The sequence below is a fragment of the Lactuca serriola genome, chromosome 1, assembly GCF_051521515.1.
Source record: "Lactuca serriola cultivar US96UC23 chromosome 1, Lser_US96UC23_V15, whole genome shotgun sequence".
Classification (NCBI taxonomy): domain Eukaryota; kingdom Viridiplantae; phylum Streptophyta; class Magnoliopsida; order Asterales; family Asteraceae; genus Lactuca; species Lactuca serriola.
Window position 1 is genome coordinate 251934726 of NC_136408.1, and position 72089 is coordinate 252006814.

A 72089-nucleotide genomic window follows, 5' to 3' on the forward strand; every position below is an offset into this window, starting at 1 on the left:
GTCTACCGCTTGGATAAGTCTAATAACTATTACTGCAAGTATGACTTCAGGAACCGATCGGCAATTGTAGCTCTTTTCAAGGTTTCTCAGAACTGAGAAGATGATGGTACGCCATTTCAGATAAGTGATCATATAATCCTCTATTCTAGATATCAGCTGGACGAATGCATGGAACAATGTCTCACTTTTGTCCAGCAGTTTGTTTCCCGATTTCCGATTTGTTTGACATAGAACTTAATTGAACACATCAACTTAGTTCTGACTGGGCCCGGTACATGGGTCAAAACAAAATCATCGAGGGGCCCAGATATCAGCTTCTAATCCAAGAAGGAACAGATAAACTTCGATTCATATGCTTGATCTTCTATTTGTTCAATTACACACAACCGCACGTTTTAGAACATCGAGTTACCATTGCGTTTTTGCACGATGAATGCATAACTAACTCATAGTTAACAAGTCATATCTCTAGGTTTGCAGACTTAAATGATATTACTGTCTCGCGATCTGGGTTGAATCCAATACTCAGAACTTATGAGCACTCATGAGTGTTGAGGCCATGTTCAACATCTTAGACCTCTACAACCAACTCATGATAATCTTAATTCATATCTACTTCCAACATATGACCGACTGTGGATAATTTGAATAATATGTAAAAACACAACATAAATATTTTGGAAGTCGAAACATGCATAAGAAATAATAGTAAACGATTCACAAAAGATAGCAACACTTTACTCATAAATAAACACAACTTTTATTCATCATCAATTGTCAATTACATTTTACAAATTTCAAAATTATCTAACTACTAGAACTAATATCATCCCTCAGCCCTATGCTCCTAGCATGCTAGAGATGTTCAACCCTACCCAATCCCTTCATGAGGGGATCTGCTGGGTTCTCATCCGATGATACCCTCTTTTCCACAAGGAGTCCTTCTTCTATTCGATGTCTGATGAAATGGTATTTTCTATCAATGTGTCTGGATCTCCCGTGATCCCTTGGTTCCTTTGCTAAGGCAACTGCACTTTCACTGTCACAGAAAATCTCTATGGGCTCCGTTATAGCTGGTACAACTCCAAGGTCTCCAATGAAGCTCTTTAGCCATATAGCCTCTTTTGCCGCCTCGCTTGCCGCTATATACTCTGATTCGCAAGTTGAATCAGCCACTGTCTCCTGCTTGGAACTTTTCCAAGAGATTGCTCCTCCATTTAAGGTAAAGACCCAGCCCGACTGAGAGCGGAAATTATCCATATCAGTATGGAAGCTAGCATCAATATATCCTACAACTCTCAAGTCATCACTCCCACCAAGGGTAAGGACCCAGTCCTTAGTCATCTGCAGGTACTTGAGAATATTCTTTACCACTGTCTAGTGAGCCTTACCAGGGTTCCCCTGATACCTGCTAACCATGCTTAGAGAAAAGGCTACATCAGGTCTAGTGCAGATCATAGCATACATGATCGAGCCTACTGCAGAAGCATAAGGTACTCTACTCATTTCAGCTATCTCAACCTCAGTATTCGGGCTCTAAGTCTTACTCAGTCTAGTGTTACTCTGGATGGGTAACTCTCCTTTCTTGGAATCTTGCATGTTGAATCTCTTCAGCACCATCTCCAAGTATGTACTCTGACTAAGTCCAATTAGTCTTTTACTCCGGTCTCTCAAGATCCTTATCCCTAGAATATAGGAAGCTTCTCCTAGGTCCTTCATAGCGAAACACTTTCCAAGCCAGGACTTAACTTCATGCATGGTTGGGATGTCATTTCCTATGAGTAGTATGTCATCCACATACAATACAAAAAAGCTAACTATACTCCTACTAGCCTTGATATATACAAAAGATTCATCTTCACTTCTCGAAAAGCCAAACCCTTTGACTTTCTCATTAAAACAAAGATTCCATTTGCGAGGTGCTACCTTTAATCCATTAATAGATTTTTCAAGGTTACACACTCTATTAGGGTACTCTGTGCTGACAAAACCCTCTGGCTGATTCATGTAAACATCCTCAGCCAACTTCCCATTGAGAAAAGCAGTTTTGACATCCATTTGCCATATTTCATAGTCATGAAATGCACCTATGGCTAACAGTACTCTAATAGACTTAACCTTGGCCACTGGTGAAAAGGTCTCATTATAATGCCCATTGTAACTAGTCGTGCCTTATAAGTGTGTACATTACCATCAATGTCGGTCTTCTTCTTGAAGATCCACTTGCACCCAACTGTCTTACAACCTGGTACATTGTCAACCAAGTCCCAAACCTGATTGTCATACATGGACTGTATCTCGCTATCAATTGCCTCTTTCCATTTAGAAGATTCAGGGCCTGCCCTGGCTTCTGCATAGCTGTTAGGTTCATCCAGACTTAACAGTGTCACATCACTGATAAGTGTCTGTCACACCCCAAAACCAAGAATGGCGGAAATCGTTCTGGGGCGGAGGACGTCATGTATAGTATCACAACACAGTATAACAGTAACTAAGTAAACAACATCATCCATTGCATTAAATATATAAATTTAATACAAGTGTGTTATGTATAGTTATAGAGACCAAAAAGTAAATCAAAATAAAAAGATGAGTCTTGGCTGCGCTCCATCTTCTCAAAAGCTGGCCTCGGTACCTGTCTATTGTCGACCTGAGAATACAAGTTATTTTGAAAGATTTTATCAGCATTAAGCTGGTGAGTTCATAAGTATTTAGTGTCGGTGTTTGTTATCAAAACGTTTGAACATGTCTTAAGTGTAAGTTTGTAAAATGTATGTAAATGTTTGTAAAAGTTTGAATCTCTCAGAAAATCCTATATTTTCTATTAAAGTAGCCTTTTACCAAGGCTTAACTGTTTTGTATGTTCGTTTGTTGTAAAAGTATGTAATTTCCCAAGTGTAACTATCATTAACAAAATATAGTTTGTACATTAATGTTTAAGTGAATTAATCACTAAATATATGTAAGGGGTAAATTATTGTAGTACTGTAGTGTTGTATTATAGGAACTACTCCTGTACTAACTACCTTAAACCAAATTTATATTAAGGTATCATGTGATTAATTGTAGCATACTATCGACTGGATAAACAACGACAAATGTAGGTCGTAAAAAGAAATGACGTTTGGCTCCCGCGGACCTGTAGGTCCGGCTGTAACTAGCAGCAAGGTGTAGGATACTCAATCCAGTATAGATCTATACGCAAACTCACGCTCTCCCTTCAAGAGACTCTGGCTACAACTCAGGCCATGACATTTAAGTCATGCTCCGATTCATATCACAATAATTAACGTATTCATGTATATGTAATGTAATGAACTGTTCTAGTAGAGTTGTATATGTTCTCCTTCTAGTATAGTTGTATATGTTCTCTTTCTAGTATAGTTGTATATGTTCTCTTTCTAGTATAGTTATATATGTTCTCTCTCTAGTATAGTTGTATATGTTCTCTTTCTAGTATAGTTGTATATGTTCTCTTTCTAGTATAGTTGTATATGTTCTCTTACTAATAAGTATTGACTCATGAATGAACTGACTCATTGATCTAGCAACAGTATAAGTATGATCCTGTGCTACCCCGATGGTAGCCTACTAATGATGTAACTAGTACGCATGAATATGGAAGCACTTTTATGTCTATATATGTATACATGATATATAATCAATATTTAAACGACCTTCAGACGAGTACCCGATATCCTATCAGACCACATCCAAATCGAGGAAAAGGAAACAAGGTGGATAACCTTCCTAAGTCTTTTAAACATTACTTATATAACTATACATATACGGGCATGCAATTTAGAATAAGTGTAACAAAGTTTAAGTAAAAGTATTTGATAAATAAAAGAGTTTGTAAAACAGTTTGAAGTAAAAAACAGTTTGATAAACAGTTTGAATAGTAATGAAATCATTGGTTTTGTAGTTATTAATCACTTGTGATTGATGTAATAACCATAAATATACAACTTGTATTCCCCCACTTAAAATCATTTAAAAGTATTTTAAAGGTTAATTAAAGGGGTATGAACTCACCTGTGGTGAGTGGATTGGATTGGAGTGTCGGACACTGTTTTAGGTGGCAAACGGAGACCTGTACACACGCACGAGCCTAATTATCATATAATGAACATGTATATAACTAATTAGCCAAATAATAACTAATAAATTTAGTTGGGACACTCTTGAACATGTAAACACCTTGTATAGGTGTTATAAGTCTTAAGGGTTGCATCTAAGTTGTTGTGGGACAAGGCTAAAGGGGTTTAAAGTTCCCAAGGACCTTGTATATGTGTTTACTCTTCAATAAACACCACATAAGGAGTTTACGGTCGTAAACCCTTGAGTTTACGGCCATAAGTTCTCAAACATGTTGACATAATTTGTTTTGAAGTGTTACTTGATTTCTAGAATAAGTTCTACTTGGTGGTTTAATCCTTTGGGTAGTTTAGGGCATTAATACACTCCTTTTAGAAGTTTTCGGCCCAAAGACCATTTCCCTTTGAGTTTACTGCCGTAAACTCATATGGGAATGGGTATTTTTGTGTTTTCAAGTCCCATACTCACATAGGATATGTTCTAGGCAATTGTTTAAGGCAAATGAAGACCCTAGGCACACTTTGGTGCCCTTTATTGATGTTCACGGCCCAAGACATTTATAGGGCCGTAAACTCACTTGGGAGATGCCTTTGATGTTTGAAAGTCCAGAAATTAGTTAGGATAAAATAGAGGTTAAAGTCCAAGGCTTTAGGAGTGATTTAAACACTCTTTGGCCCTTGATTTTGGAGTTCACGGTCCAAGAACTTCTTGGGCCATGAACACCTAGATCTTGGTGTTTTTGATTGTTTTTTTAGTCTTAAATACACTTATAAATAAGCCTATGTCCGTCACTTATCATGGGGAAAAGACTAGGTAGCATTTAAGCCTCATATTGGAGTTTACTCTCCAAGAACGTTCTTGGGCGGTAAACTCACGAATCTCATAGATTTGATATGTAATCTATGTTATTAAGCTCATAATAAGTATTATAAGAGAACTAGAGAAGTGTACTCACGATTTGGGACGAAAACCCGAAGATCTGTGAGAGAGAAAATGGCTTTTCTCTAGTTGTATTGCGAATAATGAATGACTTTGGTTCAAAATTCTATTTATAGTCCTGAGATATTTTTGGCAGAAAATATTTTTATTCCCGAAATGATTTCTAATATAACAGAGTGTTGGAATAACAGTGTTGAACAAAACCCTAGTGCATCCACTCTCCTGATATTTCCTGAAGTGTAAACCCTGAAGTACTCAAACTTATCCGAAAAAGTCTGAAAATTAACTATGACTGTTATAACTTCTATTGAAGTGATATTGTTTGTACATAATGGAAATTTCGGGTTGTTACAGTGTCTCACCTTCCCCAGTAATATGGAAACCATAGTAATGCTCAAGTGCGTTCCTAACCATTGTGGAACGCCTCAGAGGTACAATTGGAGGTACAACAGGAGTTTCCTCCTCATGTTGGCTGCTAGGGTTTGAGGTTCCTTCACCACTTGACTCTTGAAGTTCTTCAAGGTCAATTAGCCTCCCACTGTATCCTTGGCTTATGAACTCTCTCTCTCTCTCTCTCTCTCTCTCTCTCAAGACAGCCCTCCTTGCTACAAAGACCACATTCTCACTAGGTCTGTAGAAGAGGTAACCAAAGGATTTTTGTGGGTAGCAATGAAAATACACCTCTCACTTCGAGGTTCGAGCTTGTCATGAGTCTCGCATCTCACGAAAGCGGCGCAACCCCAAATCTTGATGTGGGCTAGACTAGGAACTTTTCCAGTCCACAGCTCGTGAGGTGTTTTGGCAACTTTCTTTGTAGGGACCAGATTAAGGATATGGGTGGCAGTCTCTAAGGTATACCCTCAAAATGAGATTCGTAGCATAGCTCGACTCATCATGGAACGAACCAGGTCCAACTAGGTTCGATTACGCCTCTCAGCTACACCATTCAACTGTGGTGTCCTGGGAGGTGTCAATTGTGAGACAACCCCACATTCCCTTAGATAGTCGAGGAACTCAGTACTAAGATAGTCACCACCGCGATCGGATCGAAGCATCTTAATGTTCCTGCCCAATGATTCTCGACTTCCTGTTTAAACTCTTTAAACCTTTCAAAAGTCTCTGACTTATGCTTGATTAAGTAGACATATCCATATCTACTATAATCATCTGTAAAAGTCACATAATAACGATTAGCATCACTTGTGGCATGTTTGAAGGGTCCACACACATCCGTGTGTACAAGATCCAACAAACCTTCAGCCCTAGCATAAGATCTTGTGAAGGGTGACTTAGTCATTTTTCCAAGTAAGCACGATTCACAACTATCATCTAACTTTAGGTCAAATAATTCCAAGACTCCATCTTTTTTGAGTTGGCCTATGCGTTTCTTGCTTATATGTCCAAGACAACAATGCCATAATGATGCTTTATCCAAGTTATTATCATTAGTAGAATCAATACACAACACATTATTTCCTAAATTGTCTACAACAGACACAACTTCATACACACCATCAAAAGGTAATGCTTTAAAATAAAACACATTATTAAAGAAGGCATTCATTCCACCAATTTCATTATCAAAGGAAAAGGTAAAACCTTGTTTATACAAAGCATGAAAGGAAATAACATTTCTTGCCAATTCTGGCGAATAACAACATTTATTCAAATCTAAACTAAATCCACTACTAAGGAACAAAGTATAAACTCCAATCTTGGTGACAGGTAAAACTTTCCTATTCCCCATGATCAAGTTTATCTTTCCACGCTCCATATTCTCACTTCTTCTTAGTCCCTGCAATTCAGAACAAATATGAATACCGCAACCGGTATCAAGGACCCAAGAGTTAGAATAGAGTGAATTATTAGATTAGATAGTGTAAATACCCACATGGTTGTATATGTTCTCTTTCTAGTATAGTTGTATATGTTCTCTTAGTAATAAGTATTGACTCATGAATGAACTGACTCATTGATCTAGCAACAGTATAAGTATGATCCTGTGCTACCCCGATGGTAGCCTACTAATGATGTAACTAGTACGCATGAATATGGAAGCACTTTTATGTCTATATATGTATACATGATATATAATCAATATTTAAACGACCTTCAGACGAGTACCCGATATCCTATCAGACCACATCCAAATCGAGGAAAAGGAAACAAGGTGGATAACCTTCCTAAGTCTTTTAAACATTACTTATATAACTATACATATACGGGCATGCAATTTATAATAAGTGTAACAAAGTTTAAGTAAAAGTATTTGATAAATAAAAGAGTTTGTAAAACAGTTTGAAGTAAAAAACAGTTTGATAAACAGTTTGAATAGTAATGAAATCATTGGTTTTGTAGTTATTAATCACATGTGATTGATGTAATAACCATAAATATACAACTTGTATTCCCCCACTTAAAATCATTTAAAAGTATTTTAAAGGTTAATTATGTTGGGTTTTTGAGCATTCTAACACTCCTAAGTGTACATGCAACCCCAAATACCTTGGATCTATGTTTTCTCTATTATACATACAAATAAGAACATCCAAGGTATTATCCTAATCTAGCATACAAAACAATAACTATAGCAAGATAGAATACATACCTCTTTGATGTAGAAAGTCTTCATGAAGCTTGAGTGCCTAGTGCCCCAAGTGTGACACCTCAAATGGAATCACAATCATCAAAACACTTAGAATAACTTGAGAGAATTCTACAACTCATGAAATCGACTAGCCCTCTCTAGAATAATACTAGTGGCCGATTTTGCCAAGAATAATATCTTTATATAGTGTTACAATTAGGGCAAACCCTAATTGTCATGACTTTCCATTTCCTTGGATCCATGGGTTCAAATACACCATGGAGCATCCATGGACCATCCTATGGGTTTTAGCCCAACTTGATTATCCATGGAGCATTAGCCCACTATACAAGTATGGATGATTTACACAATCAACCCATATATTTAATTAGTCTTCTTTTGATCACTAAATTAATCCTAGATTAATTCTTGATCAATACTAATTAAATAATCTCATTATTCTTATTATTAATATACTAGAACTTATAATATATTAATAACCATAAGTGTCTTATTTCTCTCATTATAGTCTATCCAAGTGCATGATGGTATGCAACCCAAATGGACCATGCCGGGTCGGGTCAAGTCTTACCAATTATAGTTATGGACTTAGACATTAATCCAACAGTCTCCCACTTGGATAAGTCTAAAACTATTATTGCGTATGACTTTAGGAACCAACCGACAATCGTAGCTCTCAAAAGCTTCTGTCGAACTCTGACCTTGTAGATGAACTTGTCCATTAGATAAGGGATCATATATTCCTCCATTCTAGATATCATATGGACTGAGACATGGATTATAATCATTCTCTCTGTCCATTTGTTGTTTCCCGATTTGCGATTTATGACGACTGACTAATTTGAACAAATCAAATCAGTCCTGGCCCGGCCGAGCACTTCCATTTGTCATCATCAAATCATCGAGGGGCCCACATATATCGCTTTTATCCCGAAGGTAAAAGGAATGGATAAACTTCGACTCATATGGCTTGTTCTACTACTTGTTGAATCATACACCAAAGCACGTTTTATAGCACCGAGTTACCAAATGCATTTTTCATGCAATCAATGTACTATCAACTCATAGTAACAACTCATATCTCTAGGTTTGAAGAATATAAGATATTATCGTCTCATGATCACTCGTGATAAAATCCATGAAGTGATTCCAATGAGCGCGGGTTAAATCCAATACTCAGAACTTATGAGCATTCATGAGTGTTGTAGCCCTTTGTCCAACACCTTAGACCTCTACAAGACAACCCATGACAGTCTTAATTCATATCTACTTCCAACATATGACTGACCGTGGATGGTTTGAATAACTTAGTCATTCTGGAGGAATAACCTAGTTTATTCGGGAAGTCAAAACATGCAAAGTGAAACACAATAATAATTGAATCCAATATGGTATCAAACCCTATGAATATAAATAAAACACCTTTTATTTATCACCATATGATTGCACATTATTCATTGTATATTGTTTCAGCTATCAACTTTATTCTTGAATTTAAAACAATAGTTGTCCCATGCTCCAAGCATGTACACTATGTTTTTTCAAAACACTAGTCATGCCACACACCAAGTATGCATACTATGTTTGTCTATGATCTTTACTTTGTGAACTAGATCAATTGAACATAACTTCAATGATTCTCTTTTCACACTCCCAAATCCTTACTACAAATGCAAGAATTCCAAATTCATGCCATTTACTGAAATCTGTTAGATTCTAAACTTATATGCATTGATACTCTTGTAACGATTATGCACAAACTCACAAAGACTTGGCAACAATCATTACAGAGTATTCCAAAGGAGATCAACTCCTTGGAAACATCCTTCTTGCATTAAGTTTCCTAATCTTAAACAGATTGAAAATTCTAGCTTTGAAACATTTCCAGATTCCATTTTGACTATGTCAATATGGTCCTTCCAGAATTATCACTATACTTCCAACTGTCCTTGAGCAACCAATCTTTGGTAAACCTTAGATTGTCCTCGACAATTGTTTAATCCTTTTAGTCATATCCAGTTCTAAACCTTTTCCCTTCTTAATGCCCCAGGCATTTGGAAAATTTTAGAAAAGATGAATATAGCACATGTAATCGATCCTATATCCGAAGCATATGGGACATGATTCATGATGTCTCACATAAAGACTAAACCAGTCTTTTGCTATAATATTTCCATTTCAATTTGCCAAGTTCTCATAATTCAGATTATGAAAAGGGATGTCGTAATCATAATCAAATTTTAGAACGCAAATAATGGACCCATATACAGAATTTCCTTATGTTGAGCCATTCCAACATGAAATTCATATATATTTCCTTGACTAAATGATTAACCCCTCACAATCTAAGCTTATAGATTTGAGATGAAGTATAATTTCCTCTCCCTTAATTATAGCATAACAACTCTTTCCAAATTGAAACTTTTGTTTTCTATAATTAACATTGCTAACTTGCAATACTTATCATAATTATCATGTTCCCACTAACATGATGATTATTAGCATAACACTTATGCTCCCACTAGCTTTGACATGTTCTCAGAAATCACCTGGACTTCTAGAAATCAATACTTCATTGACTTTCTTACCAAAGTTCAGATTTTTGATACTAGATTGTTTTGATAAAACTTTATCAAAAATCATACACCTTCCCTTAGATAGCACACTTGTGAGTCTAAAAAATTATGAAGAGGTATGCCGTAATCATAATGGTTAGACCTTTTTGCCACTTCTCACAAGTCCATATTAGTGTGCCGGTTAACCACACGCGCTCCACTAACGACTTTGAGAATGCAAATATCACAATTGCTATCTAGATACAATCTACTTAGTGAAAGTGTTTCCTCACCATCATTTTCATGAATCGGAGAGAAACCTTATGACACTTAGATTTAATGGTGTATGTGTTCTTATCCATGTGAATTGTCAAAACCATAGACACAAGACAAGGATGATGACAAATCCAAAACCATATGGATTGAACTCAATCTTAACTTCTTGCCACCTGGCACCTCAAGGGCCTGCCATTGCTTCCAAGTTGTTATGCAACCAATTGAGAACTTTAAGAACTCATATGCAAAGCCAACTTTAACTGGAATGGGCATAGAACAAGTCAACACGATAGGTTATAAACCTCAAGTCGTGTGCTAGTGAAGAACCTCAGGTTTTATTCTTGATTAGTTCTTGAGACTTTCAAGACCTTTAAGACTCCCACTGTCCTCTTGACCTATAAGACTCCATTGTCAAATATCCAAGAGATAGTGTGGATTCTAATCAAGACAAACACTTCACACAATTGACCTTAGTTGGTCTTTGTTTTATCCAAAACATCACAACTTACCAATTTCAAATGTACAAGAGTAGAAAAGTTTTACTCTTACATTTGACAAGTGTTTTAAACCTTCTTTAAGACATGTCACTCAAGTTACAATCTGGGAGTATGACTCTAAGACTTGTATTGGAACGAAGTATGACTCATCTTCTTGATTTAACCATTTCAACAATTCAAGTTCCTCTTCTTAGTCATAAGAATGCACTAAGATTTTCCTTAGAGAAATAATTTTGATATGGTTTCTTAATCATTAAGATGATCACAAACCTGATACTAAAGTACTCTCCCATTTTTTCAGATTTGAGAAACTTTTATCCTTCTGCCTAATTTGATTCTTCTTATTCGCTCTGCCATACATTGGAACCTTTTTCCAATGTCTCAGAGTTACACTAAAGCTTGTAAGTATAATCATATTTACTGAGCTTTAGTAAACTATGACGAATAGTCTTATCAATCTTTTGTGGTGGACTTGACCAGTGCACAAGACTATGTACTCGATCCCTTAGCCCATTACTTGACTCACACATCCATGTGACCGACTAATTAGTCTTAATTTTCCAATACTTGAAAGTTCTCATTCATCATGCTATACAACTTGCATGATTCCAAGTTCCGGTCCAATTGAGACTTGGGTGACGAGAATCTTTCCTTTATTTGGTAACTTTAGACATTACCACAAATGAAAGAATCAATTTCATATTTCCACTCTTGCTCTTAATGGAATCATATAAGCAACAATTTTTCCTCAAATGCCATTGTAAGGATATTTTAAAATAAATAAAATCAAAATTTATCTTTTATTTTTAAAACTTTGCGGAAAACTTATCCTTACAATCCATATGAAAACTTGTTGTTATCTATTCCTTAAGCAATATCTCATAACTCCTAAGAAGTAGCTCAAGAATCCGATCTTCAAACTATGCGATAGAAATCCATCTACGCCATCAGATTCAGCATATTCTTTCTTTAAGTTTCTTCACTTTTCTTTGATTCTTAAAACATTACCATGTGACCCAGTCACATCATGTATCAAGAATATCAGAATAGAAACTTCACAGAGTTAGATAGTGGACTTTACCTGAAGTAGAGTCAAACTTATTGACTTTAACATCCTTAGGTAAATTTGGCAGCTTCGCAACCAATGCCCCTTTCTTTGGCAATATAAACATATGGACCCTTTGATAAAGATACACAGGACTATCACAGACTTAGCTTTTCTCTTTACCATTTGGTCAACCGAGTTGACTATGGCTGATCCCTTTCCATTGAGAAGAGAATGCTTTCCGGGATTTCCTGTGTCACTACTGTCAATGTCCATAAAGTTTTAGGAAGTTGATCTTAACAAATAGACAAGATCATTAAGGGTCTTGTCATAGTCTTTTTCATAGGTGTTCCAAAAGAACTCACTATGTGACTTAGAAAGTAGTTGAACCACCAACTTTCTCAAGACTTTGACACCCAACTTTCCCGGCTTGTCAATATGTGAGTACATCTCCAAGATGTGATCACACCTAGACCTTGCCTTGCCAATAGGGCTTGAGTGACCTTAAACTTTTCAAGAACTCGTGGGTTGGGGAGAATAATTGGAGGAGGTTAATGAAGTATGATTTCCAGGGGACATCATCTTCATTTAGGAAAGCTTGTTTCAAGAGATTTGGGAAGATCATATATGTCTAAACCAGACATCTTTTGGGAGATATTCAAGATAGTTGATTTTAAAGTCCTTAATATGACACCCAATATGAAATATTAAGGCTAGGACCCAACAAACTATTTTATAACTTAGAAGAGGTATTCCGTAATCCAAGCTATAAAATATTTGAAGGTAGGTGAGTGACGATTCACCAATTTCCACCAAGATAAACGAAATGTATTATTAGGTTTTAATTGGTTTTGAAACTCCTAGATCTTTGAGATTCATTGAACTTTTCAAAGGCATGTTTCAATCTCGAGTGTGCCCTTCAGGTTTTGTGACTGGGATGCCGAGGATCACAAAACAAGGTGTGAAGTAACCATAGAAATCACTTGGTACCCTTAATAAATTACCCCTCAATCGATGTGCCGGTTAACCACACACGCTCCATCGATACTATGATAAATATTAAGTCACCCTTTACCTACCTTGTTAAGTCCAAGTTAGTGTGCCGGTTAACCACACACGCTCCACTAACGACTTAGACAAAGTGTAAAGTGTAATTTCATGGGTTAGCACCTTATTCACATTTTTCCTAAGTAACTAAGATTGGGTATTATTAAGAGTTTAGTTACTTAGTATTATCATTAATACTTTTAATGAAGGGAGAATTCTAGTCCTATCAAACCCGTTCGGCTAACGACCCTCCACCAGTCAAGCAAGCGGTGGGTGAGAGTGGACACCCATTAAGTTGCCATTTTATAGGCAACAACCTTATACCCACCTTATAGACCGGCTTCGTGAATGAGGCGTACTAGCGGTAAGACTGACTTTACTCTTATACATATATATATTATTAACTTATAATATTATAAAGTATAAGGGTTGAATTTTAACTTTTAAAATTCTAAGGGCTAACTTGGAATTAAAGTATTCATAAGCGAAAACTTTTTCAAATTCCAAAACTTGAGGGCAAGTTTTGAAACTATTCAAAACTAATTAATTCCATAACTTATGTGTTTAAAGTAGTTTTAATCTAAAAACTCTTTAAGTTCCATAACTTGAGGACAAGTTATGGAAGACTTTAAACTAATAAAAGAATTAACTTTTCTTTATTTTATAACTTATGGAATTAATTAAGGTTACACCTTTTTTTTTATTTTATTTTATTTTATTAAATGAAGAGACTCTTGGTCCTCCATAACTTGAGGACAAGTTATGGAGTCATAAAACCATTTAATTAGAACTAGACTCTTCATTTTGTAACCTTTGCCAACTATTATGAGTTTTATGAGCCTTTAATGTGAACCTTCATGTAACTTGAGGACAAGTTACACAAACACATTTTATACTCAACTCTTAGATTAAAATGGATTGAAAACAACTATTTCACTCAACATTTTATTCATTAATCTAAATTTACTCATAAAACAAGGTAACACAAAAAACTTTTGGTGATCCATAAATTATTCTTAAGTTATGGAATCCTTTAAAACATTAACACCAAATTTTGTAACTCCAAAAAAAAAACTTTGAATCAATTTTTTTTTTTAAAACCTTTTCATATCCATAACTTATGGAGGTTTCAAAAAATAAAACTCTTTAGATCAAACTTTTAAAACTAATAAAATAATCATATTATTTTATCTTTTATTAAATTTGACCTAATTCAACTCATAAAGCAAATTATTCAAATTTTACAAATAATTAGTTTTTCACAAGAACAAGTAATTATCTTAAAATTTGACAAACTTCATGTTTTTTTTTTCAACTTTCAAAATAAAATATTTGCATCAATATAACAGAAAACAACCCGTGGCTCTGATACACTGTTAGGTTTTGAGCATTCTAACACTCCTAAGTGTACATGCAACCCTAAATACCTTGGATCTATGTTTTCTCTATTATACATACAAATAAGAACATCCAAGGTATTATCCTAATCTAGCATACAAAACAATAACTATAGCAAGATAGAATACATACCTCTTTGATGTAGAAAGTCTTCATGAAGCTTGAGTGCCTAGTGCCCCAAGTGTGACACCTCAAATGGAATCACAATCATCAAAACACTTAGAATAACTTGAGAGAATTCTACAACTCATGAAATCGACTAGCCCTCTCTAGAATAATACTAGTGGCTGATTTTGCCAAGAATTATATCTTTATATAGTGTTACAATTAGGGCAAACCCTAATTGTCATGACTTTCCATTTCCTTGGATCCATGGGTTCAAATACACCATGGAGCATCCATGGACCATCCTATGGGTTTTAGCCCAACTTGATTATCCATGGAGCATTAGCCCACTATACAAGTATGGATGATTTACACAATCAACCCATATATTTAATTAGTCTTCTTTTGATCACTAAATTAATCCTAGATTAATTCTTGATCAATACTAATTAAATAATCTCATTATTCTTATTATTAATATACTAGAACTTATAATATATTAATAACCATAAGTGTCTTATTTCTCTCACTATAGTCTATCCAAGTGCATGATGGTATGCAACCCAAATGGACCATGCCGGGTCGGGTCAAGTCTTACCAATTATAGTTATGGACTTAGACATTAATCCAACAAATTAAAGGGGTATGAACTCACCTGTGGTGAGTGGATTGGATTGGAGTGTCGGACACTGTTTTAGGTGGCAAACGGAGACCTGTACACACGCACGAGCCTAATTATCATATAATGAACATGTATATAACTAATTAGCCAAATAATAACTAATAAATTTAGTTGGGACACTCTTGAACATGTAAACACCTTGTATAGGTGTTATAAGTCTTAAGGGTTGCATCTAAGTTGTTGTGGGACAAGGCTAAAGGGGTTTAAAGTTCCCAAGGACCTTGTATATGTGTTTACTCTTCAATAAACTCCACATAAGGAGTTTACGGTCGTAAACCCTTGAGTTTACGGCCGTAAGTTCTCAAACATGTTGACATAATTTGTTTTGAAGTGTTACTTGATTTCTAGAATAAGTTCTACTTGGTGGTTTAATCCTTTGGGTAGTTTAGGGCATTAATACACTCCTTTTAGGAGTTTTCGGCCCAAAGACCATTTCCCTTTGAGTTTACTGCCGTAAACTCATATGGGAATGGGTATTTTTGTGTTTTCAAGTCCCATACTCACATAGGATATGTTCTAGGCAATTGTTTAAGGCAAATGAAGACCCTAGGCACACTTTGGTGCCCTTTATTGATGTTCACGGCCCAAGACATTTATAGGGCCGTAAACTCACTTGGGAGATGCCTTTGATGTTTGAAAGTCCAGAAATTAGTTAGGATAAAATAGAGGTTAAAGTCCAAGGCTTTAGGAGTGATTTAAACACTCTTTGGCCCTTGATTTTGGAGTTCACGGTCCAAGAACTTCTTGGGCCATGAACACCTAGATCTTGGTGTTTTTGATTGTTTTTTGTCTTAAATACACTTATAAATAAGCATAAGTCCGTCACTTATCATGGGGAAAAGACTAGGTAGCATTTAAGCCTCATATTGGAGTTTACTCTCCAAGAACGTTCTTGGGCGGTAAACTCCCGAATCTCACAGATTTGATATGTAATCTATGTTATTAAGCACATAATAAGCATTATAAGACAACTAGAGAAGTGTACTCACGATTTGGGATGAAAACCCGAAGATCCGTGAGAGAGAAAATGGCTTTTCTCTAGTTGGAATGCGAATAATGAATGACTTTGGTTCAGAATTCTATTTATAGTCTTGAGATATTTTTGGCAGAAAATATTTTTATTCCCGAAATGATTTCTAATATAACAGAGTGTTGGAATAACAGTGTTGCACGAAACCCTAGTGCATCCACTCTCCTGATATTTCCTGAAGTGTAAACCCTGAAGTACTCAAACTTATACGAAAAAGTCTGAAAATTAACTATGACTGTTATAACTTCTATTGAAGTGATATTGTTTGTACGGAATGGAAATTTCGGGTTGGCACATCATCCCCCCGTTACAAAGAATTTCGTCCTGAAATTAGAATTTAAGCAAATAAGAAGTTACAAATAACTAAGCAAAAATATGAGGGTATTTCAGTTTCATCTGATCCTCGCGTTCCCAAGTGAATTCCGGTCCTCGCTTGGCGTTCCAACGAAACTTCACGATCGGGATACGACTTTGCTTCGTCTTCTTGACCTCACGGTCCATGATCTCTACCGGTTCTTCCACGAAGTTGAGGCTCTCGTTGATCTCGATCTCGTCGAGTGGGATTACATGAGTCTCGTCGGACAGACACTTTTTCAAGTTAGATACGTGGAATGTAGAATGTACGTTACGGAGTTCGTCGGGTAGGTTGAGCTTGTATGCTACGGGGCCGATTCTTGCGAGAATCTCAAAGGTTCCTATATACCTCGGATTAAGCTTCCCACGCTTACCGAAGCGTATCAAGCCCTTCTAGGGTGAGACTTTAAGAAGGACTCGGTCTCCCACCTGGAATTCCAAAGGTTTTCTTTGCTTATCAGCGTAGCTCTTCTGTCGGTCTCTAGAGGCTTTTAATCGTTCACAGATCTGAACGATTTTCTCTGTCATTTCCCGAATGATCTCTGGACCGGTGAGAGTGCTGTCAGAAGCTTTCCCCTAGCTAATTGGGTATCACGCACCTCAGCCCAGCACAAAGGGGATTTGCACTTTTGGCCATAGAGGGCTTCAAATGGAGCAGCCTTGATGCTCGTGTGATAACTGTTATTATAGGAAAACTCGACAAGGGGAAAATGAGTATCCCATGCCTTTCCAAAGTCAATCACGTAGGCTCTCAACATATCTTCCAGTGTTTGGATGGTCCTCTCACTTTGTCCGTCGGTCTGTGGAGGTAGGCCGTGCTCATGTCCAGCCTTGTTCCCAGGGAATGTTGTAGCAATTGCCAGAATCTTGAGGTGAACCTACTATCTTTATTGGAGATAATGGATATAGGTACACCATGTAGCCGTACGATTTCCCTAATGTATGTTCTCGTAATTTTCTCCATCTTGTTAGTTTCTTTGATAGGCAGGAAGTGTGCAGACTTGGTCAATCTATCGATGATGACCCATATGGTATCAAGTCCACCCGTTGTCTTGGGAAACTTGGTTATGAAATACATAGTGATCCGCTCTCACTTCCATTCTGGAATCTCTGGTTGTTGTAGTAAACCAGAGGGCTTCTGGTGCTCGACCTTAACCTTTGCGCAAGTAAGGCATTTACTTACGAAGGTAGAAATCTCTACTTTCATATTAGGCCACCAGTATAGCTTTTGAAGATCCAGATACATCTTATCTGAACTTGGGTGGATGGAATACCGAGTGTTGCGTGCTTCGGTCATGACCAAGTCTCGGAAACCACCATGTTTCGGTGTCCAGATCCGGTTCATGAAATATAAGGCTCCGCCACTCTTGGCTTCTAAATTCTTATCCATTCCTCTAAGGGATTCACTCGTCATGTTTTCAGGTTTCATGGCTTCAAGTTGGGCCGCCTGAATTTGCTTAGACAAGTGTGAATGGATAGTCATTGTCAACGACTTAGGGCATCTGCTACCACGTTGGCTTTACCCGGATGATAACGAATTTCGTATTCGTAGTCACTGAGTAGCTCGACCCACCGTCGTTGTCTCATGTTGAGCTCCTTCTGATCGAATATGTGTTGTAAACTCTTGTGGTCGGTAAAATAGTGCTTTTCGTTCCGTATAAGTAATGTCTCCAGATCTTCAGAGCAAACACCACTGCTCCTAGTTCAAGATCGTGGGTCGTGTAGTTAACTTCGTGTGTCTTCAACAGTCTTGAGGCGTAGGCGATGACCTTACCTCGCTGCATGAGACACACCCGAGCCCTTGATTCGATGCATCACAATAGACTACGAAGTCTTCTATTCCTTCGGGGAGGGATAGTATTGGTGCGGTGCATAAGGCTCGCTTGAGCGTTTGGAACACTCTTTCCTGTTTCTCTTCCCAGTCAAAGGCCACGCCCTTCTGGTTCAGTGTTGTAAGAGGTTTCGCAATTCGGGAGAAGTTCTGTATGAACCTGTGGTAGTAGCCAGCGAGACCTAGAAACTGTCGAATTTATGTAGGCGTCTTCGGTGCTGACCAGTTCTCAATGGCCTTAATTTTGGATGGGTCCACGTGGATTCCCTCTTCACTTACCACGTGTCCTAAGAATTCGACTCTTCGGATACAAAACTCACATTTAGAGAACTTCGCATAGAGCTTCTCCGTTCGTAAAGTTCCTAGAACTTGTCGCAAATGATCGCCATGCTCTTCTTTACTTCAAGAGTAGATTAGGATGTCATCAATGAATACAATGACTAACTGATCCAAGTAAGGTCGGCATACTCTATTCATCAGATCCATGAAGACTGCGGGCGCATTGGTCAATCCGAATGGCATCACTACGAACTCGTAGCGTCCGTAACGAGTTCGGAAGGCTGTCTTCGGAACATCCTCCTCTAGCACTCGTAACTGGTGATATCCGGATCTCAGATCAATTTTGGAAAAGTAGTTCGCCCCTTGCAGTTGGTCAAATAGATCGTCTATGCGAGGCAGAGGGTAACGATTTTTGACCGTTAGTTTGTTGAGTTCTCTGTAGTCGATACACATACGGAATGATCCAAAATTTCTTCTTAACGAACAAGACCGGTGCTCCCCAAGGTGAGAAACTTGGTCTTATAAAGCCCTTGCTGAGCAGTTCGTTAAGTTGACCAGATAGTTCCTGCATCTCTGCTGGTGCTAATCGGTAAGGTGACTTGGCTACTGGGGTAGCTCCTGGGACTAAGTCAATTCTGAACTCGACCTGTTGTTGCGGAGGTAAGCCTGGTAGCTCTTCTAGGAAGATGTCAGGAAAGTCGCTCTCTACTGGAATGCTCTTTAGTTCCTTCGTTTCGAGGCTCGTATCGACGACGTGAGCAAGGAATGTGTGGTATTCTTTACGCAAATACTTCTGTGCTAGAATACTTTATATAATACGAAGACTCGCACCGAGTTTGTCGTCGTAGATGATAAGAGTTTCGTTAGATGGGAGGTTTAGACGGACTGCTTTCTCGTAGCACATGATGTCGGCGCGATGAAGACTTAACCAATCCATGTCAATGATAACGTCGAAGCTTTTTATTAAGACCGGCATAAGGTCGATTGGGAATGAATGATTATCTAGAGTTAGAGTACAACCTAAGTATATACTATTCGTGTTTTCAGTTTTTCCATTAGCCATTTCTACTGTGAATTGTTCCTAGGGATGGAAATGGGTACGGGTATACCGGGTTTCGTGTTCCCCATCCCCATACCTGAATCCCCATCCCCATCCCCATACCCGACCCCATCACCATCGGGGTTTAGAAATCTATCCCCATCCCCATCCCTAATGGGTATCGGGGATCCCCAATGGGTAATCGGGATTTTTCCCCGTTACAAAGCTTTGAACTTTTATGAAAAATAACTCATAATTATATATTAACCAACAAAACAAAAACTAACAAAACTAATATAAAACACTATAATCACTATATATCTTCAAACACGAACAATAACATTCAATGTTACAAATAAAATAATTTTTTGCAAAAAAAGACATAAAAATTCTTCCTAAAACTATACATTTGATTTTTAAAAAACCTTACTTTGTCTACTGAAAATTTGCTTATGCATTATTAAAAATAAAAACATAAGTAATACTATATATATATATATATATATATATATATATATATATATATATATATATATATATATATATATATATATATATATATATATATATATATATATATATCGGGTACCCATCGGGGCCGGTTTCGGGTACGGGTATGGGTACCCGACAAGTAGAACCATCCCCATCCCCGTCCCCGTCCCCGATAAACTCGGAGATTTACCCGGTTAACTCGGGTTAGGGTTTCGGGTACCCATCGGGTACGGGTTTTTTTTCCATCTCTAATTGTTCCTTATGTGTGCGTGGTTGTTTCTTAAGCATGCGAGCAAATTTATTTTTCATGAAGCTTCGCTCCGCTCCACTATCGAACAAAATACATGCATAGGAGTTATCGAGGAGGAATGTACCAGTCACCACCGTCGGGTCATCAACTGCTTCCCCATGGCCTATTGCTAGTACCCTCCTTGCTCAGCCAACATTCTTCGCTTTGGGGCAGTGCCTCTTATAGTGGCCTGCTTCACCACATCCATAGCAGGTCGGGCTCGCACCAGATCCGGGGACTTGGGTGATTGGCATCGTCGGGGATTTACAGAAACGGATGGTGTGTCCTTTTTTGTTGCAGTTAGAGCACTGCATTTCACGGCAGGGGCCGTTGTGGTGGAAGTTGCATTTGTTGCACTTAGGCAAACTTCCAGCATAGTGCCTCACCGGAGCAGTAGCAGCAGCAGGGGTTATTGCGGCATGCACAACCACAACTTGCTGCTTTTTGGCAGCTCGCTGTCTCTTCTTCTCTTCCTAGAACTTCCACTTAGTGTCAGCGGGTTTGGAGGGTTCCAGGATGGCTAGGGTGGTTGTTGTTGCAGGGGTTTTGACTCCATGGTCAATGAGTCGCTGTGCCAGTCGCTTGGCACTGTCGAAGGTAGCGGGGTTTGATGATAGGACATTCCCCTGGTACGGAGGCACTAGCCCCCACACGTACCTTTCGATCTTTTTCCCTTCAGTGGGAACCATATTGGGGTAGAGGGCCACCAGTTCGCTGAATCTGGCGGTATAAGTAACTATGTTGGTGCCCTTCATGGTTAGGCTCCAAAGCTCCTGCTCCAATTTTTGGATTTCGACCCTCGGGCAGTATTCCTCAATCATGAGGTCCTTCATGGTTTCCCAGCCCATATCATTCGCCACTACGAGACTCAGCGCTTTAACGTGGCCGTTACACCACGTCAGGGCATTTCCTTCAAAGGTGCATGCGACATATTTGACTTTGCTCGCAGCAGGGCATGAACAGATTTCGAAGACTGATTCAGTCTTCTCGAACCATTGCGAGAGGGCAATGACTCCGTCGGTGCCATGGAAGGACATCGGCTTATAGTTGGTGAAATCCTTATAGGAGCACTCTCTCAAGCGCACAGGGGTTTCAACCAGAATGGAGTTAACAGGGGTTGCACCTCTGCTGGCATCAATAGAGTGATACTGTGCCATGGCAGTTGCCACTGCTACAGCTACGGCAACATTCAGGGTTGCGGTATCGATGACCAGAGGCGGAGGAGGTGGTGGAGGTGTAGGGTTTTTCCAGGGAGATTTGCGAGGAGGCATCTTTCAGCTATAAGTTTATAAAGATAAGAAAAATGGTAAGAATCAATTGTAAGTGGGGTGAGAGTGATACATGGACTAACTAACCATAGCCCAATAGTTGAATGAGTGTTTGAGATCACAACAAAGAATATTAGTAGGAAAACACAAGTGTACAGATTTTTCCCACAGATTGGGTAGATGTTATTAATACTGGTATTACCGATGTAATAAGTTTAGGGAAAATCGACCTAACAGTAGGTCTTACATCATACCATACGGAAAAGTTTGACAGATCCTAGATTCCTAATTAGAGTACTGAAAGTTAGGAATATTTTACAGACAAGTGCTACTTAGAGCACAAATATTAAAGGCTATTCCTTAACCAAAAGTCAAAGGTGTACTAGACATCTTCTAACGGCGATGGGAAATCCTCGGGCGAACCCTAAGATCTGCCACTTGACGAAACACCTCTTGAAGGTGTCACTCCTGAGCCCTCTGACGGGCTCGAAGTTCCAAGACTTCAGCTCGGGAGGCAGCTAGCTGTTGCTGCAGGGTTTCATTGGTTCTCCTGGTACATTCCATGTCTTCTTCATGACGGCGGATGCAAACTATGTTGACACCAGAGTTGGCATCAATCTCCATGACCCGGTCGATGGCTGCTCGACCTTGCTCAACATTACGAGCTATTTTACGGATAATGACGGGCAGAGCTCGGTCAGCAGAACCACCTTCACTGACGTTGTAAAAGCTTCGGTCCCCAAAGTAAGGTAAGGGTTGACCCTGTTCGTCACTCCAACGATTCAAGTTGGTTGCCCACAAGGGTGTAGGACCTGGAAAAGCTGGTCAGGGGGTTGTTTTTCGGGGCTTGACCTACTAGCGGTAGGTTGTTGACTTAAGGCTCGGAGTCAGATCCATCAGAAAAGCCTTCTGCGAGGTGATCATCCAAAGGGCCTGGATGCTCATCTTCGGGCTCTTCTTCGATCGACCCGACATTGCCTTCATTTGGAAGGTACGGGTCGCCGTGATGGAATCCAGCCATTTAAATCTACGCGAGAAGAGAGGTATAAGAATATAGTATATATGTAGCTAGTAGTAGTACAAAAATACACCTATAGTATTTCAAGTTTAGGTTCTACTGATCTTCTTGTGGTATTGTTGGTAAGTTTTTAGACTTGTTAACATATCACAACCATTCTAGGGCATATTCTAATCACTCCTCGGACCAGCATAGTTGATCAGGCTATGCCATTCCCAGGACTGACCATACATCCCCGAGCTTACCTGTGATATTTAACAATCGTAATACTTTTGTTCTTGTCATTGTGACACTGATTTTAGTACGAATGCAGACTAGTTTACTAAATTAAATATTTTAATATTTAAAGTATAGACTCTTGGTCAGAGTGCTTTAATCCCAAATGGGTTTATAGTTTAGTATATCTTTTATGGGTTGATATACTCAATTCACTATAAACAATGCTCTGATACCAGTCTGTCACACCCAAAAACCAAGAACGGCGGAAATAAGTAAACACAGTATAACAGTAAATAAGTAAACAACATCATCCATTGCATTAAATATATAAATTTAATACAAATGTGTTCTGTATAGTTATAGACACCAAAAAGTAAATCAAAATAATAAGATGAGTCTTGGGTGCGCTCCATCTTCTCAAAACATGGCCTCGGTACCTGTCTACTGTCGACCTGAAAATACAAGTTATTTTGAAAGAGTTTATCAGCATTAAGCAGGTGAGTTCATAAGTATTTTGTGTCGGTGTTTGTTATCAAAACGTTTGAACATGTCTTAAGTGTAAGTTTGTAAAATGTATGTAAATGTTTGTAAGTGCTTCTAAAAGTTTGAATCTCTCAGAAAATCCTATATTTTCTATTAAAGTAGCCTTCTACCAAGGCTTAACTATTTTGTATGTTCGTTTGTTGTAAAAGTGTGTAATTTCCCAAGTGTAACTATCATTAACAAAATATAGTTTTTACATTAATGTTTAAGTGAATTAATCACTAAATATATGTAAGGGTTAATTATTGTAGTACTATAGTGTTGTATTATAGGAACTACTGCAGTACTAACTACCTTAAACCGAATTTATATGAAGGTATCATGTGATTAATTGTACCATACTATCGACTGGACAAACAACGACAAATGTAGGTCGTAAAAAGAAATGACGTTTGGCACCCGCAGACCTGCAGTTCCGGCTGTAGCTAGCAACAAGGTGTAGGATAGTCAATCCAGTATAGATCTATACGCAAACTCACGCTCTCCCTTCAAGAGACTCTGGCTACAACTCGGGCCATGACATTTAAGTCATGCTCCAATTCATATCACAATAATTAACGTATTCATGTATATGTAATGTAATGAACTGTTCTAGTATAGTTGTATGTGTTCTTCTTCTAGTATAGTTGTATATGTTCTCTTTCTAGTATAGTTGTATATGTTCTCTTTCTAGTATAGCTGTATATGTTCTCTCTCTAGTATAGTTGTATATGTTCTCTTTCTAGTATAGTTGTATATGTTCTCTTTCTAGTATAGTTGTATATGTTCTCTTAGTAATAAGTATTGACTCGTGAATGAACTGACTCATTGATCTAGCAATAGTATAAGTATGATCCTGTGCTACCCCGATGGTAGCCTACTAATGATGTAACTAGTACGCATGAATATGGAAGCACTTTTATGTCTATATATGTGTACATGATATATAATCAATATTTAAACGACCTTCGGATGAGTACCCGATATCCTATCATACCACATCCAAATCGAGGAAAAGGAAACAAGGTGGATAGCCTTCCTAAGTCTTTTAAACATTACTTATATAACTATGCATATACGGGCATGCAATTTATAATAATTGTAACAAAGTTTAAGTAAAAGTATTTGATAAATAAAACAGTTTGTAAAACAGTTTGAAGTAAAAACAGTTTGATAAACAGTTTGAATAGTAATAAAATCATTGGTTTTGTAGTTACTAATCACATGTGATTGATGTAATAACCATAAATATTCAACTTGTATTCCCCCCATAAAAGCATTTAAAACATTTAAAAGTATTTCAAAGGTTAATTAAAGGGGTATGAACTCAGTTGTGGTGAGTGGATTGGATTGGAGTGTCAGACACTGTTTTAGGTGGCAAACGGAGACTTGTACACACTCACGAGCCTAGTTATCATATAATGAGCATGTATATAACTAATTAGCCAAATAATAACTAATAAATTTAGTTGGGACACTCTTGAACATGTAAACACCTTGTATAGGTGTTATAAGTCTTAAGGGTTGCATCTAAGTTGTTGTGGGACAAGGCTAAAGGGGTTTAAAGTTCCCAAGGACCTTGTATATGTGTTTACTCTTCAATAAACTCCCCATAAGGAGTTTACGGTCGTAAACCATTGAGTTTACGGCCGTAATCTCTCAAACATGTTGACATAATTTGTTTTGAAGTGTTACTTGATTTCTAGAATAAGTTCTACTTGCTGGTTTAATCCTTTGGGTAGTTTAGGGCATTAATACACTCCTTTTAGGAGTTTTCGGCCCAAAGACCATTTCCCTTTGAGTTTACTGCCATAAAATCATATGGGAATGGGTATTTTTGTGTTTTCAAGTCCCATACTCACATAGGATATGTTCTAGGCAATTGTTTAAGGAAAATGAAGACCCTAGGCACACTTTGGTGCCCTTGATTGATGTTCACGGCCCAAGACATTTATAGGGTCGTAAACTCACTTGGGAGGTGCCTTTGATGTTTTAAAGTCCACAAATTAGTTAGGATAAAATAGAGGTTAAAGTCCAAGGCTTTAGGAGTGATTTAAATACTCTTTGTCCCTTGATTTTGGAGTTCACGGTCCAAGAACTTCTTGGGCCATGAACACCTAGATATTGGTGTTTTTGATTGTTTTTTTAGTCTTAAATACACTTATAAATAAGCCTATGTCCGTCACTTATCATGGGGAAAAGACTAGGTAGCATTTAAGCCTCATATTGGAGTTTACTCTCCAAGAACGTTCTTGGGCGGTAAACTCCCGAATCTCATAGATTTGATATGTAATCTATGTTATTAAGCACATAATAAGTATTATAAGAGAACTAGAGAAGTGTACTCACGATTTGGGACGAAAACCCGAAGATCTGTGAGAGAGAAAATGGCTTTTCTCTAGTTGTATTGCGAATAATGAATGACTTTGGTTCAAAATTCTATTTATAGTCCTGAGATATTTTTGGCAGAAAATATTTTTATTCCCGAAATGATTTCTAATATAACAGAGTGTTGGAATAACAGTGTTGAACAAAACCCTAGTGCATCCACTCTCCTGATATTTCCTGAAGTGTAAACCCTGAAGTACTCAAACTTATCCGAAAAAGTCTGAAAATTAACTATGACTGTTATAACTTCTATTGAAGTGATATTGTTTGTACATAATGGAAATTTCGGGTTGTTACAGTGTCTCACCTTCCCCAGTAATATGGAAACCATAGTAATGCTCAAGTGCGTTCCTAACCATTGTGGAACGCCTCAGAGGTACAATTGGAGGTACAACAGGAGTTTCCTCCTCATGTTGGCTGCTAGGGTTTGAGGTTCCTTCACCACTTGACTCTTGAAGTTCTTCAAGGTCAATTAGCCTCCCACTGTATCCTTGGCTTATGAACTCTCTCTCTCTCTCTCTCTCTCTCTCTCTCTCTCTCTCAAGACAGCCCTCCTTGCTACAAAGACCACATTCTCACTAGGTCTGTAGAAGAGGTAACCAAAGGATTTTTGTGGGTAGTAATGAAAATATACCTCTCACTTCGAGGTTCGAGCTTTTTATGAGTCTCGCATCTCACGAAAGTGGCGCAACCCCAAATCTTGATGTGGGCTAGACTAGGAACTTTTCCAGTCCACAGCTCGTGAGGTGTTTTGGCAACTTTCTTTGTAGGGACCAGATTAAGGATATGGGTGGCAGTCTCTAAGGTATACCCTCAAAATGAGATTCGTAGCATAGCTCGACTCATCATGGAACGAACCAGGTCCAACTAGGTTCGATTACGCCTCTCAGCTACACCATTCAACTGTGGTGTCCTGGGAGGTGTCAATTGTGAGACAACCCCACATTCCCTTAGATAGTCGAGGAACTCAGTACTAAGATAGTCACCACCACGATCGGATCGAAGCATCTTAATGTTCCTGCCCAATGATTCTCGACTTCCTGTTTAAACTCTTTAAACCTTTCAAAAGTCTCTGACTTATGCTTGATTAAGTAGACATATCCATATCTACTATAATCATCTGTAAAAGTCACATAATAACGATTAGCATCACTTGTGGCATGTTTGAAGGGTCCACACACATCCGTGTGTACAAGATCCAACAAAACTTCAGCCCTAGCATAAGATCCTGTGAAGGGTAACTTAGTCATTTTTCCAAGTAAGCACGATTCACAACTATCATCTAACTTTAGGTCAAATGATTCCAAGACTCCATCTTTTTGGAGTTGGCCTATGCGTTTCTTGCTTATATGTCCAAGACAACAATGCCATAATGATGCTTTATCCAAGTTATTATCATTAGTAGAATCAATACACAACACATTATTTCCTAAATTGTCTACAACAGACACAACTTCATACACACCATCAAAAGGTAATGCTTTAAAATAAAACACATTATTAAAGAAGGCATTCATTCCACCAATTTCATTATCAAAGGAAAAGGTAAAACCTTGTTTATACAAAGCATGAAAGGAAATAACATTTCTTGCCAATTCTGGCGAATAACAACATTTATTCAACTCTAAAGTAAATCCACTACTAAGGAACAAAGTATAAACTCCAATCTTGGTGACAGGTAAAACTTTCCAATTCCCCATGATCAAGTTTATCTTTCCACGCTCCATATTCTCACTTCTTCTTAGTCCCTGCAATTCAGAACAAATATGAATACCGCAACCGGTATCAAGGACCCAAGAGTTAGAATAGAGTGAATTATTAGATTAGATAGCGTAAATACCTACATGGTTGGGTTTCACTTTCCCATCCTTTAAATCTGGCTGGTACTTTGGACAGTTACGCTTCCAGTGCGACTTTTCATGGCAGTAGAAGCATTCAGCCTCTTTGGGATCAGAAGAAGGTGTAACGAAACCTTTCTTGGTTCCGCTAGAAGAGGATCCATCAAGAGTCTTACCCTTGGTACCTTCGAAGGGGTCTTCCTCTTCTTACCTTTCCCTTTCTTGATTGCCAGGACAGTTGTGGAGTTTGGAGTAGGAGTAGAAGTGGTCACAACTGACTTACCTTTAAGACCTGATTCTGCGGTCTTTAGGAGTCCTTGAAGTTTGCTAAGTGTAACTTCCTCCTTCTTCATGTGGTATGTCATGCAGAATTGATCATAACATGAAGGTAAGGAGTGCAAAATAATATCTATTGCTAACTCCTCAAGGAAGTTCACATTCAACTTCATCAATCGAACCACATACCTTTGCATTTTCTGCATGTGCCTTGTGATGGGTTCACCATCTTTCATTCGGGTTGTGATCATAGAGGAGATGATTTCATATCGCTCTTGACGAGCGCTCTGATGGTAGCGGTCCATCAAATCCTGTTGCATCTCAAAAGGATAGTAGTCCACATAGGACTTTTGGAGCTCGGCTGACATGATGGCCATCATGATGCATGCCACTTTGGTAGCATCTATTTCATGTACCTCATATTCAGCAAGCTCCTTAGGAGTAGCAGTTGGCTCAGGCACCTTGAGCTCCTTGTCGAGAACATATTCCTTGTTCTCGTATCGAGTGACCATCCTGATGTTTCTGATCCAGTCAGTGAAGTTGGCGTTGGGTTGTGAGCAATCTAACACTTCCTAAGTGTGCACGCAACCCTAATAAACCTTGGATCTATGTTTGTCTAAATACATGCAAAATAATAATTTTCCAAGGTTCATAACCTATCTAACATGGCATGGGGAACATTTAAACATAAAAGAGTTAGATGAGATTACATACCTTTTGATGTGATTGATCCCTTGGAGTTTGAGAGCCCAACACCAATAGTGTGAATGCCTAAAATGGAATCACAAATCACCAAAAACACTTGGAAAACTTTGAGAGAGTATATACACACATAGAAAATCGGCCACACACACAAAACCACACTAGTGGCTATTTCATGCAACATAAGCATGCTTATATAGTGTGCATGGTTAGAGTGAAACCCTAATAACCCATGACCTTTCCTTTTCCAAGGATCCATGGGTTAAAAGCTCCATGGATCATCCATGGACTTCCATATAAGCCTATCCCATAAACAAATGAGTGTTAGCCCACACCATATAAAACAATAGCCCACAATTTAATTAGTCTTCCTTTTAATCTCTAAATTAATTCAAAATTAATTTAAGACTAAGACTAATTAAATAACTTCATATTAATATATTATAACTTACAATATATTAATAAACATATGTGTATAACTCTCATAAAATTATCCATAAATAGTTCTGGTGAAGTGCAACCCAAATGGACCATGTCGGGTCGGGTCAAGTATGTACCAAATAAGTTATGGACTTAGACACCTTATCCAACAGACTCCCACTTGGATAAGTCTAATAACTATATTTGTGTATGTTACTTCAGGAACCAACAAGCAATCGTAGCTCTCGAAAACTCTGTTGAACTATGAAGCACCATTTTAGATAAGTGAGCATATAATCCTCTGTTCTCATGATATCAGCCGAACAAATACATGGAACAATGTCGTACTTATTTTCCAGCAGTTTGTTTCCCAATTTTCGATTTGTTTGACAAAGAACTTAATCGAACACATCAATTTAGTTCTGACCGGCCGGTACATAGGTCACAACAAAATCATCGAGGGGCCCAGATATCGCTTCTATTTCTAGAAGGAACAGATAAACTTCGACTCATATGCTTGTTCTACTACTTGTTGAATTGTACACAAAGGCACGTTTTATAACATCAAGTTACTGATGCGTTTACGTGCAATCAATGCACAACCAACTCATAGGTAACAACTCATATCTCTAGGTTTGAAGATTTATATGATATTACTGTCTCATGATCACTCGAGATAAATTCCATGAAGTGATACAAGTGAGCGTGGGTTTAATCCAATTCTCATAACTTATGAGCACTCATGAATGTTGTAGCAACCATTGCTATGACTAAACCCATTTAGCCATCTACAAACTCGATTCATGACAGTCTTGATTCATACCTACTTCCAACATATGAACGACTGTGGAGTGTTTAAATAACTTAGTCATTCGGAAAGAATAACCTAGCTATTCTGGAAGTCAAAACATGCAAAGTGAAACACAATAATAATCGAATCCAATATGGTCTCAGAACCCTTTTGAATATAAATAGAACCACCTTTTATTTATCACCATATTGATTACACATTATTCATTGTATAATGTTTCAAATAATCAACTTAAGACTTGAATAAAAACAACAGTCGTCCCATGCTCCTAGCATGTATACTTTGTTTTTCTAAACAATAGTTATGCCATACTCCAAGTATGCACACTATGTTTGTCTATGATCCTTACATTGTGATGTAGATCAATTGAACATGATTCCAATGATACTCATTTCACAATCCCAAATCCTTATTGTAAATGTCAGAATCCCCGATTCCTATCATTTACCAAAAAAAACTGTTAGATTTTAAACTTTTATGCAATGTTCCTCTTGTAATGATTATGCACAAAGTCACCAAAACCTTGTCACCAGTCATTACAGAGTATTCCAAAGAAGGTCAACTTCTATGGAACGGAAGTCTCATATTCAAAGTACATTGCTTTGAACATCCTTCTTGCATTAAGGTTTTCTAATCTTACATAGATTGAATAACTTCCACCTATGGAGACTTTTCCACAGTCCCATTTTGACTATCACTTCCGAACAGGAGTTACTTCTTTTCAGAATATGTCAATATGGTCCTTTCCGACAACTTACATCATACTTCCAATTGTCCCTGAGCAACCAATCTTTGGCGAACCTCAGATTTGTCCTCGATAATTGCTTAATCACTTTAGTCATATCCAGTTCTAGACTTTTCCCTTCTAAATGCCCTGAGCATTTGAAAATTTAGAAAGGATGAATATTATAGCACATGAAATCGATCCTATATCTGAAGCATATGGGACACGATTCATGATGTCTCACATAAAGACATGATACTAGACCAGTCTTTTGCTACAATATTTTTTTATTTTCCATGTTTTCATAATTTAACTATGAAGAGGGATGCCGTAGTCATAATTGAATTTTGAGAACGCAATATATATAGAATTTCCTTAAGTCGAACCATTCAGACATAAAATTCATATATATATATATATATATATATATATATATATATATATATATATATATATATATATATCCTTGACTAAAGATGATTAAAATCTCAATCTAAGCTTCTAGAATTGAAATGAAGTATAATTTCCTCTCCCTTAATTATAGCAAAACAACTTTTCAACCCCTGCAACTTCACGAATTGAACTTTTGCCTTCTATAATTAACATTGCTAACTTGCAACACTAAACGTAATAATCATGCTCCCAATAACATGATGATTATCAGCATAACACTTATGCTCCCACTAGCTCTGGCATATTTCCAGATATCTGCTGGACTTCTGAAATTTAGATTCATACACCCTTTCTTAGATAGCTCACATGTGTGTCTAAGCAATTTCAAGAACTATGAAAAGGGATGTCGTAATCATAGTCTCAATTTCATAGACCTTTGCCATTTCTCACAAGTCCATGTTAGTGTGTCGGTTAACCACACACGCTCCACTAACGACTTTTGAAAATGCAAATAACACAATTGATATCTACGTAAAATCTACTTAGTGAAAGCGTTTCCTCACCATCATTTTCATGAATCGGAGAGAAACCTTATGACACTTAGATTTTATAGTGTATGAGTTCTTATCCATGTGAATTTGTCAAAACCATAATCACAAGATAAGGTTAGTGACAAATTCAACCTTACGTGGATTAAACTTGTTCAATCTTAGTTTCTTGTCACCTTGGTAGCACAAGGCCCACCAATGCTTCCAAGTTGAACTCTGATAACTCACATGCAAATTCAACTTATTTGAAGTAGGTACAGAAACAAGAATTATGTCAACACGATAGGTTCCAAACCTTAAGTCGTGTGCTAGTGATAACTTACAAGTTATACTCTTGATTAAATCTTGAAACTCTTTCGGGATCTTTAAGGCTCCCACTGTCCCCTTGATATATAAGTTTCCCCAGTCAAGAACCATTCCTTGACAAAACAAATATTCAAGGGATAGTGCAGATTCTTATCAAGACTAACACTTCACATAATTAGTCTTAGTTGGTCTTTGTCTCATCCAAGACATCACAACTTACCAATCTCAAATGTACAAGGGTAGAAACATTCTACACTACATTTGATAAGTGTTTTAAACCTTACTTTATGTCACTCGATGTTACAATCTTGAAGTATGACTCTAAGAATTGTTTTGGAACGAAGTATGACTCATCTTCTCGATCTTAACCAATCCAACAATTCATGACCTCTCTTCTTAGCCATAACAATGCACCAAGACGTCCTTAGAGTCTGAATTTGTGATATGGTTTCATAATCACTAAGATGATCATGAAATACGATACTAAAGTACTCTCCCATCCTTTCAGATTTGAGAAACTTTTATCTTTCTGCCTAATTTAATTCTTCTCATTTGTTTTGTCATACATTGTAACCTTTCCATTGTTACAAAATTATACTTAACCTTATAAGTATAATCATATTTACTAATTTTTAGTAAATCATGACAAATCAATCTTTGTGCTGGACCTTGACCAGCGCACACCCAGTGTACCTAATTCCTTAGTCCTTCAATTGACTTACATATGCATGTGATCAAAGAATTAGTCTTAATTTTCAAAGATGAAAATTCTCATTCATCATACAATACAACTAGTATGATTCCAAGTTTCTGTCCAATTGAAACTTGGGTGATGAAAAACTTTCTTCATTTGGTAAATTCAGACACTACCACAAATGAAAGAATCAAATCCACTTTCCAGTATTGCTATTACTGGAAACAGATAAGCAACAATTTTCCACAGATGCCATTGTAAGGATATTTTTAAAATAAATAAAATTAAAACCCTTTTTTTCCTTTTATTTTAAAACTTTGCGGAAAAACTTATCCTTACAATCCACATTAAAACCTTGTTGTTATCTATTCATAAGCAATATATATTATAACTCTAAAGCAACAGCTCAAAATTCTAATTGCCAAACCATGCGATCGAAAACCCACCTTTACAATCACAATCAACATATACTTACTTTAAGCTTCCTATCTTTTCTTTGATTCTTAAAAACATCAGCATGTGACCCATTCACATTATGTAATAAGAATCTCCAAATAGGAACTTAATAGAGTTAGACAGTGGACTTTACCCGAAGTAGAGTCAAACCTCTTGACTTGATCAACCTTATGACCTTTCAGGTGACTAGGGCAGCTTCGCAACGAATGCCCCTTGATTTGGCAACAAAACACATGGACCCTTTGGTAATGGCACATGAGACTATCTCAGACTTAGCCTTTCTCTTTACCATTTGGTCAACCGAGTTGACTATGGCCGATCCCTTTCCATTTGGAAGAGAAATCCTTTTGTAGATATCCAATGCTACCATTGTCAATGTCCATTTAAGACTTGGGAAGTTGTTCTTTTAATCAAATTTGCTTTACTGGTGTTCCAAATCATTGTTGATTCCACAATACCAAGCAAATAGATAACATCATTAAGGGTCATGTCATAGTCCGTCTCATAGTAGTCCCAAAGAGACTCATTATGTTACTAAGAAAGTGATTGAACATCCAACTTTCACGGGACTTTGACACCCAACTCTCCCGGCTTGTCAATATGTGACTTTATCTCCAAGATGTGAGCACACATAGACTATGCTTGCCAATAGGGATTGAGTGACTTTAAACTTTTCAAGAACTTGTGGGTGAGGGAGAATAATTGGAGGAGGTGGAGGAAGTGAAGCATGATGTTAAGGGACACCATCTTCAAGAGATTTGGGAAGATCATAGTTGTCTGAACCAGACATCTATAATGGGAGAAAATCAAGTTAGTTGACTCGAAGTCCTTAATATAACACCTAATATGAAATATTAAGGCTAGGACCCAACACAATATTTTATAATTTGGAAGAGGGATGCCGTAATCCAAGCTATAAAATATTTGAAGGTATGCGAATGACGATTCACCAATTTCCACCATGAAAAATGAAATAATTTATTAGGTTTTAATTGGATTTGAAATTCCTAGATCTTTTGAGATTCATTGAACTTTTCAATGGCATGTTTCAATCTCGAGTGTGCCCTCTCAAATTTTGTGTCTGGGATGCCGAGGATCACAAAACAAGGTGTGAATAACCATACCAATTCACTTGGTACCCTTAATATTATCACCTAATCAATGTGCCGGTTAACCACACACGCTCCATTCATCTATGACAAACATTAAGTCACCCTTCGTGATCCTTACTAGTCCAAGTTAGTGTGCCGGTTAACCACACATGCTCCACCAACGACTTGGTAAGGTACAAAGTGTGAATTCCATGGGCTAGCACCAAATTCACATTTTTCCTAAAGTAACTAAGATTGGGAATTAAATAAAATATTTAGTTACTTTATAATATTCATCATACTTAATGATAATTTATAAGTCCTTGTCTTACCCGTTCGGCTAACGACGCTCCACCAGTCAAGCATGCGGTTGGTGAGAGTGGACACCCATTAAGTTGCCATTGTATAGGCAACAACCTTATACCCACCTTATAGACCGACTTCATGAATGAGGCCTACTAACGGTAAAACGACTTGTTCTTATAGATATATGTAATAATTAACCATTAATCTTATAATAGTATAAGGGTAGAATTTTAACTTTTAAAACTTCTAAGGGTTGGAATTAAAGTTTATTAAAGTGTGTGAAACTTTACAAATTCCAAAACTTGAGGGCAAGTTTTGAACATTTCATAAACTTTTGGATATTCATAACTTATGAGTTTTAATTAAGTGTTTAATACTTTTAATGAAGAGTCTCTTGGAAATCCATAACTTGAGGACAAGTTATGAAATCCATAAAAGCATTTATTAGAAAAACTCTTCTAAAGTGTAACTTATGAATTCTTAAAAAAAACATTTAAAAGAAAAAACTTTTGGAATTCCATAACTTGAGGACAAATTATGAATTCCATTAAAACACATTAAGATTAAGAATTAACTAACAAACAATTTGCAAATAATTCCTACGATCTAACAAAACTCATATGAACATGAACATCCACATCAACAATTTCAAGAATCATATGAACACATATAAACTTAAAATTTTGATTATAACTTTGAAATCGATCCACCATCATCATTACTGTGACAACCGTCAATTTTCGGTCAAGTCAAAGTCAACTAAAGTCAACAAGTCAAACCGGCCAACTCAATTTGCCGTGAGTACTAGAGTTTACGTTATGTAACTTCTAAACAACTCTCTATTCTAATGGGAGATCATAAATCGAAAAGTGCGTACATCTAGATCTCCTTAACCTAAAACGGTGATACGTGGAGAGCCAAACCGATAAAACAATGTTACATACTCATCGGGAGTATGCAAGATCCCTAAACAAGGCTTAACGGGGTTTACGGACCTTGCAGTGCGTAGCCGGACACTCAAAAAGGTCACCAATGAAACCTCTCTCAATCGTTTTCACTCCATCCCCAAGTATGTCAAATCTCTCCCAAATCTCTCTAAGTATGTGAAATCTCTTCCAAATCTCTCTTTGTATGTGAAATCTCTCCAAGTATGTCAAATCTCTCCCAAATCTCTCTAAGTATGTGAAATCTCTCCCAAATCTCTCTTTGTATGAGAAATCTCTCCAAGAATGTCAAATCTCTCCCAAATCTCTCTAAGTATGTGAAATCTCTCCCAAATATCTCTCTGTATGTGAAATCTCTCCAAGTATGTCAAATCTCTCCCAAATCTCTCTAAGTATGTGAAATCTCTCCCAAATCTCTCTTTGTATGTGAAATCTCCCCAAGTATGTCAAATCTCTCCCAAATCTCTTTGAGTATGTGGAATCTCTCTCAAATCTCTCTCGAAATCTCTCCCCAACTTTCTATAATCACTCGGGGCATCCCGACCCTCGAATTTGGTGAAAATAGCCCAAAAACGGAAGTCTACGCGAAAAACGGACTTAAGGAAACGAACCCTCCGAACCGAAAGTACTATTCATGAACCGAACCGAAAGTACTATTCATGAAGGTCCGAACTGAGAGTACTGTTCATCCGAGCCGAACCTCGCATAGAAGGAAGGTCCGAACCGAGACTACTGTTCATCCGAGCTGAACATCGCATAAGACGAAGAACCGAACCCGAAGGTACTGTTCATTACTGTTCACAACAGTTCCTTCGGTTCTGGCTTCCCTTCGAACCGAACCGCCTGACTTCGCTTCTGACTTCTCTTCGGACCGAGCCTCGGACCAATCCTTGCTTCGCTTCTCGCTTCTGGCTCGCGTCTCTCGCCTCCGAACCGTGCACCCATCTGACCGAACTTCGGCCTAGGGACCGAACCTCGGCCTAGGTCCGAAGAGTCTCGCTGGAAAGCTCATTTTTTCACCCGGTTTCGCGTAATTTTGCGTTTAAGACCCGTTTTTAATTGTTTGAACATGGGATTTTCACCCAAAACTTTATTTTAAAATATAAGACCCCTAAATTAATAATTTAATCATATTTTAAGGGTAAAATCTTATCCAAATAAGAGTAGGTAAATTACAAAGGTAGAGTGTTGACTTTACCTTATTTTATGACACAAGCAACCCCATACCCACTCCATGATTAACCCACACTCCTCCCCACCATACCTTGTCACTTCCTTGTACTTTTTACCTCCCTCACAAGCCATCTCCACGTTTTGAGAGCTGGATATTCATCCTCTCTCCTCATTTTCTCTCATTTGCTCTCATTTCACAAGAAGATCAAATTCTTCTCTCTCTCACTTTCTCTCTCTAGAAATCCGAGATTTAAGGGCTGATCTTGAGTTTTTCCTCCACATTTGGTAAGCATAATCCATTTCCTTTATGATTATCTCAATTTCCACTCAAATCATGGATATCTTACACAAACTCCATTATATTTGTGTTGGAGCTTCGAATCTTCAAGAGATTCTTCAAGTGTTCTTGGGTTGAACACTTCTCTTCTTCAACACTTATCTACTGAAATCACACAAGGTGAGTTCATACCCCTACATTTTCATGTTTTCTCAAGTTTTTAGGGGGGGGGGGGGAGTGGAATACAAGTTAAAACACTAAGAACATAACTACATTTTTCTAACAGCTTTCATCAGAAAAGTTCAACTCCATTCACGGACTGTTTTGGACATCTTAAACATTTTTGTTTTCAAAACTGTTTTAGGTGCATATAGTTCCACTTCCTAGATTTAAAATGACTACTTGCACATCTCCATACGAATTTTCTACAATTTATGGTGATTTTTACAAAACTGACTATCATTTCAAGCACCAATCCGGACCAGTCTATGATTATGGACTTTTTCAACCAAGTTGGAGGTCATTAAAAATCATGATAAAAATTATGAGTAAACTAGACACATTTTGGGAACTCTCAGAATTTACGGATTTAGTTTTCGACTCTGTATGATTTTTCTATGGCTTTTCTAAAACAGTGCAGGAAGGTCTAATTTAGTTAACATCATATAATTTTCATAACACCTTGTAACATGTTGAACAAGGTGTATATTATTATGTGTTCATGCATATTTGCAATATATGACATTCTTGTGTTAGTATCTAGACATAAACCTGTTAACAAATGGATTTTTACTAGATAAAGCATACATTACACAAAGCGTTATTATTGAAGTATACCCATTACACACAAACGTTAAATAAACTATGTTAAGTAAAAATTACGTACTTTACTGTTACTACCTTCGTTTTGATAAGCTAAAATAGGTATAGTTTATGATGGATTTCAAAATGCATACATTACAAAAAGGAAACTTTCATTATGATTAAGTGTAAATTCGTTAATAACTTTGTGAGACATCCTCTTCACATAAATCATAAGTCCTGTATTGTAACCAGAGTCTCCTGGAGGGAGAGCGTGATAGTTGTATATAGATCTATATTGGGCTTGACAACCCACACCAGAGCTGCTTGCAACAGCTAGACCGGCAGGTCTGTGGTGACAAGTGTCATTTCAGTTCTATGACGCCCGAAGAACGTCGTTTTCAGGCCACCTAGGTCATAGTATGGTTATAATAGCTCACAGAAAGTATTAACAAACTTAAGAATTTACGAGAGTTTCACTAATATCGTACGCGTTTGTATTAAAATAAACACACATTATTTTCTGCAAATAAGGAAGATTACTCATACATTTCAGTCTTTGGATACAAGACTACATTATTCATTTTAAGGAAAATATCGGATTTTTCTGGAACAACTATACAATTACATGACGAGCTTTTTCATAATTATATACAAAAAACTTATGAACTCACCAACCTTTGTGTTGACACTTTTCAAAACTACTTGTATTCTCAGGAATTCAGTGAAAACAGGAAATCAACAACGTTTTGAGGATGGGACGATAAATCGTCAAACAGTTCATTTTGTCTCATAATGTAATTGATTCGAATCATGTAAACATATACTTTGGTGTAACTTTTTCAATTATATTTATGATGGTTGTATTTACTTTGAGCACTATTATACTCGTTGTTGTGATACTCTACATGAAGTCCTCCACCCCCGGACGTTTCCGCCATCCTTGGTTTGGGGGTGTGACAGATTGGTATCAGAGCATTGTTTATAGTGAACTCAGTATATCGAACCACATAAGATATACAAACTATAAATGCATTGGGACTAGAGTCTCTGATTTTATGTTTTCAAAACAACTATACTTTTAGAAATAAGTAGTTTCTTATTAAAAGTATACATACATGCATACATACTAGGGTCACGTCGTTCTAGAACAAAACAAAAGTAATGATTGTTGGATATCACAGGTAAGCTCGGGGATGTATGGTCAGTCTTGGGATTGGCATAGCCTGATCAACTATGCTCGCCCGAGGAGTGATTAGCACATGCCCAAGAATGGTTGTGATATGGCAACAAGTCTGAAAACTTACCAACACTACCACAATGAAATACCATAAGGGTATTTGGTGTTATTATAATTACTTATCTGAGAACTAAATAGATTTTTATCAATAGGTTAATAATTGCTTAGTGGATACATTAAATTTATATGTATCCAGGACGTCATAGACTTAGAATCTGTGGATCTTTGCTGTACTTCCTGTTCTCGTTGGATTGGGGATTTAGAGTTAGGATCGCTTATTCGAAGGTCTATCCTGTCCTAAATACATATGACTAGTATGCACTAAACAATGTATTGAAGTACCTGATAAAGATCATCTTATAATTATCTAATTAGTACATCTACTTAGTTATTTCTTATATCCCCATTTCTCGCGAAGATATCATGGTTGGATTTCATCCCCACGACGACCCGTACTACCCTAACCACAACAATACTGAATGGCTCGGAGAGGAGCCAGAGAATGATCACCCAATCCCTGTGGATGGTCACCAAGTTGAAGGCCTTGCTGACGGTTCCGACTCCGAACCTGAAATGGTGAACCTATCCTCGATGACCCGCGTTCCCAATCCCAATCCTCGACCGGCTTTTCAAGGCCTGATGCCTCCTTGGGTAGAGTGCTTGGAAACCAGGAGCGAAGAGCAAGACCAACCTATGTCCTTCGATGGAGATCGAAGCTTCTACAACATAGACGAAGGAACCCCAGCAGATAGAATTTTTCCAATCCTGGTCCGTAGAGTTGCCCGAGACGAGATTCGGGGCAGAACAACTCTCCATAGTATCGCAGAGGTTGATGCAAATGCGAGAATACATACAATCCTCACCAATTGCCTTGAGCATACTTGTGAAAAGTCTGCGGAAGACTATGAAACCTTGCTGCAAGCACTGGCTGAATCACGAACCGATGTCATAAAACTCCGAGTACGCCAGAGGGTGTACGAAAGGCACATGCCTGATATGGAGCGGCAGCTAGCTGAACTGAGAGATCACAAGAAAAAAATGACCGCCGCCAGTAGTAAATGCCTTACTTCATTTCATGTTAAAAAGGAATCGTTATCCCTATCTATGACCTATGTGGTATTTCCTATGAAACTATCTTGTACTGTAGGTACCTTTAGTGAGGCCTTTAGGCGGCCAAGACACCCCTGCTTTGATGTGATATAAGACCCTCTACAAGGTCAATTTTCCCTAATTTGTTACATCTTAAACATCAATGACGTATCAATCAGCCGGAATTTGTGTCGCCTTTTTGTTCAAACACTCCCATCATGCTGCCATAGGAGCCTGCCTAAAATCCACTCTATTCAAGTTGTAAGACTAGAGTGATCTAGCTCCGTAATCGTTCCTGATCTTCTCTCCAAGGTTGGATCATGTCATTCACCAACCAATGGAACCCGGTTTCAAACAACAAACATCAAAGGATCACTACCTGAACTTACTTTTACTCTGTATTAGGACTGCATCATAGGGATGTAGGTCAAATCTTCGAGAACATGTTCCCATTTGATCATAATAAGGACCTAGCCTAGGCCAGCTATAAGGCACCACTTGGGTGCAGAACTACTAAAAATTCATGGGTTTCCATAAAAAGACTCCCGTTATGAATTATTTTCAGAACGCCCTTAACGACCAAATTACGTTACAAATCGATATAAGATAAAACTTGGTTAGAAACTCACGACGTATAGCCATTCTAAAAACTCATTATCATCTCACCCTTTAAGCATTTTGTTGAGAAGCTCCTTCATCATAGACTTATGAGTGCGATCATGCCAGCACTAATGCACCGGATCCCATCAAAACTCCCCAGCCAAGCGTGTTTGAACACACATGATTCTAAGATGGGTAAAGCTTGACGCCCGTATGAAACCTACCCCTACCCACTGCTGTAACCCTATTTCAAGAATGTTAGCGGAAACACTAGGAGTAGTATAGTGATGTGCAAAAATTTATATGCGTTAATATAAATTGTAAGGATGCACTTAAGATAATCATTTCCACTAACGAAGATGTTTTTCATCGTGAAACAGAGCTATGTCTTCACCAAGAGACAACCAACCAACTAGTAAGGCGCCAACTCTGCAGATAGACGCTGCTACTTTTCAAGTTGCAGTCACGGCAGCCGTGGTAGCCGTCATGGCACAGTTCGACGCTAACAACGCCAGCGGAAATGGAAGCGGTGCTGACAATACAGATTGTGGTAACAATCAGGAGCACCAACGGGTGTCCGCCAGCGAAAATACCTCAGGCCACAAACCTACGAACAAGAAGCGAAAGTTCTGGGACAAAAAGAAGTGTAATCTAACTCAAAAACTTGCTGGAAGAAAACAATCCATAGCTGCACCTGCTACTACAACAACAGTCATGATGAACGCCGCGACACTAGCCACGAGGTCTACCACCCAGACACCGGCCAGACCATATAAGGGTTCACTCCCAAAGTGTAACCAATGTGGCTTCCATCACACAGGAGCTTGCCGAGAGATACACTGTAAAAACTGCAACAGTAAAGGGCACACCGCCCGTTTCTGTAGAACCCCGACTCAGTACATCACTTCAACACCCAGTACGAAGGTAATTCTAGTGTGCTTCCTATGTGGCGAAGCGGGACACTTCAAGAGAAACTGTCCAACTGAGAGGAATGACGGAGGAGCCGGAGGAATGTAACAAACGAACCGGCAAGAACAGTAGGAAACCGTATTAGGACTTTTGTAATGTTTCCAACGACAAAAACGTTTAAGTACCATATGCTTGTAATGAAATTGTTATGCATGATAAAGTCACCATCTTTCTAAAAGTAGTTAAAATACTCTCTCGTTTAAATCGAACTAAATACATTCATATATGATCTTAGGATCATTACCTGTAAGATGTGATGACTTTGTACATACATTGGGGTTAATTATAATCAAAATACTGAAGTCTTGAAACAAATAATTTCATCCCGACTCCTAATCCGTGTCTAGTAGTAAGAATTGAGTGGGGCCACCCACTCGACGATTCCCCAACGTCAACTTACATACGACATTCATATACCATTTGATCATAGGGAGACTTGTCAGGGATCACGGTGTCAAGTATCATTACTAATTATCGAAACACACCCACTGCCAGTGCTAGACACTGTGGTATAAATCATCTACAGTAATGATAACATCAAACAAAATGAATCACCCTGCAAAGAAACACAAGATACTCCATCACTCTAGTGATCTCTTCTTGCGAATACAGCTTAGCTAGTTTTATCTAAAAAGATATTGCTGTCGTCATCCAATTTTCATTGATATAGCCCTCATCTTCCCAATTTAACATCTATAAAAGGACCTTTCACCTAACCCCCTCAAACATCAAAACATTCGTCTCTCATAAACATCCAGCACGGACCTCCGGGTCATCTCTCGTTGTGGAACTCCAAAAGACGCATCAGAGGAGTGTTATACTTCCCGAAACCTTATCACAAGTGCTTACAGGAGACCCTTGGGAATGTCACACATGTAGCAGACAAGGTCCAAGCACAGAAGCTTGGGAAAGACATGGTACGAGTTCTGCCATGAACTTCGGGCCAAGGTAGCCCAGGAGGGCGAGTAAATGTCCTACCATCTAAGAAGGCCTAATCGTGTAAACCAAACCCACATGCTTCCTACCGAGCTACAAGAACTCTTAGGTCAAACCTGTCAAACTACTCAACAATAAAATTGAGGAACCAAGCTTTTCACCCTGGAAAGCTCTGTTGTTATTCTTCAAATAGAAAGACAAATTGCTCATAGTTCCATTAACTTCAGAGGCCCTGACAATATCTCCAGTAGAAACCTTCACTATCTGCCTCACTTAAACGAATAGGCCGACCAACCACAAGGAACGAGGTACCCTTTAGGAATCAGACCTGAGATCTGAATATCACCAGTCGCGAGTGTTGGAAAAGGATGTCCGAGGACAACCCTCCAAATTCGATGCGGACACTGCAAGTCCGTAGTGATACCCTCGGATAGGACCAACCCGTTCGCAGTATTCATAGGATGTGCCATTCTTACTAGGATCAGTACATCGTTGTCGTTGTAAGTGACTCGCTTATCTACCCTCGTAGTAAGAAGGATTACTAAGTTATTTGTTATGATTTCCTCACTTATACGTTCCCCAGTTATATATAACGAATACCTGGTGGACAATAGCATGTGAGAGTTCTGACTTAGTTTCTTTTCCTCGTTGGGATGTGAAACTGAAGTAGAATCACACATTTTACTATCCGCCCAGTATTGGTTATATCATAATGTGTATGAGCTAAGATTTCATGTACAATAACTCATCTCTTAGTCAGAATCAAAATAATGTAGAGCCGACCTTAGTCATTTACCAACTCCTTGCCTAAATTCGAATTTCGGGACGAAATTCCCTCTAACGGGGGGATGATGTGACAACCGTCAATTTTCGGTCAAGTCAAAGTCAACTAAAGTCAACAAGTCAAACCGGTCAACTCAATTTGCCGTGAGTACTATAGTTTACGTTATGTAACTTCTAAACAACTCTATATTCTAATGGGAGATCATAAATCGAAAAGTGCATACATCTAGATCTCCTTAACCTAAAACGGTGATACGTGGAGAGCCAAACCGATAAAACAATGTTACATACTCATCGGGAGTATGCAAGATCCCTAAATAAGGCTTAACGGGGTTTACGGACCTTGTAGTGCGTAGCCGGACACTCAAAAAGGTCACCAATGAAACCTCTCTCAATCGTTTTCACTCCATCCCCAAGTATGTCAAATCTCTCCCAAATCTCTCTAAGTATGTGAAATCTCTTCCAAATCTCTCTTTGTATGTGAAATCTCTCCAAGTATGTCAAATCTCTCCCAAATCTCTCTAAGTATGTGAAATCTCTTCCAAATCTCTCTTTGTATGTGAAATCTCTCCAAGTATGTCAAATCTCTCCCAAATCTCTCTAAGTATGTGAAATCTCTCCCAAATCTCTCTTTGTATGTGAAATCTCTCCAAGTATGTCAAATCTCTCCCAAATCTCTCTAAGTATGTGAAATCTCTTCCAAATCTCTCTTTGTATGTGAAATCTCTCCAAGTATGTCAAATCTCTCCCAAATCTCTCTAAGTATGTGAAATCTCTCCCAAATCTCTCTTTGTATGAGAAATCTCTCCAAGAATGTCAAATCTCTCCCAAATCTCTCTAAGTATGTGAAATCTCTCCCAAATATCTCTCTGTATGTGAAATCTCTCCAAGTATGTCAAATCTCTCCCAAATCTCTCTAAGTATGTGAAATCTCTCCCAAATCTCTCTTTGTATGTGAAATCTCCCCAAGTATGTCAAATCTCTCCCAAATCTCTCTGAGTATGTGGAATCTCTCTCAAATCTCTCTCGAAATCTCTCCCCAACTTTCTATAATCACTCGGGGCATCCCGACCCTCGAATTTGGCAAAAATAGCCCAAAAATGGAAGTCTACGCGAAAAACGGACTTAAGGAAACGAACCCTCCGAACCGAAAGTACTATTCATGAACCGAACCGAAAGTACTATTCATGAAGGTCCGAACCGAGAGTACTGTTCATCCGAGCCGAACCTCGCATAGAAGGAAGGTCCGAACCGAGATTACTGTTCATCCGAGCTGAACATCGCATAAGAGGAAGAACCGAACCCGAAGGTACTGTTCATTACTGTTCACAACAGTTCCTTCGGTTCTGGCTTCCCTTCGAACCGAACCGCCTGACTTCGCTTCTGACTTCTCTTCGGACCGAGCCTCAGACCAATCCTTGCTTCGCTTCTCGCTTCTGGCTCGCGTCTCTCGCCTCCGAACCGTGCACCCATCTGACCGAACTTCGGCCTAGGTCCGAAGAGTCTCGCTGGAAAGCTCATTTTTTCACCCGGTTTCGCGTAATTTTGCGTTTAAGACCCGTTTTTAATTGTTTGAACATGGGATTTTCACCCAAAACTTTATTTTAAAATATAAGACCCCTAAATTAATAATTTAATCATATTTTAAGGGTAAAATCTTATCCAAATAAGAGTAGGTAAATTACAAAGGTAGAGTGTTGACTTTACCTTATTTTATGACACAAGCAACCCCATACCCACTCCATGATTAACCCACACTCCTCCCCACCATACCTTGTCACTTCCTTGTACTTTTTACCTCCCTCACAAGCCATCTCCACGTTTTGAGAGCTGGATATTCATCCTCTCTCCTCATTTTCTCTCATTTGCTCTCATTTCACAAGAAGATCAAATTCTTCTCTCTCTCACTTTCTCTCTCTAGAAATCCGAGATTTAAGGGCTGATCTTGAGTTTTTCCTCCACATTTGGTAAGCATAATCCATTTCCTTTATGATTATCTCAATTATTTCCACTCAAATCATGGATATCTTACACAAACTCCATTATATTTGTGTTAGAGCTTCGAATCTTCAAGAGATTCTTCAAGTGTTCTTGGGTTGAACACTTCTCTTCTTCAACACTTATCTACTGAAATCACACAAGGTGAGTTCATACCCCTACATTTTCATGTTTTCTCAAGTTTTTAGGGGGGGGGGGGGGGGGGAGGGAATACAAGTTAAAACACTAAGAACATAACTACATTTTTCTAACAGCTTTCATCAGAAAAGTTCAACTCCATTCACGGACTGTTTTGGACATCTTAAACATTTTTGTTTTCAAAACTGTTTTAGGTGCATATAGTTCCACTTCCTAGATTTAAAATGACTACTTGCACATCTCCATACGAATTTTCTACAATTTATGGTGATTTTTACAAAACTGCCTATCATTTCAAGCACCAATCCGGACCAGTCTGTGATTATGGAATTTTTCACCCAAGTTGGAGGTTATTAAAAATCATGATAAAAATTATGAGTAAACTAGACACATTTTGGGAACTCTCAGAATTTACGGATTTAGTTTTCGACTCTGTATGATTTTTCTATGGCTTTTCTAAAACAGTGCAGGAAGGTCTAATTTAGTTAACATCATATAATTTTCATAACACCTTGTAACATGTTGAACAAGGTGTATATTATTATGTGTTCATGCATATTTGCAATATATGACATTCTTGTGTTAGTATCTAGACATAAACCTGTTAACAAATGGATGTTTACTAGATAAAGCATAGATTACACAAAGCGTTATTATTGAAGTATACCCATTACACACAAACGTTAAATAAACTATGTTAAGTAAAAATTACGTACTTTACTGTTACTACCTTCGTTTTGATAAGCTAAAATAGGTATAGTTTACGATGGATTTCAAAATGCATACATTACAAAAAGGAAACTTTCATTATGATTAAGTGTAAATTCATTAATAACTTTGTGAGACATCCTCTTCACATAAATCATAAGTCCTGTATTGTAACCAAGGTCTCCTGGAGGGAGAGCGTGATAGTTGTATATAGATCTATATTGGGCTTGACAACCCACACCAGAGCTGCTTGCAACAGCTAGACCGGCAGGTCTGTGGTGACAAGTGTCATTTCAGTTCTACGACGCCCGAAGAACGTCGTTTTCAGGCCACCTAGGTCATAGTATGGTTATAATAGCTCACAGAAAGTATTAACAAACTTAAGAATTTACGAGAGTTTCACTAATATCGTACGCGTTTGTATTAAAATAAACACACATTATTTTCTGCAAATAAGGAAGATTACTCATACATTTCAGTCTTTGGATACAAGACTACATTATTCATTTTAAGGAAAATATCAGATTTTTCTGGAACAACTATACAATTACATGACGAGCTTTTTCATAATTATATACAAAAAACTTATGAACTCACCAACCTTTGTGTTGACACTTTTCAAAACTACTTGTATTCTCAGGAATTCAGTGAAAACAGGAAATCAACAACGTTTTGAGGATTGGACGATAAATCGTCAAACAGTTCATTTTGTCTCAATTATATTTATGATGGTTGTATTTACTTTGAGCACTATTATACTCGTTGTTGTGATACTCTACATGAAGTCCTCCACCCCCGGACGTTTCCGCCATCCTTGGTTTGGGGGTGTGACAATTACCACATCAAAAACAGGTTTTATCAGTCCAAAACAGTTTAAGGTAATGATTCTAGACCAATTCCAGCACCAAAACTTGAAGATATGTTGTCTGGGGTTCCAACTCGTCGAGTGCATGAACCAACTCGCCGAGTTGGATGAATTTTGTCTTGGACTCGTCGATTCCCTTCATAGACTCGGCGAGTTTGTTGTGCAGACAGCATATAAACTTCAATTTTCAGCAATTTGCATCAAGTATTCAAGAAAACAAGCCTAGGCTCTGATACCACTGTTGGGTTTTGAGCAATCTAACACTTCCTAAGTGTGCATGCAACCCTAATAAACCTTGGATCTATGTTTGTCTAAATACATGCAAAATAATAATTTTCCAAGGTTCATAACCTATCTAACATGGCATGGGGAACATTTAAACATAAAAGAGTTAGATGAGATTACATACCTTTTGATGTGATTGATCCCTTGGAGTTTGAGAGCCAAGCACCAATAGTGTGAATGCCTCAAATGGAATCACAAATCACCACAAACACTTGGAAAACTATGAGAGAGTGTATACACACATAGAAAATCGGCCACACACACAAAACCACACTAGTGGCTATTTCATGCAACATAAGCATGCTTATATAGTGTGCATGGTTAGGATGAAACCCTAATAACCCATGACCTTTCCTTTTCCAAGGATCCATGGGTTAAAAGCTCCATGGATCATCCATGGACTTCCATATAAGCCAAGCCCATAAACAAATGAGTGTTAGCCCACACCATATAAAACAATAGCCCACAATTTAATTAGTCTTCCTTTTAATCTCTAAATTAATTCATAATCAATTTAAGACTAAGACTAATTAAATAACTTCATATTAATATATTATAACTTACAATATATTAATAAACATATGTGTAAAACTCTCATAAAATTATCCATAAATAGTTCGGGTGAAGTGCAACCCAAATGGACCATGCCGGGTCGGGTCAAGTATGTACCAAATAAGTTATGGACTTAGACACCTTATCCAACAGTTGGATCCATCAAAGATGACTCTCCCACAAAGGTTCATGAGAGAGAAGGAGCCATTAGGATTTGAGCCAGGAGTAGCATTGTTGGAAGACATTTGAAAAGAAGAAAACAAGTTTAGTTTAGATATAGAGAAAGTCCTTAATAAAACACCCAAATGTAATATTAAGGCTAGGATCCAACCACAATATATTATAACATAGAAGATGGATGCCGTAATCGAAGTTATAACATATTTGAAAGATAGGTGAATGACAATTACCCAATTTCCACCATGAAAACGAAATATATATATTAGGTTTTTATTTGTTTTTTTAAGAAATTCCTATATTGTTTGAGATTCATTGAACTTTTCAATGGCATGTTTCAATCTCGAGTGTGCCCTTCATGTTTTGTGACTGGGATACCGAGGATCACAAAACAAGGTGTAAAGTAACCATGCAAATTACTTTGTACCTTTAAAGTTTTTTCACTTAGTCGTTGTGCCGGTAAGCCACACTCGCTCCTTCCGACCATATGAAAAACCTTAAGTCACCCTTTGCCTACCTTGTTAAGTCCAAGTTAGTGTGCCGGTCAACCAACACGCTTCACCAACGACTTAAACAAGGTGCAAAATGTAATTTCATGGATTAGCACCTTATTCACATTTTTCCTAAAGTAACTAAGATTGGGAATTTATAAAAATTTAGTTACTTTATAATAATCATTATACTTTTAATGAGAATTTTAAGTCATTGTCCTACCCTTTCGGCTAATGACCCTCCACCAGTCAAGGAAGCGGTGGGTGAGAGTGGACACCCATTAAGTTGCCATTTTATAGGCAACAACCTCATACCCCCCCTTATAGACCGGCTTCGTGAATGAGGCCTACTTGCAGTAAAACGACTTGATCTTATACATATATATATATATATATATATATATATATATATTATTAATCTTATAATATTATAATGTATAAGGGTTGAATTTTAACTTTTAAAATTCTAAGGGTTGGAACTAAAGTTTTAATATGACTTTACTTGTTCCAAAACTTGAGGGAAAGTTTTGTAAACTTTCAAAACTTTTCATTTCTCATAACTTATGAATTTAATTGAGTATTAAAATTGAAGAAACTTCATTTTTATAACTCTTGTATTCTTTTAATGGTTTTTAATAAAAGTGTGACTTTTGGTTTTTCCATAACTTGAGGACAAGTTATGGACTCCATTAAAACACATTATGATCAAGAATTAAACTACCAAGTAGGTTACAAAGAATGCCTATGATCATCTAATCTTCATAAGTTCAAGAACATGAATATGAACACTTTCAAGAATCATAAATTACACTTAAAACTTGTAATTTTGATAATAGCCATTGAAAATGGATTAGCATAAACGTTACACCATCTAAAACGAGTTTTATAGTACCAAAACAGCTTAGGGTAATGTTTCTAGTCCATTTCCAGCAGCAACACACGACAAACTACATTTTGCAAGCTAAACTCGTCGAGTTCATGTGTTAGCTCATGAACTCGTCGAGTTTTGCAGTCTGTAGAGTTTTAGGTTTTGAAAAAACAAGTTTTGCATCAAGTATCATAAAAACAAGCCTAGGCTCTGATACCACTGATGGGTTTTGAGCATTCTAACACTTCCTAAGTGTACATGCAACCCTAATAACCTTGGATCTATGTTTGTCTAATTCTCATGCAAAGTTGATTTCCAAGGTTATGATCCTATCTAGCATACATGGGGAACAATTTTAACTTGAATGAAAGATAGAACTAGATACCTTGTTGTTGATTTTGATCCTTGAAACCTTGTGAGCCTAGCACCCCAAGTGTGATGCCTCAAATGCTTCACAGAACACCAAATTCTATGGACTAAACTTGGAGAGAAAGTATATCACTCTAAAATCGGCTCTAGCCCTCAAGTATGCATGTGTAGCCGATTTTGGGAGAAACATGAGCTTTATATAGTGTTGACACATCTAGGGTTACACCATGTAAACCCTAATGTGTCATGAGTCTTCATTTCCATGAACCATGGGTTTGTAACTCCCATGGAGCCTCCATGGAGCATCCAATGGGTTAAACTCAACTTGATTATCCATGGAGCCTGTTAGCCCACTATATAAGTTATGGATGATTTACTTAATCAACCCATATATTGAATTGGTTATCTTTTGACCACTTAATTAATTCTAAATTAATTCTTCATCAAACTAATTAAATAATATTGTTAATATATTAGAACTTATAATATATTAATAAACCACAAGTGTTATTTCTCTCATTTAGTCTATCCAATTGCATGGTGCCATGCAACCCAAATGGACCATGCCGGGTCGGGTCAAGTACATACCAGAAATAGTTATGGACTTCGACACCTTATCCAACAGTATTTTAGTCCAGATAAATAACTTATGTGAGAATTTAAAGGACTCTTATGGATAAGTCTATAATCTTGCAAGGTATATTCTTAAAGTGTTATATATAAATAGGATCTTATAGACATAGAATCTATGGCCTACGCTTCGCTATCCATTCCTCTTAAGGGTGTAGTGTTGAGGTGGGTTCAATTATTTGAAAGACTATTTGATCTTCAATTATATACAAACTTGTGTACCTTGTACAAATATAGGAGGATTCCGTAAGGATCACCCCATAAAGTTACCTTAAAGCTCATAGGTTCTTTAATCACTTCCATTCTCGCACGACAAGCCCAGATAAACGTAACCACTCCCTTATAGTATACAACAGAAGAGTCAAGGGGGAACAAGGACAAGTTCATGAGAAGTTTTCAAGAATATATCAGCCGATGTAACCAAAATGTCATACACGTCACACTAATAAATATTAATCATGTTAATTTATCGAGCGAGTGGAAACACTGCTCACATTACATGTGTTAGAATTATTTTGTTACACGTAGCTGATAACAGTTATTCAGGAAACAGATATTCATTCGAGGATACTTATTTCAAATTCATAGAGTTTATTAGGTGTAGACTCATTTATGAATTGTTTCTAGAACCCTGTGGAAGTCAGGACCCAATACATCCAGAACTAGGATAACCTTGTCCTTTCAACTTTCGGCTTGTGTCCATTGCTATAGACTTATTTCGTCTCATCTTTGTTTTCTTTTAGCAAAGATGCCTCCTCGCAGATCACCCATACGCACTACTCTGATAACTCCAATGCCTCCTCCTTCGCAAATCGATATGGCAGCTATAAACGCTGTAGTGGTCGCGGCTGTGGCAACAGCCATGGCTCAATATCACCCCATCAATACAGGTGGAGGTGAAATGCCTACTGATTCTACTCAAGGTAAGGTTCCTGTGCTCTCGAGAGAGTTCTCCTACAAGGACTTCACCAGATGCCAACTATTGTCCTTTAATGGGACTGAAGGAGTCATTGCCCTCATGCATTGGTTCGAGAAGACATAGTCGATTTCGAAATCTGTTTATGCCCAGAAGGAAGTAAAGTGAAGTTTGCATCCTGCACCTTCACTGACAAAGCCCTAACATGGTGGAACAGCCATGTTAAGTCACTGACCCTGTCAGTGGCTAACTCAATAGGTTGGGAAAACCTAAAAGAGTTAATGCGGGAGGAATATTGCCCATTAGGCGAGATTTAAAAACTGGAACAAGAGCTATGGGATATCACTATGGTCGGCTTACACATAGTGACCTACACAGACCGGTTCATCGAACTAGCAGCTATATGCCCCGAGATGATTACCTCGGAGAAGAAGAAGATAGAAAGATACATTTCGGGTCTGACTGCTCCGACCCAAGGAAATGTGTTATCTTCTAAACCATCCACATTCGATAGTGCTAAACGCCTGGTTCAACGACTCATCAATCATGGAGTCCACCATAGTGTAAAAGTTCCAATTCCCGAACCATCGAGGGAAGAGGACAATAATCAGAAGTCGGGGAACAAGAAGAAGAAGAAGCGAACAACACACGGCACCCCGAAAGAGCAAAAAGCAAGTACTATGTACGCCGCTACGACGCCTACTGCTTCAGTACCTGCTAGTTGATATGCTGGAAACCTTCCGAAATGTGGAAAGTGCAACTTCCACCACACCGGAGTATGCCGAGAAATGTAGTGTCTGAACTGCCACATAAAGGGACACACAGTCTGTTTCTGCAAAGCACCGACTCAACCGATCTCCCAAGTCCTTGAAGCTGAAGAAAACCAAGCCTGCTATGGCTGTGGTGAGACTGGACACTGTCAGAAGGACTGCCCAATAATAAGGAACTCATGAGCGGATGGACGTATTTTGATGATCACCGCAGGAGTCGACGAGTAGTGGTACGTTTTCAAAATAGTAATTACTTTTAAAATTAATTTATATTCATATAAGATTAAAATTTTGGGATGACACTTAAAAGTAACTATAACAACTCACATGATTGAAATAGGTCACAATATTCAAGAGAACTAAAAGATCCCTTAGAGAAGCTATTATGGCTCACCATATACAGCATGGTTGTGCACAACTAAGATGTTGCAAACTTAGAGTGAGTGACTCCGCTTAGGTCCCCTTTCCTTAATTGGTTGAGGATTTAAGGCAGAGATACTCAGTCGACTGCCTAGTTCATCCTAATTATTCATAACTTGTATATGACGGGCGATGGTAGTGGTACCACGAAGGATTATGGTATAAAAGTATCCCTACAGTTAATAGAGCACTTTTGTTCGTACGTATGCGCACATAGCGGTACGATACGTAGGAGTGTTAACCTCAAATTGAAAACAAGAAACACGAGAACAGTTAGAAGGAGTACATTGTCGAACATACTACGAGTACAGTATCGAGCATACCAGGGATACATCGTCGTTTATCAAATGTTTCTTTCATTTGACCAAAACTTTGTTTAGTATAGAGTCTGTTGTTTTCTTTCGTCATGAGTTGGCGTGGTCCTCACCATACTGAGTTCGTATGTTTCTATCGCCTCGATCGGCAAGCTCTCGAAACTTTCGTCATTCGTATCAAAAGTCCGGCCTGAACCAAAAAATTTATCTTTCGCATTCTAAACCCCCGAAGTACTCGTGCGAAGAGTACTTTGTCCTTCGAAGCCTTATCGTCACATGTCCGTAGACCTTCACGAAACACCACTCGTACGGCCGACCAAGTTCAAGCATAGAGGCTATGGATGAATGGAGCCCACCTATTACTATTCAGTGTATACGCGAGGGTGGTATATGATTATGATTACGCAGATTTAGTATGTGTGCTTCCGCCCTATCTCTTGTTCCTCGTTGGGTTGTGGACCTTGGGCAGAGTCGCACATCCGACCGTCTAACTAACCTTAATTATATACGACTTTTGTACTCTGCCAATCAGAAGAAAGCAACCCCAGTAGTAATGCTAAGAAAGCTAAATTCGGGACGAAATTCCATCTAACGGGGGGATGATGTGACAACCCGAAAATTTTTATTTGATAAGCTCAGTCAGTCAACACAACCGAGTGTCAAAATCATTAGTAGAGAGTTCTAGCCTAGTTACAGGTCATTCTATGGACTTTTGAGCCTAATACACTTAAGGAATAAGTGTTAGAAAGTACCCACTAGAACCACAGTGTAGCAAAACGAACCCTAATGTCATCTAAGTGATTTCACGGCCACAAGACCATGAGTTTACGGCCGTAAACTCATGTGGCCGTAAACTCAAGAGTATATATGGGGCATTGGGTCATTTCTTCTCATTTCTTCATTTCTTGTCCGGATTTTCTTCATTCTCTCTCAACTATCATAACAACAATCACCCTAGATCTTCAAAACTAGTAAGTATTCATCCTTTATTAGTTGATACACCTCTTAATCTAGCATTCTCTCATGATATCATCCACACAAATCATGTTTTCATAGATCTTCAAGAAACACCAAGAACACACACTAGTGTTCTTGGCCAAAACCGACCCTTCAAGCTCCTAGATCGTAAGTACTCTTGTTCTAACTTGTTATGTGCTAGATTTAACATGTTTAGGTATCAAAAACATCAAGAAACAAGGATTGGATGAGAGTTTACGGCCAAGGATCACCCAAGGCCATAAACTCCCTTTTATGGTGCAAAGTTGCCCTAAATTCCTTCCTTATGCTTAGAAACTAGCCTAGACCTTTACCTTGATGTGCTATGTACCTGAAAACATCAAAAGACCATCATCCATATGGGTTTACAGCCGCAAACACATGGAGAAGTTGTTCATGGGCCGTAAACTCCATTTAGGAGTGTATTGACGCCACAAACACTTCCTAAGGCTTAGACTTGAAGTTAGGATGCTTCATTATGACTTTTAGGACTTCAAACCACAAAATGGTAGGAGTACCATGAGTTTATGGCCATAAACTCATGAGTTTACGACCGTAAACTCCAATGGAGTTGGTCTCATGACCATAAACACCTTTAGATGCCATTTCACTTCCCTTTGATGAATCACATGTGATTCCAACACTTAATCAAGATGTTTCCTAGTCCCGGAAGGCGTTTCCTTTCATGTAGTTGTTTATAAACACTATATTCATGTCGATATGTGTCCTTATATGTCATTTTGGGCTTATTGTGTCTCAGGACTTCATTTGTGGAACTTCTCATCCGTACGCGCATACTGGTTTGAATCACCCACATCGTGTGAGTTCATACCCCGTAATGAATCTTTTAAACTATTTTAACTGTTTTAAGGAGGGATACAAGTTGAACACAATGATAATTGTGTAAATGTTTGTTATAAAAATCTTTCAAGATGTTACTTATGTCATTTATAAGTTGTCAATACATTTCAAAACTCTTTTAAAGGTTTTGTTACTTTATAGTTGTACAAAACTCTGTTTTTAAAGTATAAGCATAACTTGGTAGATAAATGAGTCTTTTCAGTAACAGTACAGTTAGAACATTAGTAAACTATTATAGGTATAGTTTAGGAGAATGCCATTCCTTACTTCTAGTACAATGAAGCACACAAAGAGTCAGTTCAATTCATGATTCTATACTAGTGGTATACGTTCACATAAATACGTTTACATAAATACGTTTACACAAATACTTTTACATGGATACACTTGCATGGAATACATTTATATAAATACGATATCAATACATGATAACAGAACAGAACATAATAAGGTGCTATAGCATGGAACGTTTTCAGGATCTAACTATACCAATGAATCACTTCTGCATTTGTGATAGTTATATTGGGTATACATGATCATACTAATGTGGATGTTCGCGGCTTGCACTCATACAGGGGTCGCGTGTAGTTCCTAGAATCTCTTGACAAGGGAGCGTCTAGCATAGGATCTAGCCATCACATTATACCTTAACCGTCAAATAAGGCACAATAGTACTTAAAGTAGTCACTTATTACAAATACTACAGTACTTACACTATCATTACGACAATTACAGAAGGATATAAAATTCTAGTGTCAATGTTATTGATAGTAGTATAGTCCAGTCTTGGTAGAAGGCTACTTTCAAAACAGTCGAGTCTTGGTAGAAGGCTACTTTTAAAAGTTAGGACCATGATGCTAACGTTAACATAGATACGCTTACATGAATTCATTTACATAAATACGATATCAATACACGATAATAGAATACAACATAATAAGGTGCTATAGCATGGAATGATTTCAGGGTCTAACTATACCAATGAATCACTTCTGCATTGTGATAGTTATATTGGGTATACATGATCATAGTAATGTGGATGTTCGCGGCTTGCACTCATGCAGTGGTCGCGTGTTGTTCCTAGATTCTCTTGAAAAGGGAGCGTTTAGCATGGGATCTAGCCATCACATGATGCCTTAACCCTAAATTAAGGCAAAATAGTACTAAAAGTAGCCACTTATTACAAATACTACAATACTTACACTGTCAATACGACAATTACAGAAGTATATAAAATTCCAGTTTCAATATTATTAATACCTTTACCATGTGTCATATTCACATTATCGACGAGGTAGATTAAATTAAATTAATAATATTCATATAGTCGGGTCTTGGTAGAAGGCTACATTCAAAACAGTCAGGTCTTGGTAGAAGGCTACTTTCAAAACAGTCAGGTCTTGATAGAAGGCTACTTATAAAAGTTAGGACCATAATGCTAATCTTATGATTCGTTAATATATACACTATAGGATACATATATACCAATAGGTTCCGAAACCTAATAGGATGCATGCTCTTCGCTTCATTTCCTGTCCTCGTTGGGTTGTGGGCTTGGAACGAGTTCACCCAATCTATTATCTACCCGATTCTATATATATATTTGTGCTTAGTATACATTAAGTCATCATAAGGGTACCAGGTATGAATCAGGTTATACGACACAAAGTCGAAGCACAGTTTTTCAAGTACAAAACATACTTTTCAAAGTCAGTACTTTTGGTATACAAAACTAGAAATTCCCCAGATAAGGGCTTAATCCATTTTATTAAGTCAGTACAATTTTAAAAGACTTTAGGTGAGTAACTCTATAATACCTTAGTTTATACACCATGTTGATATATAAAACTAATACCCAATAGGCAGTTAAATGTGTGTTTTCCACCTTGTTTTCTGTTCCCCGCTGGGTTGTGGACTTAGGGCAGATTCACCCAATTAACTTTCTATCCGATATCAAATTATATATAGCAGTATAAACTAAGCTATTATAAAAGTAGTCACTGTGGTCACTATTTTACTATAAGAAATACAGTTTTTCTTAAAAGAACTTTTTATTAGATATAAAGGAACGATTACAAATAACTCCATGAGTAACGAGTGAATACACTAGGGTTATATATGACAACGATCTAACAACCAATGAAATGTGTGCTACCCGCCTTACTTTATGTTCCCCGTTGGGTTGTGAGCTTAGGGCAGATGCGCACAATCGATTGTTTGTTTACTCTGAGTTTTATATAACTTGTACCCACTTAGTACCCATAGAAAGGCTTGTAGTGTCATTTTCCTTAACTTTCATTCAAGTAGGAAATATATGATTTTATAGAGGAACAGGCAAACTTTTCAAAATAGAACTTACAACTTACAACACTTTTACATAAACATTTTCAACAACATTTTACAGCTTACTCACATCACTAAAATCTTATGAACTCACCAGCTTAATTGCCGATCAACTCTTTCAAATAACTTGTATTCTCAAGAGGCTATTAGACAGGTGCTCGTGCTGGGGATTTAGAAGATGAAGCATTTCAGCTTCAATTCTTGTTTTGTTATTTATGTATGAATTCTATGTTTTGTGAACACACACATTGTAAACACTTTCTTTTGCAATGAAATGGCTGTTTATTACTTGCTTACCATATGCATATCTCGTGATACTTGACATGACGTCCTCCACCCCCCAACGTTTCCGTCGTTCCGGTTTTGGGGTGTGACACGCAGCCTCATTATCACAGTAAATAGGGGTTTCTAGATAATTCAAACCGTAATCCAATAGCTGATGTTTGATCTAGAGAACTTGAGAGCAAAAAGCAGATGCAGCAACGTATTCCGCTTCAATTGTTGATGTTGAGACGGTGTGTTTCTTTTTGCAATGCCACGACACCAGCCTATCTCCAAGATATTGACACCCTCCTGAAGTAGATTTCCTGTCAAGCTCACAACATCCATAATTACTATGAGCAAAAGCATATAAATCAAATTCAAAATTTTTCAGATACCAAAGACCCAATTTTGGGCTGCCTTTGATATATCGAAAAATTCTTTTGACAAGAATAAGATGTGAAAATTTAGGATTAGCCTGATAATGTGCGCATTGACAAACTGCAAACATGATGTCTGGACGGCCTTTAGTAAGATACATCAATGATCCAATCATCGATCTGTAGTGTGTCTGATCTACAGATTCACCATCAGTAACTAGAGTCAGCAGAGGTCTTTCGGCAATCGGCGTCAATGCAGGTTTAGCGTCTTGTAACCTGAACATCTCAAGAATATCCTCCACATACTTGGCTTAATGTAGTAGAATTTCGGTTAAACATTGTTTGACCTGAAGCCCCAGAAACATGGTCATCTCACCCAACGATCTCATCTCAAACCTCTTTTTCATAATGCTTTCAAACACTTTGCATAGCTGCGGACTGGTAGACCCGAAGATAATGTCATCAACATAGATCTAGACGAGAATATGATCAATACCAACATGCTTGATGAATAAAGTTTGATTGATAGTGCCACGAGAGTATCCATGCTCGAGCAAGTGTTTTTTAAGGGTCGCATACAACGCTCGAGGAGATTGATGTAACCCATACAATGCCTTGTCCAACTAGTAGACATGATTAGGAAACTTCGAGTTAACGAACCTAGGGGGCTGATCAACGTAGATGTCTTCCTTCACCTTGCCATATAAGAAGGCTGTCTTGACGTCCATTTTATAAACCGTGAAGTTCATGTAGGAAGCATATGCAAGGAAGATACAAATAGCCTCCAAGCGATCTACTGGAGCATAAACCTCAGTATAATCAAGACCCTCGACTTGTCGAAACCCACAAACCACCAATCTTGCTTTATTTCACACTATAACTCCAGAATCATCCTGCTTGATTCGATAGACCCACCGTGTGTCAAGAGATTTTTTTGCCTTTTGGTAACTCAACCAATTTCCAAACCTCGAGCTTTTCGAATTGATTTAGCTCTTCATGCATAGTATCTACCCAGCTGGGTTCATTCAGAGCCATTTCAACATTCTTGGGCTCTATTTGAGAGATAAAGCAAGAATACAGACATGTATTTACATCTCCACTCTGACTTCTGATTTTTAACTCCATCGCCTAGCTGACCAATGATGTTCTAGATCAGATGATTGCGTTGAATTCTTGAGGGTATCTCTTGGCTGATATCATTAAGTGAGACGGGAAGATTGTGAATATTGACACCTCAATCATTTGCTGATTGTTCCACATTAGATGACTCTGCTACAAACTCATTGGAAATGTCTTCAGGAAAGAGTAGTTCCATAAAAGTTGATGTGACATCGGAACTTAGCACCCGATTTGTAACAGTTCCTATCTGAGTGATCTTGCCACCTTCTCCACCCGCAAAGGAAACATATCCCCCATTCAAAGATTGAATGTTGTTCAGTTGGGAGATGTCTCCTGTCATATGCCGGGAGCAGCCGCTATCGATGAACCAAGGTATGACGACATTCCTCTGCAAATGTCCCTGCAAAATGTGCGGGATCATTCAGATTTGGGAACCTAGGTCATCACTTTCTCGGGTTGACCCTTCACTTTTTCAGATTTATCATTATTAACTAACTTTTCAGAGGATGATGATCATGGGTTAGAATTTATTTTGGGAATCCATTGGTAATTAGGTTTCCTAACAGTCACCGATGGTTTTGAAATAGGTTTCTTATCAGTTTGCATTGAGCACTTGGGTTTTCTACCAGAAGTGGTTGAAGACCTAGAGCTGCTCCTTGACCAAACCGATCTTGTTGGAGCCGTGTTCAGTTTTGGCAAACTATTTGGGACTTTTTTTTATCAAAAACCTTTTTATTATTTTGAAAAACTGCCTTTTTTCTACTACCATCATCCTTCCAATCATCATTTCGAGAATGATCTCAAGAGGACTTTCTAGTTACAGACCTTCCTCTAAATTCGTTCTCTCCTCTTTGTGACGTATAATGTACAAACATTCTATTTAGGCAACTCCTAGCTATATGACCACCAATACCACAGTTACAAAAAATTTGTTTGTTATTATTAAAACCTGTATTGGCTTTTTCAGATTAATTTTCCATACCGACACCCTTACTTTTCTCACATGAACATGAAAAAGAAGCAGGTTGTGAGATAACTGAGGGTGTATTATATGGAGTGAATTGTGGAAATGGTGAGTTTATATTAGTATCATTACAAACATCAGAATTATCAAAGATCTCATCAAACACTTCAAAACAATTCAAACTAGTATCAACAGGTGCAGAAAAATCACAAAAAACATTGTCACTTTTAACATCAGAAAAAATAAAGTCTTTATTTGAAACTAAAACTTCAGGTTCAAACTCAGTTTTATTATCAGAAACATATCCTTCAACTTCATGCTTTAACTGATTTAAGGATTGATCTGCAGGGGAAGTAGAAACGTTAGTATCTCACAAAACCATGAAAGATTCATTGGCAATCTCCTCATCAGAGACAGGGTGATACTGATAATTGTGATTGAAAGGAGGAGGCACTTTATCGTATCCCAAACCCTTTTTCTGGTTTTGTTTAAATTGCAGGCAATGGTCAATCATGTTGGCAACTATCTCACTTGATACATCATATTTTTTAAAATCAAAGTTTGCAATATCAAATTTATTTTTTAATGTATCAAGCTCAGCAATTAACTCAACATTTTGTCTCTTGATATAATAATAGTTTTCACATTTATTACTATAGTCTTCCTAAAGTCTCCTAAAGTTCTCTATTTTTGTCTCTAATTGGGCCTTTAAGGGTTTTTTTTTGTCCTTTTCTAAGTTGATAGCCCTCGTATCTAAGGTCATCTACTTATGTACGTAATGATTCTATTTCCTCATGAATAATTTTAACATAATCAATACAAGCTTGAGAACAAGAATGCAAACTTACCTCATTTTTCTTCGGTTCAGAAGTAGAAGATACCATCAACGCAAACTGAAGCTCCATCATCTTTTCTTCAGCTGCAACACTCTCCACGGAAGCTTCATCCTTAACTTGGGCCAAGTGAGCATTTTCAGGTTTTGAAATGTTCAGGGCCTGAATCTGGTCCTCCCAGTCAAATGACTGAGCAACCATAGCCTTCTCACTGTTGACCTGAGCACCTCCCCGATTGTTTCCCACTGCAACCATTCTCCGGTCAGTGTTTAATCTTCTATCCGACTTTGGGCACTCACAAGCAAAATGACCCGGCTCGTGACAGTTGAGACAACGCAACTTCCTTTTGTTAAACCCTACCTTTTTATCAGCATTCATGCCCCAATTGTTCTTGCCAGTCTTCTTGGCAAACTGCTTAGCGTTGAATACTGCCATGGCTATCTGCCATGTGGTGTCCATCTCTTCCACATCTTCTGGATGAATTTGATCCAGATAAACAACTGAAAACTGAGGTGGAAGTTCTCCAGCAAGAAGGGCATTATAGCAGTTCATAAGTCCTACACCAAAGGCAAGATTGTCATCACACTCCTTTGTGTTTGAGGAAGAGACCACAACTGGTACACTAGAGGAGGGAGCAGCTTGAGGAGTGACATGCAGCTGGCTTTGCGAGTGAGGCGTGGATGACGCAACAACAATTGTTTAGATCTGAGGCTGCTGAACAGCAAATGCTTGACCTGAGGAAGGAATGACTGATGAAAGAGCTTAATTAGAGGAAATCCCAACGTTTGCAGTCGAATACGAATTCACATGATTTATCTCCCACTGTTTATCATCAATATCACATGCCTTGATGATAGCCATTGTTTCAGCAAGAGAGAGACAATTCAAATCCTTGGTCTTTTTGATGACAGCTACATTCATATCCCATGAATTTGGAAGAGCATTTAGTAGCTTTTTGTTTATCTCTGACTTGGTCAAAAATATCCCGAAAATGTTCATCTCAGTGGTGAGAGTGGTGAATCGCTGCAGCTATGCCTTCACGGTTTCTCCAGGAATGTAGTTGAACATATTAAATTTTTGACGCAGCATATCATGGCGGTTTTCCTTCATGTCTGCATTACCTTCATATACCTCAACCAAAGCTTCCCACAAAGCTTTTGCTGAAGTATACTCTCTGAAACCTTGAGCTATATTTGGAGATAAAGCCACGGTTAGAGTGGCCGAAGCCCTTTCCTGTTCTTCCACTTTCTCAAAATCTTCATCTGTGTAGTTTTCAACTACTTTGTCAACTACTTGCCCTGCAACAGTGGTGGTACTTCTGACAGGATTCTTGATGATGCTTCTCCAAATCTTGAAGTCCTTCATTTTAATATATTTTTCAATCCGGTATTTCCATTCAGGAAAACCATCTGCAAACAGCAGTCTTGGAATGCGTGTAGTGGTGCCCATGACAGAATCCAGCTCATGATGATGTGTTTAACTTTGAGAATCCATTTATTCTGATTTTAAAACTTAAAAATTAGAAAATAAAAATTGTCAAAATTGAGTTTACAGTCAGCAGTTTAAAGCCGTAAACTGTGTTTACGGTTGGGGTGTTTACGGTCGGGCAGTTTACGGTCAATTAAGATGCACTGATTACGGTTCAAGAACACAATTTTCGGCTCTTGAATATTCTTGAGTTTACGGCCATAAATAGGGTTTACGGTCGTAATCTTTTGGCGATAAACTCCCAAAAATCTCAGTAAACATAAGTTTGATGCAGATTTGACCCCCTTTGCAATGAAAACATCAAACCCTAATCTCGAACAATGAAGAATGTGAGTTTAAACGGCTAAAAACTCGATTGAATGATGCTTTGACACCGGTCTTTCTCTGATACCAATTGTAAGGTCCTGAAAACGGATCTTTACCAATGATCAATCAATCTCACAATCAAATAGAATAAGAAACAAGGTAGAAACAAAATTGAAACAAGCTTGCACACGCTTATATTGCATAAAACGTCTGGTACAACTTGCTCTCTATGATCGTGAACTCTTATGGCATCAACAACCATTAATGACCTAAACAACCCCTATATATAGTGGACTTGGTCCGAACACTAGGTTTACGGCCTTAAACAAGCTTACGGCCGTAAACTAACTACTAGGACGTAAACACACAGACAACCTACCAAAATCTGATAAAGACTCAAAAGAACTTATTACAATGTAAGCCTAGACCAAACCACTAACTAGACCGTTCACCACCTGCAGTAATTAAAAGATAACATGCCTTGCAATTACATTTATATATAAAAGAAGACGAGTCAAAGATCTTTCTTGCTTCTGGAAGATTTGATTTTTTGTAGAAACAAATTTTACAATAATCAGTATTTTTTCATAAATTGAAGTTATTACCTATTTGTTATGTTGAGTTTTCACATGTTTCTACAATAAAGTTGATAATTTAAAAGTTACATCTGTGTTTTATCTTCTAGATCAAAGAAGATAAAGTTTTATTGTATCATTTGGTTGTACGTCTTGGCATCCTACTTTCATTTTTCTGTTTATTTGTACATCGGCACTTCCTACTTTTCAAGTTATTTACTACTGATGGTTCAAATGATGGTGCTTTGCAGAAAGCATTAGTGGAAGGGGGTAAGATAAATGACGATATGTGGAATTTTACATTTGTGCATTTTCTCTGTTAAGCTTTGTGTGCATCCTTGTCTAATTGACTAGTTAGAATTTTTTAACCAGATGTTTCTAATAACATTAAGACAGAAACGAATTTTAAGAAATAACATTATACTTTGTATGTTGCAAGTGCATTATTATCTTCTCTCATCAACTTAATATTCTAAAGAAATGTAAACTAAATCTTTTGTAAGGGGTATAATTAAATTCATTCTCCTATTTTTTGCAGGAGATGAATGGTTTCACCTGGTTTGGTTTCAACATATAATTTAGTATTAGAGTTTCACTTGGTGGTTTTTTGTTCAAGGGAAGCTAAAAACTAAAGATATATTTAAAAAATAGGATGATGATCTTCGATTGTGTTGTCCTTTGTACAGTTGTAAACCTGACTTTCACTAACATTTTTTATTTGATTGTTTTCTGCCAGAGTTGTGTTGAAAAGAATTAATAAGAAAACCAATATTTATATTGACTGTTCTTGGATTTCATTAGTTATTAATCTTCATAGCTTGCTGAAGATTAATAACCAAAAAGCTGATTATCTAAAATAAATCCAGAAATTATTTTTATTGAAACCAGCAAATTGCAATAATGGTTTGTTGGTATTAGTATTATTAAGCTTTTAAAAAAACCATTTTGAAATAAAGCTTAGCAGTTTATTTTTATATTATATTTTAAAAACTAACTAATTATCTAAAATAAATTCAGAAATTATAAAATAAACCGATGAAAAGGATTAGCAGATGATCAAGTTTACTCAAATTTAAATAAATTCTTTCTGGACAATAATTTCGATTTATTTGAAGATGCTCAAGTTTACACATATGATTATGAAAAAATAATTTAGTAATTATAGTAGATATTTTTTTCAATAAAAAGTAAATACAATAATGAATTATTTTATTTTCAACAGATAAAATGAAATATACACAAATATCATATTATTTACAAATGTCTTTCCAAATCCTTTGGAATATATACTTTTACATGTTGCTTCATTTCCTTACCTTACAAAATCAATCGATGCAATTTTCTTTTTAATTTAAAACAACCACCTTACAAAATCAATCGATGTACTTTTATTTTTAATGTAAAACAACCACGTATGTTACAGATAATGTTTCTATAATGAACTAACAGTGAAAAAACAATGTATATCGATAAAATCAATTATAAACCAACAAGTGAATATTACCAGAAAGTATTTGACGTTCAAAAAATCGACGCTCGGAAAAAGAAACTATAAACAAAAAAACTACATACCAATAAGAAAACCTACAGCAATAGACTAGACATGATATGAAATTATTTCGCCCCTACATCTACATACCTAGCTAGAAACTATCTTCCGAAAGGACTATCAGAAACAAAAAAAACCCGCCAAAAGGCTGAAATGAACTACCTGACACGAAAAAGAAACTAATCGTTGCATGGAAACCATCAGCCGTAACGCACTATCTCGCGCCGCCGCATTGTGCGGGTACGCTACTAGTATATATATATATATATATATATATATATATATATATATATATATATATATATATATATATATATATATATATATATATAAAGATCATTTGATGATATATACTTAGAAGATGTATATACAAAGATAGTGTGATGTATATGTACATATTTTAGGATATATATATATATATATATATATATATATATATATATATATATATATATATATATATATATATATATATATATATATATATATATATATATATGGGAGTAATTGTGATAAAGATAAAAGATAAAAGTCTATGGTTAATACGTTAGTGAGTTGGTTATTCATCCAAAACCCTTGATTAAATTCGGCATATCCCTAGTACCTATAATCGTTAATCTTGCAAGACCTAGGAAGTTATATACACATCTATATGGGGCCATGAAAACCCACCATAAATTGTTGTTGGATTAATGTCTAAGTCCATAACTATAATTGGAAAGACTTGACCCGACCCGACATGGTCCATTTGGGTTGAATGGCATCATGCACTTGGATAAACTATAATGAGAGAAATAACACTTAAGGTTGATTAATATATTATAAGTTCTAATATATTAATAAGATTATTTAATTAGTATTGATCAAGAATTAATTAAGTGATCAAAAGAAGACTAATTAAATATATGTGTTGATTGTGTAAATCATCCATACTTGTATAGTGGGCTAATGCTCCATGTATAATCAAGTTGGGCTAAAACCCATAGGATGGTCCATGGATGCTCCATGGTGTATTTGAACCCATGGATCCAAGGAAATGGAAGGGCATGACAATTAGGGTTTACCCTAATTGTAACAACTACATAAGATCATATTCTTTGGGAAAAATCGGCCACTATGAATAATAAAAAAGGGCTAGCTGATTTTAGGAGTGTTAGAATGCTCAAAACCCAAAAGTGGTATCAGAGCCTAGGCTTGTTTTCTTTTTATACTTGCAAAAGTAGCTGAAAAAATCGAGTTTTGAAGTTGTCTGCACAGCAGACTCGCCGAGTGCAAGGCAAAATGCATCCAACTCGCCGAGTTGGTTCGTGCACTCGACGAGTTGGATTCCCTGACAGCATATATTCGATTGTTTTGGCTGGAATTGGACTAGGAACATTACCCTAAGATATTTTTAGACTTATAAACATATTTTTGATGTGGTAATTTTCATGCTAATTCAATTACTAAGATAATTGTCATAATTTCAATATTTGTATTAGTTTGTATGTTCATGCTAATTTCTTGAAGATAGATTATTTGAATTATCTTGTTCTTAGATTAATAGAAAAATTATGTGATAATATGTTTTCAATCCATTTTAATCTAAGAGTTGATTCTAAAATGTGTTTTTGTAACTTGTCCTCAAGTTACATGAAAAGTCACATTTAAGTTTCTTAAAACTCATAAAAGTTGGCTAAATGAAGAGTCTTGTCCTCATTAAATGGTTTATGACTCCATAACATGTTCTCAAGTTATGGAGGTTCAAGACTCTCTTCCTTAAATAATAAAAAAATGTGTAACCTTCATTAAATCCATAAGTTATGAATAAGGAAGAATGACATTCTTTAATGGTTTAAAGTCTTCCATAATGTCACACCCCCAAACCAGACGGCGGAAACGTCCGGGGGCTGTCGTGACTCAATTGAATACCATAACATTGAATATATATGAAACATAACAACATTCGTCACCATTCATTAACATAGTACAACCAGTAGTGTTTACATGTCATACATTGTTTAAACATTACATTCCCAAAAATTAATTTGTTCCATTCATACAAAATAAACTGCAACTGTCACTGAATATGATTTCCCTTGATTCACTGGTTCCCTGAGAATACAAGTATTTTGAAAAACGTCAACATATGAAATGTTGGTGAGTTCATAAGTAGTGTTTGAAATCGAATGTTTGTATTGTTTGAAAAACCACCAGAAAATCCGATATTTTCTGAAAAGAAAAGCTTTTGAAAACGTTTGTGAAGATCCATAGGTATGCTTGTTTGTTTCTATACTTGTAAAAAAAATGTTCATTGAAGATGTATGCATTTCAATTCTGTATGTATTGAAAACCCTAGGAAAACCCGATGTTCTCCTAGTTCCTTGAATTACATGAAGTTACATTGAAACCATTGCATAGCGTATAGTGTCAGTCCCAGGCGACGTTGGAAGGTTCGCGAGCAGGATTATTTACTACAAACCCGCGTTACGCAAACGCCCAGTTTATAGTTATACTAACGATTCCCGAAGGCGTCGTCAGTACTAATCGCGTTATCCAATCGCCCTGACTAGGTGTAGTCCCACATCCGAAGAGAAAGAGGTCACGAAGACCCCGGTAACTCCATTAACCGGTTGGGGATAAAAATGTACGAGGGGTCCCCGACCCGCCTCGCATGAAATGTAGACTTTACTAGCAATACCAAAGGACCCTTGGGGACCGGTGGTATACAAGCCATTGAAAGTCTATTTACGTTGTGTCGGATCGGTAAAACCCAACACTCCGTAAAAAAGTGTCTTCGGGCCTTAAGATCAGGTCATTGGGCTAGCTAGGCTCAACGAACAAGATTTTACACTTGTGGGGCCCAAAGATGGTGCGTAGACGTCTGTGCACACTCGTATGTATAAGTATAACCAAACGTTACTTGCAGGAATCGTAGTGTCGTAGTGTTAGTAGTTGTAGGTTTCTATTGGCTCGAGACCGAGCCAATTCGTTTAACAACGACTTTTGGTATTGTAATGTATTGTATTTCGTCGATAGCCACGGTGCCATTATTTGATCAAATTGTATATATTGAATTAGCCTTGAAATATTTCTGTTTTCAGCCCCTCATTGTTTGTAAAATTTACATTTTCAACCCTTTTATTAAATACTTCCCGGTTTGGTCCTTAAATTTATTTTCTTGACATTTTAACACCAAAAATTATTGAAATTATTATTTTTCAGCATATTTTTCATAGAAAACAGTTTAAGTCCCTGAAAATGAAGTTTTCTCGGTTTTAATCCCTTCTTTTCGCAACTTTGACAATTTTTGCCCAATTTGGAAAATTTTTGCAACTTTGGTCCTTTTTAATGTAAAAAGCATTTTAAACCTTTGAAAAGGGTTTGGAACACTTATAGTCCACTGTTTTACAGAAAATCACAGTTTTAGCCCTCCAAAACAGAAAACTTCGCATAATGGGCCTCATTGGGCCGAAATTTTCATTTTTAGCCCATTAAGCTTGAAATTCATGTTTTTAATCCTCTAATTAAGTGTATTTCCAGAAATTGATTTATGGAAACTGTTTTGGCACACTTCATCCATCAGAATCTGTGAAATGTCAATTTGGGCCCTTAATTTTGTATTTTTCACATTTTTGGCCCAAAATTTGTGTTTTTAACCCAAAGAAAATTATTACTAAACCACTTAGCCATTTTTCTTGAAACACTTTGTATGTAGAAATATATTTGAAGCTAAAATCATAAAACATAAGTCATATCTCGGTTTTGAGGGGTTTTATGGCTAGATCCAACACTAAAACACATAAAAGCATACATATAAGCATGGAAATCATACAAGGCATACAAACACATATAGATCTACACTTTCACTTGTATCCCCCCCACAAAACTCATAAAAACAGAAAATAGGGGGTATGAAGCTCACCTTAGGGGGTAGTTTCGGTTCTTGAAGAAAGATTGGAAGAAATGAAGTGATTTTTGGCCTTTGCACTCCTTGATGAACTTTTCGAGATTATGGGGTTTCTAGAGTGCAAGATCATGATTTTTGCATGGATTAGGAAAGGATTTTGATAACAAAAGAATTTAAATCATAGATCTATGCATAATCTTACCTTAGATGATGATTAACTTGCAAGATCCTCTTGAAAGCTTCCTAAAACTCGAGAGTTTTGGAGAGGGAAGAAGAGAGTGTTCTTGAGTGAATCTAGAGAGAGTTGAGATATTTTTGGGGTGTGTATGTGTGTATGGCCGAGAGTGAGAGAGAGCAGGGAAGAAGAGGTGATATGAGGTGATGTGCATGGAGAAATGAGATTAATGCATGGATATCCTATGGGTAAAGATGAGGTGTCATTTGAAAGTCAACTCTTTCTTGGATTTGGGCCTTGGGCCGAGAATGTGAAGGGAGAAAGGAAAAATTTGGGCTTTTGCCCCTAAGCCCACTATTAGAGTTAATCTTGGGTATGTTTTAAGCTTAAAAGAATGTTGTAGGATTTTTATATTTTTATTGGACTAGTTTAGGTTATTCATGGCTCAAAGCTTTCAATTCATTTCATTCTAGGCCCAATATGGCCCAAAATGTTAAAATAAATAAGTGTGGGTCCAATTAGAGCCCAATTAGGGTTCTAAGCCCATGATAGTCTAATTCGAAGCTTATTGGTCCATTTGGATCCAATAAGGAAGTTCTAGTCCAAGGTGTACCTAAACAAAAACTTTTAGGGTTTCCAATTGTTTGATGACTATTTGTAGTACTTGTATGATGTATTTGATTGAAGTTTTTGATTCACCTAACTTGAATGTATAGATTACATGACACAAAATTTCCAGTTGTGACATCATCCCCCCGTTAGAGGGAATTTCGTCCCAAAATTTTGTTTGAAAGCTAGATTTGAGAATGCTAGAATAGGTGAGGGTACTTCTGCTTCATTTGATCTTCGCGTTCCCACGTGAATTCTGGCCCATGCTTCGCGTTCCACCGTACCTTCACGATCGGGATGCGACTCTGCTTAGTACGCTTCACCTCCCTGTCCATGATTTCGATTGGTTATTCGACGAACAGGAGATTCTCATTGATTTCGATTTCGTCAAGAGGGATGACAAGGGTTTCATCTGATAGGCACTTTTTCAGATTAGAGACATGAAACACGGGGTGTACACCGTTTAGCTCCGCGGGTAGTTGTAGTCTGTAGGCTACCGGGCCTATTCGGGCGACAATTTCGAAAGGTCCAATGTATCGCGGGTTCAGCTTTCCCCGTTTTCCGAAACGTATAACCCCTTTCCAGGGTGAGACCTTCAACAATACTCGATCACCGACCTGGAATTCTAAGGGCTTTCGCCGTTTATCAGCGTAGCTCTTTTGCCGGTCACGCGATGCTTGTAATCGAGCTTTGATCTGGACAATCTTTTCTGTGGTCTCGCGAATGATTTTCGGTCCTGTTATTGCCCTATCCGACGTATGCGTTCTTGCTAGCTGGGTGTCACCTACTTCAGCCCAACATAACGGTGATCTACATTTACGCCCGTACAGTGCTTCGAAAGGGGCCACCTTGATGCTCGAATGATAACTATTGTTATATGAGAATTCGATCAACGGTAGGTGGGTATCCCAAGACTTTCCGAAGTCTATCACACAAGCACGAAGCATGTCTTCAAGCGTTTGAATGGTTCGCTCACTTTGACCGTCCGTTTGTGGGTGATACGCGGTGCTCATATCGAGATGAGTTCCCATTGCCTTGTGGAGTGATTGCCAAAACCGCGACGTGAATCTACTGTCCCTATCCGAGATGATAGATTTTGGCACTCCATGGAGTCTTACGATTTCTCGTAGGTACAAACGCGTCAGTCTCTCCATCTTGTAGGATTCTTTGATTGGCAGGAAATGGGCAGATTTCGTCAGTCGATCTATTATTACCCATATGGTGTCCAATCCGTCCGACGTCTTGGGCAGTTTGGTCACGAAGTCCATAGAAATCCCTTCCCATTTCCACTCAGGGATTGTCGGTTGCTGTAACAATCCGGAAGGTTTCTGGTACTCCACTTTTACTTTGGCGCACGTAAGGCACTTACCAACATAGGTTGCGATTTCCGCCTTCATGTTAGGCCACCAGTAGTGTTGCTTAATGTCCAAATACATCTTGTCCGAACCGGGATGAATGGAGTATCATGTCTCGTGGGCTTCCTTCATAACGATCTCCCTAAATCCTCCGATTTTTGGGACGCAAATACGGTTCATGAAGTAGTATACCCCATTCTCATTGACTTCCAGGTTCTTCTCCATTCCGCGTAATGCCTCGCTAGTTCTATTTTCCGCTTTCATAGCCTCTGCCTGGACTGATGCAATTTGAGTGGCCAGATGAGACTGAATGGTTATCGAGTGCGTTTTCGTACGACAATTAGAGTACTCCTTCCGACTTAATGCATCGGCTACCACATTGGCCTTGCCTGGATGGTACTTGATCTCGCATTCATAGTCGTTTAGCAATTCCACCCATCTTCGTTGTCTCATGTTCAGCTCCTTCTGATTCAAGATGTGCTGGAGGCTCTTGTGGTCCGTGAAGATGGTGCACTTTGTACCGTACAGGTAGTGCCTCCAAATTTTTAGAGCGAAGACCACGGCTCCCAGTTCTAGGTCATGGGTCGTGTAATTTACTTCGTGCGTCTTTAGTTGGTGGGACGCATATGCTATCACTCTTCCACGTTGCATGAGAACGCAACCTAGGCCTTGATTCGACGCGTCACAGTAGACTACAAAATCTTCTGTTCCTTCAGGTAGTGATAGCACAGGAGCGCTACATAGGGCTTGCTTCAAGGTTCGAAACGCAATCTCTTGTCGGTCTGTCCACTTGAATGGCACGCTCTTTTGCGTAAGCAAGGTAAGTGGCTTGGCGATTTTAGAGAAGTTTTGGATGAATCTCCTATAGTAGCCTGCTAGGCCTAAAAACTGACGAATTTCTGTGGGCGTAGTCGGAGTTGCCCATCCTTCCACAGCTTTGACCTTAGAGGGATCCACATGAATTCCATCTTGGCTAACTACGTGACCTAGAAAATTCACGCTCCGAAGCCAGAACTCACACTTGGAGAGTTTGGCGTAAAGCTTTTCCGATCGCAGAGTGTCTAGAATTTGTCGTAGATGCTGGCCGTGCTCCTCCTTGCTTCGTGAATAAACGAGAATGTCATCGATAAACACAATGACGAAGTTGTCAAGGAACGGTCGACAGATTCGATTCATTAGGTCCATGAATGCGGCGGGTGCATTTGTTAGACCGAAGGGCATTACGACGAATTCATAATGTCCGTAGCGGGTTCGAAAAGCGGTTTTAGGAATATCTTCTTCTCGGACTTTGAGTTGGTGGTATCCGGATCGTAGATCTATTTTAGAAAAATAGCTAGCTCCTTGGAGCTGTTCGAATAGATCATCGATTCGCGGGAGTGGGTAGCGGTTTTTAACAGTGAGTTTATTCAACTCTCTGTAATCGATGCACATTCTGAAAGATCCGTCCTTCTTTTTGACAAAGAGCACTGGGGCTCCCCACGGCGAGTAGCTAGGTCGGATAAATCCCTTGTCCAGAAGCTCACTTAGTT